The 60,948-nt window shown below is 41.2% G+C and overlaps 1 protein-coding gene across 1 annotated transcript; it reads right to left on the bottom strand.

The window, feature by feature from the left end:
* Positions 1–2,348: 2,348 nt before the first annotated feature.
* NR2E1 (nuclear receptor subfamily 2 group E member 1) lies at positions 2,349–32,198 on the bottom strand. Its single transcript, XM_044291984.1, is given in 9 exon segments — positions 2,349–2,511; positions 7,331–7,436; positions 8,172–8,321; positions 8,682–8,778; positions 9,522–9,668; positions 12,892–13,127; positions 13,561–13,648; positions 26,681–26,826; positions 32,171–32,198. Coding segments are annotated over 9 exon segments (1,161 nt in total).
* Positions 32,199–60,948: the final 28,750 nt, after the last annotated feature.

Genomic DNA, 60,948 nt, shown 5'->3' with positions numbered 1-60,948 from the left:
TAGAAACAGCATCAGTTACTGAAATTCAATATATTTTATTCTCTGTAAAGAAATGAGTACAACTCTCAGCTCACAATTAGAGGACACTGTACAAGAACCATATTACTTGTCTATGATAGTTGAAGTGCTGATTTTTTTTAGTGCTAGACCCTAATCACACACCATAAACTTAACAGAAAGCAACTATTAAACCGCTTCTAAGGCAGCGCTCTCCTACATGTTTGGGAAGTCTATATGTGAATTGTATATTTTTTAATGGCCCAGTAAATGGGGCAATTTTGTTTTAAATAATTATTTCCCAAGTTTGTACATTTTAATAATGAAATATTCAAACGTTTGTGGAAACAAGACCTCACGTGCTAGTAAATAGTAACAGTGCTTTTGGCACTTTGACCTCGCCCATACTTGTTTGCTAGCATGAACATACAGTATATAAAATGTCTAATTAGACTAGACACGGCTATTATGAGCTTGAACCAACACAGTAATGGAAGTGATAAGATGTACTTATAAATCAAATGACCCCCGAGAGATCTGCTGGCAATTCTGTTGACGCACCACTGGAGAACACAGCTCCACTGAAATCAGTGATATTAGTTTTTTACCCACCACACCAAGATCTATCCATAAGGAGTACAGCTTTCCACATTTTACAATGAGTCTACATAAAAAGTTGAGTAACTTTGCAAAGAGGTTGTATTACAGACTGTATCATATTGCAGAGCAGCATTCACTACTGTGTAGACTTCAGAGCTTAAGTCTCCAAGCAATGCCTGCTGGCTCAATATCTGCACGTAGGTGGTTTGTATGTTGAGAAGTGTCTTCTTTACATCAGGCTATGAACAGTAATTTAATATAGCAACACGTTGTCTATAGAAGGTCAGCATAAGGCCGGCTTCACATACTGTATATCTGGCCATTTATTTCAGTTTCTCTTTATTGTGGTACAGAGACACTGAAAGAAAACCGATGCTGGAACCGATCCCATAGTTTTCTATAGGGTCATTTATATCATCTAGCGCATCACTTTTGATGTTGAATGTAAGATAGCACCAGACAGAAATACGTAGCATGCAGGATATTTCTCTTTACGCTTTACGTCTATGAATGCCGGACTGGTACTTAAAGGGGTTATACCATCTTAGAATTTGGGGGCATATAGCTAAGACCTCTCAGACCCACACCGATGTTTATAACAGAGCTGGCAAAAGTCCCGGAGAGTGCACTGCGCATGTGTGGCCGCCCTCCATTCATTCCTATGGGATCACTTAAATGTTCAGAAGTCCAATTGAAATGAATGGGAGGCGCGGACACCACTACATTCACTTCTATTGGGTTGATGGAAATAGCCGAGTGCTCGGCTATTTTTAACACTCCCATAGGAATGAATGGAGGGCAGCCACGCATGTGCAGTGCGCCTTCTGTGACTTTGCCGGCTCAATTGTAAGTATGGGTGCAGGTCAGAGGTGGCACCCATACCAATCACATATTGGGAGCATATTCTATGCGATATTTCCCCAATGTCTGAGATGTTACAACCACTTTAAAGTGGACATACACATATCAGTTGTGTCCAGCTCCCAGTATAAAACAAATGGCTGGACACAACTGATATATGTGATCCCAGCCTATGCTATTAAACCTATTTCTGACAACAAGTTTCCCGACTGTTTCCTCTGACAGCAAAAAGTGGCTCTTGGATGTAATGCAGGCATAAATTGGGACCAGTAAAATATACAGTAAACGATACAGTGCATTTATAAAGTTGCTAAACCTTTGACATACAATGCATTTATGTATATATTGTAAATGGTGCTCACAGATGAACATACACCTAATGGTGACAGGTTTATAGCCTTTTGGTTTTGATAGAATCACCGTCTTGTTCAATGTGCAGGTAAAAAATTGCCGTATATGAGATTTCGAGTCCAAAATAGATGCTTCCAGTGATTGTGATGATTTGGTCCAAGATTGTATGAAATATAGATGTATTATAACATGCCCATCAGTCCTATTAAATATGTCCTTGAAAGGGTGGTTTCTCTCCAGTTCCTGTAGACTCTGGACTTTACCATGGGAAGTCAATTATGTTCATGACAAAACATTGTATTTTATGTACATTTTAAGTTTCCAGGGCCTTTGACGTAATGCATTCCCTGGATTTTTAGGCAAAACAGAAATGACTACATCATGTGGCAGATTATAGTTTGGTAGCATGCACATCAATATGATGGCTATTTTTGAAAAAAAAAATATACACAATAATTGTGTCCTTGAGTTATTACTTAGTAATGTATCTACCTGTAGTCAGTCTTCTGTATAAGTGTAAACCCTTTAAGTCTTCCATGTTAGATATCACTGGATTTATACATATCTGAAAGAAGTCGCGTGATTGGCACATTGCCAATAGTTTTCTTGAAAAAAACTTCTTCTATCGTAGATGGGCCTATAGACCGTAAAGCTGGTAGGAGCAGTAGAAGTTTCCCAAACCGGCAAGGCTGTGTAGGGTATCTGTGAAATACATATAAAAGAAACATAGCTGTGTGAGAAATAACATATACTGTATACATATATATAACTATCTAGCATGAAATTTTCAAGATCTCATCTTGCTCGCTGAAAATCTTAAAAACTGTCTACAACGTGTTAAGTCTCCTTACAGGAATGAGCACTGATATACTTGACAAACCCCTGCAACAGTGTGAGCAGCACACTTTCAGGATGGTAATATTTCTATACTGACTTCAAAAAGGTATCTCCCAAGGAAGAGAACTATTTTGCCAGTGCCATCTCTTGGAAGTGTCTCCCTATGAGTCAAAATCCAACTTTCCAACAATCCTTGAAATTTGAAATTGGAATATATCCAAGCCAGATATCCATTCATAGACAGCTGTTTTGGGCTGCTTGTCCCTCATTAGTACAGAGTAGGATGCTGGCTGGCTGGGTGTGATGCCTTGAATGCAGCTTAGGCAAGGTGCTGATTCTCCCTAAAGAGATCATTCATACATGGAAACTTACTGGAAGTTCTCCATGGTATGGAGACTTATTGGCAATGCTCCATGGGAAAAGAATATGCAAAGGAAGAGAACCATTTCACCAGCGCAACCAGTTGGAAGTGGCTCCCTATGAGTCAAAATCCGACTTTCCAACAAGCCATGGGATTTGAGAAAGACTATAGCCAAGCTTGGCTATATTCCCTTGTGAAATCCCAAGGCTTGTTGTAAAGTCGGATTTTGACCCATAGTGAGTCACTTTCAAGAGGTGCGCTTGCAAAATGGTTCTCTTCCTTGGGAGATACCTCTTTGCATATTTGTTTCCCATGAAGCATTGCCAATAAATGTCCATACCATGGAGTGCTTGTAGTAAGTCTCTATACAGGACTGTTTTAGTTAAGGAGATTCAGCTCCCTGCCTAAGCCTATTTACTGACTGCAAGTACAGATCTTGACTATAGTGAGAAAATAAACAGGAGTCACTGTACTTTTTGGTGTACAATAATCATGCATTATTTATAATCAGAAAACCTCTTTAAGTAGACAACTCATTTGAAGAAGATTTTAATATCTATAATATTCTAAATTATTAAAAGATCACTGGGCAAAAATACACAATGTGATACACCACCACCTAAATACACATTGGGGGTATACTGGTGGTAAAAAATCCCCAATAAGGTGGTGGTTGTCCGCCAACCCTGGAAGTATCTTTAAGTGCTTTACAATTGACCTGCACTGAGGGGGGATTAGGTGGATAGGACATCAGTCACCACACGGGTGGACCCAGTCTACATATACTGTGCTAAGAATTATGTTTTGGTTTTCTTTACTGAATACACACTCAGTGGGACACTAATCTCTACATAAGGGTACCCACAGAATACATCACCTATTTTCTGGTTAATTGTCCTTCCCTAGCAACCCGAAAAATAGTAGAAAATTAACATTTATGCAGGTGGGAATATATAGTTGTTCTGTGGGATATAAAATAAAAGTTGTTTATATGTAATATTTCTGGGAGACTCAATAACTACACAGTGGAATGCAGTTGAGGGACATTTCTGCCCCCTCTATCTATGTAATTAGACATCTGGCACATTATTATCATGGCACTTTGTACTTTATACACACAAGCACCTTTATGAAATTTTACATAAATTGTAGTTTTTCATAAAAATGCATACAATTCATATTTGTGGCTAAAATTATGACCCAAGCAGAAAACGACACAAAATAGTTCCTAAACATAAAAGTTTAAGATGTGCAAAGTTCCTACATTCCATTTATCTCTATGTCTACATGCACATATCTATGCATCTGCAGACTAGCAGGCTCTATGCTTCAGACTGAATCTGTCAGGGATCTATTCTGACAGATAGATCTGTATCCCTTATCTTTGAACTCCTGACAGCTCATAAACACTAATTATAGCTAAATTCTTATCAAACTGATAAGAATATGGCTTGAATGAGTATGTATGAGCTTTTAAGGAAAGTACATATAAGGGCTACAGATCAAGCCAAGGGAGAAGTTCTCTCATGGATTCAGTTTAAAGCAGTGGGCTAGTCTACACATGCACTGAAAGCTGTAGAAGGAAAACTGTTGAAAATTTTTAATAATTAAGTAAGCAAGTCAATAATAAATGATTTTTTAGGTCGAAATTAGTAGAATGGAATGATAAATTATTTTTTAGGTCAAAATGAGTAGAATAGAATTTAAAAAAATGGACAGTGTAAAGGGATTAGTGCAGGGCCTGAGGAGATAATGATTCAGTCTAAATTGATGGGTGCTCTAGGACTAGTTAAAGTGGGGAAAATACGTATTTGATACACTGGCGATTTTTCCCACCAACAAAGAATGGAGAAGTCTGTAATTTTTATCGTAGGTACACTTCAACTGTGAGAGACAGAATCTAAAAAAAAATCCAGAAAATCACACTGCAAGATTTTTTAATAATTATTTAGCATTTTATTGCATGAAAAAATAATTTGATACAATAGAAAAACAGAACTTAATATTTGGTACATAAACCTCTGTTTGCAAGTACAGAGGTCAGAGGTTTCCTGTAGTTCTTGACCAAGTTTGCACACAGTGCAGCAGGGATTTTTGCCCACTTCTCCATACAGATCTTCCCTAGATCTTTCCGGTTTCACAGCTGTCACTGGGCTGCAAAGATTTTCGATTGGGTTCAGGTCTGGAGACTGGCAAAGCATTCCAGGATCTTGAAATGCATCTTAAGGAGCCACTCCTTAGTTGCCCTGGCTGTGTGTTTCTGGTAATTGTCATGCTGGAAGACCAAGCCATGACCCATCTTCAATGCTCTTACTGAGGGAAGGAGGTTGTTGGCCATAATCTTGCGATACATGGGCCATCTATCCTCCCTTCAATATGGTGCAGTCGTCCTGTCCCCTTTGCAGAAAAGCACTCCTAAAATATGATGTTTCTACCACCATGCTTCACGGTTGGGATGGTGTTCTTGGGGTTGTACTCATCCTTCTTCTTCCTCCAAACAGGGCGATTGGAGTTGATACCAAAAAGTTATATTTTGGTCTCATCTGACCACATGACCTTCTCCCATGCCGCCTCTGGATCATCCAGATGGTCATTAGCAAACTTCAAATATGACTGGACATGTACTGGTGTGAGCAAGGGACCTTGCGTGCACTGCCGGATTTTAATTTATGATGGCGTAGTGTGTTACTAATGGTAATCTTTGAGACTGTGGTCCAAGCTCTCTTCAGGTCATTGACCATGTCCTCCTGTGTAGTTCTGGGCTAATTCCTGATCTTTCTCAGAATCATCCTTACCCCACAAGGCGAGATCTTGCATGAAGCACCAGACCGAGGAAGATTGACAGTCATCTTGTGTTTCTTCCACTTTCTTATAATTGCACCAACAGTTGTTGCCTTCTCTCCAAGCTGCTTGCCTATTGTCTCGTAGCCCATCCCAGCCTTGTGCAGGTCTACAATTTCGTTGCTGGTGTCCTTAGACATCTCTTTGGTCTTGGCCATGGTGGAGAGGTTGTCTTTTATACAGGTAATAAGTTCAAACAGGTGCAATTAATACAGGTAATGAGTGCAGAGTAGGAGGGCTTCTTAAAGAAAAACTAACATGTCTGTGAGAGCCAGAATTCTTGCTGTTTGGTAGGTGATTAAATACTTATCCTTAAGATAAGCCATCAATATCAGATCTGCAAGGGTCTGACACCTGGCACCGGTTTGAAAAGACCACACCTATCCTGAGGATACGTCATCAATATCTGAATCTGAAAAAACCCTTTTGAAATGTATTAACGTAAGTGATAGTTTGGTGTGGCTTATTTTACATAGATTTTATTCAAGTTATGAAGTCAATAAATGGTCTAACTAGCCACAGAGCTCCCACTTCACTATGCCCTAGCCCAGGCTCATTCACTTTTCCCTTTAGGCTATGCACTAGTCATAGCACACTGTATAAGTTTTTATCCAGTGTCATTTTGAGAAATGTAATTTTGTCATTTTCAATAGATACAAGATCCTGCTTCTGACTTTCAAGTAAATTTTTATGTGACATGTTACTATAAGGGCTTTTAACAGAAAATGTTCGTTTTATTTAATCGTCATAATCAGTGAAAGTCTTATATTCATAGAATATGAAATAAATATTTCACAGTATACATTGAATTTGGGTCGGTAGTGAGACTACTGAAAGTGAAAGCTGCATTCATTTTCAGCTGCTGTCACTCTTGACACAATTTTTAAAGGCTATCTCTCCCAATGTAGAGGATATAATACTATTCTGGCATTGTTTTAATGCTTAGATTGTCAGCTTTCAAACAAGACCAGGCCATATCTTTATCTTCTACAGAGTCCAAAATATGAAGGCTTAATGCACCCCCCGGCTTCATCTGGCTGGGATCTCAGCCAGCCTGGAGGCCAAGAGAAGAGGCAGTGGAGGAGTTGACAAGTTGAAAGGAGGGAAAAAAATGCATCCTTCCTTAGAAGGATTATCACTAGAAAGAAATCTAATATATTACCCCCACAGATTATGTCATTAGAAAAATAAGAATGTTCTGGGTTTTGGAATAGGCGCATCTTATAAAGAGCCTGAGATATGCTTTAAGCAGCCCGGCCCTTCTCACGCTGCTGCCTGAGCTCAGGCAAAACTGTTAGGGAGTTAAACCATGCTTCTCGCTAGGTCGCACTCCTTCCTTCTGAGCCACGCCCCATTGTTTAATGAGTATCTAAAACACATTTTAAATGTGTTGTCAGGCATGTATGCCACTTGAGACAGTATTGGTGTATTTAGCTTAGTAAATCTACCCAGTCACTTTTAGCTTGAATGTTATTTAGTCACCTGCTATGTATGTAACTGTTGAGAGTGAGTTGAGCTTCATCTTGCAAGGCTGCAATGGCTGCTGCGTTCCTGAAACTTCTCAGTTCTGAGCCGCCATGTGTAGGTACTGAAAGAATAACAATCTATCAATATGCAGTAACATACATGGGATATTGCAAGCTGGTAATTAATATTATCTATATTACAATGTTAATATAACAGGTTTATTTAAATTTATACTCATACAGTTAATATGATCATGTTACATAAAAAGCTTAACCATATGCACTGAGCTACTACACGTCTTTATCTTTATCAAAAGCCCAATTAAAACAAGTTTGTGGGACTGGACTCTCCAAGGGGATCAAATGGGATAAAATAATAAAAGATGTAGGAGCCAAGTGCTGGACAGTTGAGACCTCAGTATTCATGAGCTGCTAGCTCCTCCTGCCACCAATTGACAGCTTTCTCCCTATGCCGCTAATGAATATAAGTATTCTGTACTCGCCTCCTGCTGCAGAGCTGAAATTGGGGGTCTCTGCCACTACTTTATACTGTCCCCAGGCAGACCAGCATAAACCTGGTGACAGATCCCCTTAAAAATTATTATTTTTAAATTACAAACCATATATATGTTTTACTTGCACATAACTAAGTGTTAATTACAATTTTGACAGCCAACATATAACAAATTATATAAAATTAACATGATCCAATAGACATATTTCTTCTGCGTTACTTATAGTAATATGGTTTATTATTTAAAAAAATGTAGGATGCAGTTGCTTATTTTATTTTTATTTTACTTTAAGTGCACTTTTACATGTTCAATCTAGTTATATGCAGACTATTAGCCACGTACCAGCCTTAAAAGTGACAATGCATTTGAGGCAGGCAAACTCTGTCGCGTCTAGTCGAAGCTGTCGAAATCTCGCCACCACTTCCTGCAACGCCTGAATTTCAGCTATGATTTTACTCAACTTCTGTGAATCTGTGTTATCGTTGTTCATTCCTGAAATCAAAACATATCTAAAATGTATATTTTTACATTTCTAATCCCCTCTAAATCTCTTCCACTTAACGTGTATCTGTCAGTCGGGTATAAACTATTTCGGTGTCGATTTTTATGAAAATGATAATAAAGTACTCCTTTGGGCGATAACAAACACAGTGATTAGCATTTCAATGATGATACAAGCAGTTATGAATACAACAAGACAACACTATTTGCATTTAAATATAGATTTATAAATGACAGGTATGGTCTATTGTTCACATGGGATTTGTTATTCTTCACATGTTGTTCATATTCCCGGCAATGTATTTTAATGTTAATTTCTACAACAAAGTCATTAAATTGAGCAGTCCTTACCAGATACAGCCAGTAGCGTGCTAGCATCAACCGGGATGGCCCATTGTGCTATTCCCAGAACAAATAGCTCTCTCCACGCATCTTCCAGGAGCATCAGCTGCCACACAATATATGAATGATAGGTTTAGAAGTACATCAGCCATGCATACCACTCTTATTTTAGGATCCCTTTGCTTGCTCTTTAGAACTCTTTAGAGCTGAATATTTTACCTCAATTATGTTTTGTTAATGATACCGAGAATGCACTGCGCTGTGGAGCTCAGGCAAGAAGCTGTCTTTAATAGTTCCCCTCCCACAATTAAATGTTAAAATTTGGGGAATGAAATAAAGCATTATATTAGGAATCAGTAAAATGAAATCAGCACTATTTAGTTTTTGGTTGGGTCTTCAGATAAATGGTCAAAACACAAGTAAAAAAAAAAAAGGGAAAACCGATTAAATTACCACTGGTTATATAATACTAAATCTTCAGAGATACTAATGGAAGTTCATGTAGTTCCTAAAACTGTTACAAGTTAAGCCAAATTCATGCATCTAATTTGCAATGTAATTTGCATTTTTTTCCCCTCAAATAAATGTTTGCAACAAATTATAGAAAAAATATGTAAATTATATTAGTAGTAGTAGTATGGTCTAATTAATCTGGCTTTAAATATATTGATATATATCTGTGTTTTATAGAATTTCTACCTATAAGCAAACTTTCTATATGGAAGTCTAGCCTTAGAATTTAGTCTAAGTAAATTGCATAGTGATGAAGGGCATATTAATCATAAGCAAAGAAAGTAAGAAAGAAAAATACAGATAATGCAAACAGGTCTGTAAAGATTTAATGCTTACCTGATCTTGTAAAGACAAAGTGGAAAAAGCGGGCACACTCTTTGCCCATTTAATACTCATGAAAAGAAGCCGTGCTGCAGATTCACATACTGATTCTGTGGCCACTTCATAGAGGTACAGGGGAGCTCCATTCACTTCGTGAGGATACTAGAAAGAAGGAAATTGTTTTAAGTCTGATTATATATTGTAATTATACTATTACTATATTTCAACCTATGTGACTGGTATAAATCATAAATCCTAAGTGCTAAATCTGACTGCACTGAAATTTATATTTAATACATAAGTAAGATTAATCATATATGAACAGCTGGAAGTAAAAAAAAAAAAGTTTTTTTTTTTTTTTTTTTTTTTTTTATATCTGCCCAATACCCCTGATGAAGCCAGATACCTGGTGAAACATGTTGGGGGGCAGTATCTAAGTTTTAGAAGACAACTCTTCATAGGAAACTGTACGATCAGTGACAGTAACTGACCAAAATACAGAGCAGGGATAGGCAGGAATTGGGGAAATACCCATCCCTTACAACCTTCTCCTGCAGTACAATATGGAATACTAAAGAAGCTCTTGCTCATAGCACTGTATTATAATTATGCACTTCAGCTATTCTCATTTTATGTAATAAGCAACTAATAAAAGTTAAGTTTTAATCATTAGTATCTGGGGCAAGTAGGGTACATAAATGCCAGCGAGGCAATAATTAATTGAATATACACAAGTATTACCCGCCCCCACATAGGGTCAAATTGATCCTGTTTTTTATTTTTTTATTTAACAGGTTAAAATATTATTTGCTGTCTCGTATTATTATTATTATTATTATTTCTTGCATTAAGATAATGCCTCTGTTGATGCCCCTCGTCCACCATCTCCCACAACCAGTGGCCATGCTGAATCAACAACCAATGCAGATTCAGGGTTCTCCCATTCACTGGATGCCAGGTTGCAATGCAAACTCAACTGATAAATATTTATAAGGATCCATTCATACGTCCGGAAATGGGTCCGCATCCATTCCGCAATATCGGGAACGGGTGCGGACCCATTCCTTCTCAATGAGGCAGAACGGGATGTGGAGAGCACACTATGTGCTCTCCGCATTTCCGGAGCGCGGCCCTGAACTTCCGGGCTTCGGCCCCGAACTTCCGGGACCCGGCTCCGAAAAAAAGAAAAAAAAATGTCCTATTCTTGTCCGCAATAGCAGACAAGAATAGGAAGTCCTATGGGGGGTGCCGGCCGGGTGTATTGCGGATCCGCAATACACCACGGACGTGTGAATGGACCCTTAATGAGTTTGATGGAGTAATTAATGAATTTGTACAATGGGAAATTCCTGTTATCACCAGAGTTTTCCTTTAAACAGGGACTGTCACCTCTCCTGACAGTAATAGTAAATATTTGTATTCCATGTAAAATAAAAATTCTGGAGCATTTATCCTTATAACGCCATCCCTCTATTATTCCTACTAGATGTTTATGAATAAATGCTTAGCTGGGTGTTACCAGTTGAAGGAGTCCAATCAGTGCAGACAATGTCAGACTGTGCAGGGACACACTACTCATTGGTAACACCCAGTTGTACAGTTTATTCATGTACTTTTAGAAGGTATAATAGAGAAATGGTGCGACAGTTATGTAAAAAGAGGCTCCAAATTGTTACTGCACGAAAAATACAATAATTTACTTAAATACTGTAGATATGTCAAGAGAGATGACAGGTCCTCTTTAACTTTTCTATGGCCTGTCAGTACTCTGGTTAGAGGGTTTCCACTGATTCTTGTGAACGTGACTGTGCAGCCACCTGTATAGCAATATCACCAAACTACATCTCAGAATGAGTGTCCAAGCATACAGATAGGACTGGGTATGCGTCTCCCCAGTCCAATTCCTGATGTCTGGGTGGTGGTAGAAGACTGTACTACTGGATACTTCCTGGACACTATAGTAATTTATGACATTTCTCTGTCAAACAATTCATTTCAGCTGCCATAAAGCACGCGCACCCTGCTGTACTGTTTATACAGGTAACACAGGAAGGAAGTGTGCGTCCTAAATATGGCCGCCTGAGGGAAGGTTTTTAAATATAAAACTAAATAGCTATAAAATTGAAACACAAGAACAAATATTATTTATATTCTACAGACTTAAATCTATCGACTGAATCTATATCAATGACCATGAGACATTTATTTTGATAATGAGATCATAAAACAATTATGCATGTAATTATGCATGGAGACACATTGATCTGCATTGGAGCTTTTTTCCTGGTTTAATATTAATTGAAATCGTGAAGCGTTGAAACATCTAAATTTAATAAGCAAACTGCTTCAGGGCCACTAAACCTTTTTTTGTACATTTACCGGTAACTTTCCTTCAGGCCCAGTAGCACATTGTAGCACAGGCCCAGTTTTATTAATATTTTGTTGACAGTAGCAAAAGTGGAATTTAAATGGTGGAAAGTGTCATTTAAAGCTTGATACTTATGTTTTAGCCAAAACCCAAGAAAAAAACCTTGCAACAAGAAAGAAGAATATAAAGTGAACCAAGACAAAACTGATTTATCGCTTTAAAGCCACGCCTGGCATTAAGGTGGCTGATGCCACTGACAAAGCATGGATGCCGGCAGTTGTTCTGAATAAGCAGAGAAGATGACATTTCTAAAATCACAGGTTATGCCTCATTCACACATCAGTGATTTGGTGATTGGTCAGTGTCAATGATTTTAAGCCAAAACCAGGTGCAGATCTTTCCATTATACCTTATCTCTGTGGAGGCTCCAATCCTGGTTCTGGCTCCCAAGCACTGACCAAAACACTGACTTTAGTCCCTAAATTCTACAAAGTGGGAACTGCTGAAAAATGTAAATACATACAAATACAACATAAAGTAACAAAAGAAAGTGTGAACACGTCATGGTCACCACGTAATAGCAGTACTGTGGATGATATTAATGAACAGAAATGTCTCCACAATATTCTACTGTTCATGTGCTGGACAAACAAAAAATGTGTAGCATAAAAACATAGATACTGTATGATAATATGTAAAACGCAAGACCAAAAGCCACAAAAAAGGCATTGTTCAGGATTAGAAAAACATGGCTGCAAAAATATGCTAAACTTGCCAACACGTTATGTGTGGTATTGCAGCTCAGCCCCATTTGTTTAGATGGAGCTTAGCTGCAAGACTACACACAAACGAGGACAGCTATGGTCCTGTTTCTGGACAGAAGCAGCCATGTTTTTTAATCCTGGACAAGCCCTTTAAAAATGCCAAGAAAAACCCAGAAAGGTGGTATACCAGAAACATTCCTAGAAAGTATAAACCATCAATTTACGCTATTGCGAAATAAGGCTACAATCTTACCTTTGGGGTTGGCTGAGCTAGTCCAATTAAGGTCTGTCTCTCAGGGGTGCTTGATACAGCCGCTAACTCTAGATTATGAGGCTCCAGTTGACTAACAGTAGTGAAAAAGGTAGGTGTTGGCAAAGCTGCTGATGGAAAGTGAGGAGTAGATCCATTGACATCCTTATGTCCTCTGAAATACAGAGCCACTTGCTTTCTTATGGTGGATGTTCTTGGTCCTCTTTCATGTTGAACAGCTGAAATCAATCCAGTAATCATCTTAGTACTAATCAAACTCATTTGGTAAATTGATGCAAAGAGCAGGCTCTTAGAAACTTCAGTTCATTAAAAGGTTAAAATCATGAAAATCTTCCCTCATACTGTGTCCTTGAGAGAACATTTCTTCCTTATCATTTCCTTTTTTTTCTCTAAATAACGGCATTAATCTATATTTTACCAGAGCAACGTCAATCATTTTTAATGTAGGCTTCTATTCTTAAGCATAATGCTTTTGATTTTGCTTATGTAAAAAGATACCAGTGACTGTCTCGCTGATTGCTAAGAAAATCTTATAATTGGATTTTTTTTCTTTTTGTTATATGAGCGACAATAGATGATTGTATATTTAGGCCAGAAATGATCACATTTCCTATTAATGGGAACCAGACGTTTAGTGTGTGTTTTAATTACCATCTTTATTCATGTTGACTTCCAAACACTTCTTGAGACGACATGCTCGACATTGATTTCTATGTGTTTTGTCCACTGGACACCCACCCTGTACAGAAATAAAAGAGGTTATGTCTATGTATTGAGGAAAACCACAGCTTTTCATAGTTTAATTTTGATAAATTAACATTTCATTTGATTACCGTACTTCTGTGACCTAAATTGGGATTTTTGTGACTGATACATGTACAAATTAACATTTCACATACTAATATATATATATATATATATATATATATATATTGTGAGAAGGTACCTGGAATCATCGTGGATGGAAGGTATGTGTCACAGAGGTTCCTGGCCTCGGTGAAGTAAGAGACGATATTTTATGTTTCAGCAGCAGCTATTGCTAATTGACACCTAAAGATTTAACATGGCTGTTATAGCTGATCCGGGACGGCTCTTACTGGGAGTAGTCAAAGTGCTGGGTGGGTGACTACTCCCCATGTTCCAGTCTGGGTTTTGCCAGGCATAAAAAACAGCCAGCACTGCCAGATGTGTGGATTTACCTCCCTCTGACAGTGGAGCTCAGTAGTCTGTGTGCTGTGAACTGAGGGCTGTGCTGGTATGTGAGGTTTGAGCCGGGCTGGAAGACTCAGGCCCCTCTAAAGGCGAACAGTCCGCCTATGGACTTGATAAGGCTGAACAGCTAACAGGGTGTGAATTACCACCCATGAGAAAAGGTGACTTTTATTGTTTAAGGACTTTCCTTGTCTGTGAACAAACACCAAGCCACCTGCGTTTTGTGATACACCTTGTCTGCATTTTGTTATACACCAATGCGTGAATAAACACTGTTGTTTGATTCAAGAACTGTGTACTTTGCCTCTCTACTGCATCCACTAATCCTAACTACCAGAGCGAATCCCCACAATTGGTGGAGGATGTGGGCAAACGCAGTGAAGCTGGCGTGAACGCCGATATATATTTTTGGGTTTGCATTTTTGGGCACAGTTGTATGTCGTACAAAAAAACAGCTGTATTTCAACCCGTGCCCCATGACAAAATGGAGGCGGTTGTGAAGGCCCTCATGGAGGCTAATTTTCAGCAACAAGAGACTAACCTGCACCAACGGAAGGCTAATAAGCAGCAGCAAGAGACCAACCAGTTGCTGCTACAACACTTGATGGCTTTGCAGACAGCAGGAGCAACCCCAAGCATCCACAATGCCCGGAAAGCAGTCCGTGCAGCGATCCCTAAGATGACACCCGCAGACGACATCGAAGCCTACCTGGCAATGTACGAGAAAGAGGCCAGCAGGGAAAAACTGCCCTGAGACCAGTGGGCTGAGGTTGTCACTCCTTTCCTGGCATCAGAGTCCCAGCGGATGTATTTCAACTTGCCGGACGATCAAGCGGCCGACTAACCAAAGGTAAAGGGTAAATTTTGGCAAGACTGGGGGTGAATGTGTTGGTACGGGCCTAGTGGGTACATCAGTGGTGGTTTAAGCCGGCTGAGCCCACGAGACCCCAGTATTATGACTTACTCCACCTTTTGCAAAGGTGGCTAGAGCCTGATGTGTTGAGTCCCATGGCTACGCTGGATAGACTATTGGCTGACATATTCTGGAGGAAACTGCCACTCCCTCTCCAGCACTGGATCGGCCAGGTATCTCCTGGAAATGCCCTGGAAATGGTGGACCTGGTGGAACGCTATGAGGCCACTAAGAATCTCAAGGGGGTTCTTTTGGGAGGAGGGCAACAAAACTCCAGAACTCCCCACCTCAGGCCCACCGGTATGAGCCAATGAAACCCCCCGGGAGGTTCACTCTATGGGCCGGACCCAGTTAATCTGCTGGTGGTGTCAGGAACCTGGTCACTCCAGGGCTGAGTGTCCTCCTCGGGTTGAGCCCATGACACTAATTGTGGTTACCGACAATCTAGCGGTAACCACTAATTGTGTTTACCACTATATGCTGGGAAACTGTGTGCCACAGGTACCCCTAAGGCTCTGGACCACTTGTGCCAGGTGGGAGTGGGAGACATTCAAGCTGGACTCAGGGGGCTTGGTGACCCTGGTAAGGGCTACCTTGGTGCGGTCCGCTGAGTATACTGGCCGGAAAGTTGGGGTGATGTGCATTCATGGAGACTTGAAAGACTACTCCACCGCGCTGGTGTCTCTAACCACAGTGACCGGCAGGTGGACCCATGAAGTGGCAGTCGCCACAAATCTCCACTATGAACTCATAATAGATTTCCCTGCCCTATGGCCGGTTGTGATTGTTAACTATACCCCTGAGAAAGGAATAAGCCCAGGAGATTGGCCTTGTTCAGGGGGACGGCCAGAAACCTGAGGCCGAAGGGCCAGCAGTAGGGGTGACTGCCACTTTGGTGGAAGAGGGGGAGAGAAACCCGAGTGGGGTAATGGTGGGAGACATGGAGGAGTTGCCACCGGGTCCTGGGTTGGCAGACCTCAATGTCTCCCTGGAGAATTTCGATACAGCCCAACGCCGAGACCCAACCCTATCCTGGGCCTGGGAGAATGTGGTAATACTTGGTGTACCCCAACAACCTGGGGCCGAGTCGATGTTTCCCTGTTTTGTGGTCCACCAAAATATACTATATCGGGTAAACCAGCTACGGGGTGAACCTTTTGAACAGTTGGTGGTGCCCGGGGCCTATCGAACACTCGTGTTAAAGTTAGCCCACCAACATGTTCTCGGGGGTCATCTGGGACTGCAGGAGACACATGACCGGCTACTACAACAGTATTACTGGCCCAGTGTGTTTAGGGAGGTGGACGAATTCTGTAAGTCTTGCCCGACCTGCCAGGCAACTAGCCCCCAGCACCTTTTCTGCAGTCCCTTTGTACCTCTCCCGATCATCGAGGTACCATTTGAGCAAATTGCTATGGACCTCATAGGCCCAGTACCGAAGTCCGCTTTGAGGACACCAACACATCTTGGTCGTCCTAGACTACGTCACTCGGTACCCGGAGGCAGTGCCACTGCGACATACATCGGCCAAACTCATAGTAAAAGAGTTAATGGAGATGTTTTCCTGAGTGGGGATCCCCAAAGAGGTTCTGACTGACCAGGGGACTCCTTTTATGTCCAAGGTCATGCGGGAGCAACAACCCACACCATATAAAAGTGTTGTTGAATACGTCATCCAGATGCAGGAATGTATGAAAACCGTGTTGACGCTGGTAAAGGAACATATGGAGGCAGCTCAGGGAGCTCAAAGTCGGGTGTATAATCGGCAGGATTAGGTCCGGATCTTTAACCCGGGAGATCGGGTTTTGGTTCTGGTGCCAACAGTGGAAAGCAAGTTACTGGCTAGGTGGCAGGGACCCTACGAGGTACTCGCAAAGGTTGGAGAAGTAAACTACAAGGTACACCAGCCAGGAAGGTGGAAGCCGGAGCAGGTGTACTATGTGAATTTACTCAAACCATGGAAGAATAGGGAGACCAGCACAGATGATAGCCCACAGCCGACTTTTCTAAGGGGAGAGGTTCCGGCCCCTAAGTCTGATGTAAGGGAAGCGGTTGCCACAGTAAAGATTGCTGGAAGCCTCTCCTCTAAACAGACTCAGGAGGCCAGGGAGTTCATCAGCAGGAACACAGATGTGTTCTCAGACCTCCCTGGATGCACTTCCATAATCCAGCATGACATTGTCACTGAGCCTCAGTTCCAAAATCCGGTTCAAACCATACCAGGTACCCGAGGCGAAAGGCCATCACTGAGGAAGTACAACTAATGCTGCAACTAGACGTCATCAAGGAGTCTAGAAGTGAGTGGGCCAGCCCTATAGTACTGATACCCAAACCGGACGGGACGTTGCGGTTTTGTAACGATTTAAAAAAATTAAACGAGGTATCTAAGTTCGATGCGTATCCCATGCCCCGGGTAGACGAGCTGATTGAGAGGATAGGACAAGCCTAGTATTTTTCTGTTTTGGACCTCACCAAAGGGTACTCCCTTAACGGAGGCTGCCAAAGCGAAAACGTCCTTCATCACACCGGAGGGCTGTATCAGTATAAGGTGTTACCATTTGGTCTGCATGACACCCGACTTCAATAGGGAGTTCGTGGTACAGACAGATGCCTCCGAAGTAGGCCTCGGTGCTTAACTCTCTCAGGAAGTGAACGGGGAGGAGCATCCAATTTTCCCTTTAGGCCGCAAGCTCACCCCAGCCGAAACCAGGTATAGCATAGTGGAGAGAGAGTTCCTGGCTATCAAGTGGGCACTCAAATCTCTCCTCTACTATTTGTTGGGGAGAAAGTTTCGCCTGGTAACTGACCACTCCCCTCTCAAGTGGATGAGCCAGGCCAAAGAGAGAAATTTCCCGAGTCACCAGGTGGCTCCTGTCCTTACAGAACTTTATGTTCTCTGTGGAACACAGGGCAGGCCGGTTGCAGGGAAACACGGATGCCCTGTCCCGGATATACTGTATGGCAGGTGTTCACCCCCTCAAGGTTGAACAAAGAAGGGGGGGTATGTAAGAAGGTACCTGGAATCATCATGGATGGAAGGTATGTGTCACCGAGGTTCCTCGCCTCGGTGAAGTAAGAGCCGATATTTTATGTTTCAGCAGCAGCTATTGCTAATTGACGCCTAAAAATTTAGCATGGCTGTTATAGCTGATCCGGGATGGCTGTTATAGCTGATCCGGGATGGCTCTTACTGGGAGTAGTCAAAGTGCTGGGTGGGTGACTACTCCCCATGTTCTAGGCTGGGTTTTGCCAGGCATAAAAACTGTCAGCACTGCCAGGTGTGTGGATTTACCTCCCTCTGACAGTGGAGCTCAGGAGTCTGTGTGCTGTGAACTTAGGGCTGTGCTGAGATTTGAGCTTTGAGCTGGGCTGGAGGACTTAGGCCCCTCTAAAGGCTAACAGGCCGCCTATGGACTTGATGATGCTGATCGGCTAACAGGGTGTGAATTAACACCCATGAGAAAAGGTGACTTTTATTGTTTATGGACTTTCCTTGTGTGTGAACAAACACCAAGCCACCTGCGTTTTGTGATACACTTGTCTGCATTTATATATATATATATATATTTATATACAGTACAGACCAAAGGTTTGGACACATCTTCTCATTCAAAGAGTTTTCTTTATTTTCATGACTATGAAAATTGTAGATTCACACTGAAGGCATCAAAACTATAAATTAACACATGTGGAATGATATACATAACAAAAAAAGTGTGAAACAACTGAAAATATGTCTTATTAAAGGTTCTTCAAAGTAGCCACCTTTTGCTTTGATTACTGCTTTGCACACTCTTGGCATTCTCTTGATGAGCTTCAAGAGGTAGTCACCTGAAATGGTTTTCACTTCACAGGTGTGCCCTGTCAGGTTTAATAAGTGGGATTTCTTGCCTTATAAATGAGGTTGGGACCATCAGTTGCGTTGTGGAGAAGTCAGGTGGAAACACAGCTGATAGTCCTACTGAATAGACTGTTAGAATTTGTATTATGGCAAGAAAAAAGCAGCTAAGTAAAGAAAAACGAGTGGCCATCATTACTTTAAGAAATGAAGGTCAGTCAGTCCGAAAAATTGGGAAAACTTTGAAAGTGTCCCCAAGTGCAGTCACAAAAACCATCAAGCGCTACAAAGAAACTGGCTCACATGCGGACCGCCCCAGGAAAGGAAGACCAAGAGTCACCTCTGCTGCGGAGGATAAGTTCATCCGAGTCACTAGCCTCAGAAATCGCAGGTTAACAGCAGCTTAGATTAGAGACCAGGTCAATGCTACACAGAGTTCTAGCAGCAGACACATCTCTAGAACAACTGTTAAGAGGAGACTGTGTGAATCAGGCCTTCATGGTAGAATATCTGCTAGGAAACCACTGCTAAGGACAGGCAACAAGCAGAAGAGACTTGTTTGGGCTAAAGAACACAAGGAATGGACATTAGACAAGTGGAAATCTGTGCTTTGGTCTGATGAGTCCAAATTTAAGATCTTCGGTTCCAACCACCGCGTCTTTGTGCGATGCAGAAAAGGTGAACGGATGGACTCTACATGCCTGGTTCCCACCGTGAAGCATGGAGGAGGAGGTGTGATGATGTGGGGGTGCTTTGCTGGTGACACTGTTGGGGATGTATTCAAAATTGAAGGCATACTGAACCAGCATGGCTACCACAGCATCTTGCAGCGGCATGCTATTCCATCCGGTTTACGTTTAGTTGGACCATCATTTATTTTTTAACAGGACAATGACCCCAAACACACCTCCAGGCTGTGTAAGGGCTATTTGACAATGAAGGAGAGTTATGGGGTGCTGCGCCAGATGACCTGGCCTCCACAGTCACCGGACTTGAACCCAATCGAGATGGTTTGGGGTGAGCTGGACAGCAGAGTGAAGGCAAAAGGGCCAACAAGTGCTAAGCATCTCTGGGAACTCCTTCAAGACTGTTGGAAGACCATTTCAGGTGACTACCTCTTGAAGCTCATCAAGAGAATGCCAAGAGTGTGCAAAGCAGTAATCAAAGCAAAAGGTGGCTACTTTGAAGAACCTAGAATATGACATATTTTCCGTCGTTTCACACTTTTTTGTTATCTATATAATTCCACATATGTTAATTCATAGTTTTGATGCCTTCAGTGTGAATCTACAATTTTCATAGTCATGAAAATAAAGAAAACTCTTTGAATGAGAAAGTGTGTCTAAACTTTTGGTCTGTACTGTATATATATACATTATATTTTACTGTCAAATGATGCAGTTATTCCTGCTTTAAGGCAAAAGTGGATATTATAGGCAAGGTTGATATTAACAAGGGGAGAAAAGTAACTGGTAGTGCACTCTGAGGTAGTACGGTGACAATTATCAATCTTATACAGCATATAATTGATCAAGTAGTGTACATTTTTATTATACAGGTCTTATTTGTACAGGGGACAGGTTTTTACAAAATAACCCGTTTCTATGTTATGGACAAATAAAGAAGAGCCTCCACAGTTTTTCAATGTATAAAAGGGTTTTGAGGGATTGTCCTACCAATAAATTTTTATTTACTCAGATCAGGCAAGATAACACCATTTCAATTGGAATCATAAAAAAAATGCTTGTGGGTCTACATGCTGTTATTCAACCTTCACTTAAGAGGTTGTGGATGGTAAAACTGAGCTACTGAGCATGTGTGACCAGCAGCATTCTATACATTAGTTGGACATTATAAGTGACATTTTTAAAGCATACAGGGGGTGCCATAACAGCAATACTTTTTTAATTTTTAAAATGCTTGCCTTTGAAAATATATTTTTGCCAGACCAAATAGAGAAATGTAATATTTATTAATGGGACAACCCCTTTAAAAATGCTTACATTTAGAAAGAAAATGGGTAGTCAATGGTCTTTTTTTTTTATCTCTGCACCTGTCACTCTTCTAAATATTCATATTATTGTAGACAATACAACAATTTTAATGTACAGGATCAAACTAAATTTTTAACTAGAGTCATGACTTAATCAGTCTAAGGCCTCCTATACACAAATGTATTCATTTTATGGTCTGCAAAATACAGATGTGGTCCGGTTTTCGCAAGACCCACTGTATAAAAAAAGCCTATTGTTGTCCGCAAAATCGCCAAGAATAGGACAGGTTTTTTCATTTGGGGCCTGTCCGCATGGAGGCGGACAGCACATGGGTGATGTCGGTGTGCTGTCCGTTTTTTTTTTTTTGTGGAACCATAAAAATGAATCGATCTGTGTGCGATCAGTAAAAAATAGATATCCAACATGGACCAAAAATGCGGTCGTGTGAATGAGGCCTAAGTGAGGCCTTCCACGCACAGTTGATCAGCTGAGTACTGATAAGATGGCCCCATTTACCATCATGCTTCACAATGCTGCTCGGCAAGAAAGCCATACTCCAGTGCTGCAAAATTCTTTTTGTTATATATATGGAATTTGTGTATTTTCTCTTTTATGTGCACCTTTTTAATGAATGTATGTGTCTGAAAATGTGTATAAACCTGTAATTATCAAACAAAATGCAGACAATAACTCATTATAGTTCTCGTAGTGTCAATCCGCTAGTCCTATTATATAGCCGCTTGTGAAAATGAATAGTTGACAATTATATCATGGTGGTTTTCTTTCACTATTTATTACATCCAGTGTGGCTGAAACATGAGAGTGAAATATCACATTTACAGCGAGGCAAAAACCATCGCTCTCAGGATATGTATCACATAGCTTATAGCATGCAGCAAAAGAACAGCACAGTGAGGTCATTTCTCAGTGTCTTGAGATATTGAAAAGCAAAGAACACTTCTATTTTTTTTGTATTCATTGTTTATCCTAGCTTTAGCTTTATGTCTTCTATAGTTATCCTTTCTGACTGGTGAAATTACAATCTGATTATATGGCTTCTTTGAATGCAGTGATAAGCCATAATTTTTTTATTTTTTTTTATGCCATAGGAAAGTCTAAACCTGGCTTAGGTAAAACAAGTAGGTGATATTAAAATATTCTACCCCCACCACAAATGGAAAAAAACAGGATTACACAAGAGCAAATGAAAGTTTTCCCATTCTGTAGTTTATGATGAAATGCAGAGGGTTTACTGCTAGATTGGCTTCTAAGCATATTTTATAGAAAGAGCCTTTTATTTTTTTCATAAGATGAGGTCCAAATCACAAGCTGCTATATACAGCATATTATACGGTAAGTATGTGGAAATGGATAAGCATAGGGAACAAGGGCTTTAGAAATAATTAATGACTTAAATAAGGGGGATAACTATAATTTATAGGGCCCTATAGTGAAACAAGATGGGCCCCCCACCTCCTAATGTAAGAAAATTAAAATAGCAGTCTAAGAAGCCATAATTAAAGGTATGTATAATAGAACAATATATCAGAAAACCCACATTATAGCAAAAAGCCACTGTGTTGTTATTCCCCACAAGTACAAAGTTCTTGCACCTGATTGGACCCCCAACCAGGGACCAATTGCAAGTGTTATGGCTATAGTTACATCCATGGCTTAAATGTTAAATACAGGCTCTCTTTTATGCTTGGCTTTGCCCATTACATCTCTAAACTTACAACCTTGTTTCTTTGGTCTTATTTCTTGCTAGATTTTTCTTCATGTACTTTTGCGCCTTTATATTTTCTATCAACTTCCATTGTCTGTGGAGGTTATCATTCATCTATGTCATAGTATATCAGTAGTAATAAATCAGAGCAACTGGACTTGTAGTTTCCCTTCAAGACATCTCGATAGTCATCCGACTGTCTTTTTTAATTAGAAATTTCTCAATTCTTCTTTAGAAAGCCAGTGAGATGACCAGCAAAATGTCTTGATGGGAACCTACAACGGGTCCAGTTGCTCTGACGTATTACTACTTATACAACTTATACAACTTCCATTGCTTCTGTTTCATAACCAATCAACATCAGTATGTAAATTTTTTTTAAATGCAGGCAAGAGTTATACTTAAAATATCTGGGGAACATTAGCCTTAAAAGGCAGTGATATAACTAGAGATGACTGGGCTCAGGGGCGGATTGGCCATAGACCTTACAGGGAAATTTCCTGGTGGGCCGATGCCCAGGGGGCCACCTGGGCCCTCCTCACCGCCAGCCAGTGGAAGTTTTTGGGGATGCATTTTGTGCTGCTGGCATTATGTTTTTATGTACTGTGGTATTTGCCTCTGTTGGGGTGGTATAATGTGCCACAATATGGTATTGCTGGCCCTGCCTTCCATCAATTTAAACACAAATACAAAACAGGGTCACTTTTAGTATTTTTTACCAGGGCTACTTTAAGTTCCCACTCCGCCCCTGACTGGGCCCCACTGCAAATTTTTGAATGGGCCATCTCTTCCCGAGCAACTTCTTTCTCCTGTGAAACCGCACCCCTGTGGCTAGCCAAGATCACCCTCTCAGACCAAGCCCAAGCAGCTGTTCCGTCCATTTCCTATATATATACTGTATGTAATGTCATTGTATAAAATGTTATTGTATAATACTGCTGAGGGGGTCCTGACAATAAAAAAAAGTAGTCCTCCTTCTGGGAGGGTCCCTTCTGAGTTCAGTCCCCGTAGCAGCTGCTTCCCCTGCTTCTACTATGGCTACACCTCTGTTTAAAGAGGTTTTCCCACAACTGACATTCCTCCCCTATCCACAGGATAAGTAGGTGCCCCATTGCTGAGTTTCCCATGATCACTAGATGTCACGATCCCTCCCGTGACAAAGGTTAGAAGATCTAGGAGACTTGCATCACGTGAGGTTATCTGACAGCCTCTCTGTTTTCACTTTGCAGTGTTATTGTTGGTATGACCACACCTCTTGTTTCAGGTGTAGCTTGTGGTGATTACTATTCCTCTATTTAGTCTGGACTCACACTTCTTACCATGTGGTTGATATTATCGGCCTGAAGTTGGAAGAGCTGGTGTGTTGTCCTCTTCTGAGTTCCTGCTCTTCCATTTTCTATTGAAGATAAGTGTACTCCCCTTTGTATTTTGTTTTCCCCTTTTGCTCATTGTTTTCTAGGCCTCAGGGAGACACTGGTTCGTTCATCTGGGAAGATATCAGTGGTCTCAGACCCTGTCACTACGCCTAGGGATTTTCAGGGTTTCTAGGGTCTAGGTATCCGGTGTATGAATATTTCAACCTTTAGGGTCTGTTTATACTGACAGGAGTCAGGGCTAGGTTTAGGGTTTCCTAGGTGGTGACATTTTCCTTTCCCTAGCCGTGAGGCCTAGTTTCAGGTTATTTTCCTTCTGTTGTCATTCTGGTGTTCCTCCCATCCCCCTACATTGTGACACTTGAATGGAGGTCCAGATCCTCCTTCCCCTTTCCTCCTCAGTGAATGACCCTAATGTGGAGGAACTTGAAGTCATTGGTGGTGGGGTATGCAGCATTCCACTCCATTAGTCTGTGGTACTCCATTGGCCCACAGATATTTAGAGGGAGCAGCCCCCTGCATCATGCTGCCTATAGGTGCTTCATGCTGTATATAGCTAATAGAAACCATTTACAGTATGGACACTTGGTATTAACTGCACAGAACTCTTTTAGCATGGCTTAGTGCAGATATGCAGCCAAACTCCACCCATCTAGCAACATAAAAATGTAAACAGTTGTTTAAGGATTATTTTTAATATAGTGTGCGGACCGATATGTTAAACATTTTTGTAATATACTTTATTACAGAAAGATGTTTCTTTGTACTAGAAAACATGGTGTAAAGAGTCTTCTTAGCAAAGCGCTAACTGAGCATTGCCCAGGAGAGTCTGTCTTCAGCCTTCTACTGAGCGCTGAGGATGCCTGTATGCAAGAAGTCTGATAGGCAGGGTGATGAGCAATGATAATTAGGACACATATATGTAGCGGTGAGGGGAGAAAGAGACCGCAGGGCAGGGTTCAAATACGGTACAGCAGACGAGGAAGCTGAAGCAGATACCGGCTTTATTAAATAACAAAATATAACGGCCGTAAAATGAGATTAATAGTATTGTGTCGATACACCAGGGGCGCAATCGACAAATGACAGGAACAGTGTTAACAAGTTTACACAAGTTTACAGGAAGGGTAACTGAAACGTAATATACCAAATGTGCTCCCACCAGCAAGCACATAGAAATACAGGCTACTCTCCTCTACTATATCCCTGTCTGACCCCCGCTAACCGGGGCACGTTTCTACAACGCTCTAACTAAAGAAGCCTGCTCTATGCCCTACCACAGATTAGCACCGGTGCACACTCACAGTTCTGTGTGTAGCTGGGCAGAGATCTGTTGTGTCACATTATCCCACGAGGTGGCTACTTGTCTTGGCCTGGTACGTGGGGGCAGGTGTTGTCTGGCTCCTGATACGGTCGCTTGCTTGTCCCAACGCGTTGCCTTTTCCTCTTTCTCTGTATTGCAGGTGCAGGCATCCACACCAGTTCAGCTCTGCCGGGAGTCCCCGTCCTCTGACATGGTCCTGCTAACCTATAGCACGTTATCCAGGCCCCGTGTCCTGTCACTAGTCTCTGAATTGGACAATATCACTCCTCTCAGATCCACTTTATAGTCTCTGTTGCTCTGTCTAACACTAGTCAGTTTCTCAGCTCACCACCAGCCCAGAAGACACACCCAACCCAGACCCCCCAAAAAACTGGAACTTTTTAGCCCTCCTACATCCTCTGAGACAAACAAACTTCATTTTTTTACTCAAAGACACAGCAGCATCTAGTGGCTGAAAGAAGGTATCACAGTCTGTGTGAAACATTATCACTAGAAATGCGAGCGCAATGTAACTTGTTCATTCTAGAGGCTGGCTCCTACATATACATAGTTAGGAACTGGGGTAGTGACCAGAAGCAGGCTGGGAGCCTCTGTATGGTACACACAGGCATCTTCAGCGCTCAGTAGAATTGAAGACTGACGCTCCTTAGGATCTGTCACTTAAAGCTTTGCTAAGAAGACTCTTTACACCCTTTTTTCCAGGACAAAGAAACATATTTTCCTTATAAAATACATTACAGAAACGTTTTACATCCCTGTCTCTAAGATAAATTGAAACGACAGTTACACTTTAGGTCGTAGCTTTTCTTAACTTCACTTAGAACAAAGGTTCAGTTTACTGCTCTAGCTCTTAAAGAGGACATGTAACTTCCCCTGACATGTCTGTTGTACTTGCATTCCCCATGCAATAACGATTCTGGTGCATCAATTCTTATGACCCTATAACGTGCCATTCCTTTATTATTACTGCTATAAGTTATGAGTGAAATACTAGCAATTTGCAATGAAGGTCCAGATGGGTGTTAGTAGTTGAGCGTATTTTCTTGCACAGTCTGACACTAGCAGCACTGACTGGATAGTGTCAGACTGAGCATTGTTTCCCACTTACATGTATCAAGAATATCTTTCAACATTTCAGTTCTGCGCTATTATGGCTGCAATGAATATCCACACCTGTATTCGTTCTAATGAAAGAACAAGCACTTCCATAAGCATTCATCTCAAAAAGCTGATGAATCAGTGACACTCAAGGACTCGGTTACAATGCATTTCTTGTGCGGTATGTAAAACAATACAATACAGTTTAACATAGGATCATTATTATAGATTACTAAGTAGATGTTATATGTTACTATTATACAAGGGTGGTATGAAAACACCACTGTACTAACCTGATTGCCGGATTTGCACACGTAAGTCCTGTTCCTCCGAATGCTTCTCTTGAAGAATCCTGAGCACCCATCACATGCATAAACTCCATAATGTTTACCCGAACTGCGATCACCACATACTTTACAAGGAATATCCAAGATCCGACCTGTAATGAAAGTAAGCATTAATTGCCATGGTCACCAGCACAGTTTTTCTTCTTTAAAACTATATTTTTTATACATGATCATCTCACTCTTCAGATTATTCTGGCCGACCATGAGCCACCCTCATGTCTACTAGTAGGCTTGTAGAGATGTGCTGGAATAGAGGAATGTCTTATATAGTAGTGGTGCAATGTGCTTCCCTAGTCATGTCCTCATAAATCTGCATTGTCACTGATTGATAATGATGATGTTTAACTTGAATATTGCATTTTCATTAGCTGTTATATGTCATCAGCAAGGTGACAATGCTTTCTTCAGACTTGTCAGTTTTAGTAAATAATTGTTTCCCATAAGATAGCACCTATTCTTTGAACTTTACATTGTACTGTTCCTCTGTTATTCCTCCTAGAGATATATTAATAGGGTGATGACTGGTTGTTACCAGGTGAAGGCATCTCTCTACACAGTCTGACATTGACCAATCAATCCTGAAGTATATTTTAGAAACCACAGCTAAATATATATGGCTGTGAGATGTGGAAAAATAAAGTGAATGACCAGGGAAGATGAGTGGAATAGAATAGAATGTATGCCAAGTCCATAAAAAGGAAGAAAGAGCCATACGTATCGTCTCCTGTGGAGAGGCAGCTTAGTGTAATTACTGTACAAATACTTGAATGGAATGGGTACTCATCAATACACTGTGATGAAGCGCTGTGTAATGAACAGGAAGCAGTACTCGCATGGATCACTGCCACCTCTTCAAACAGCTGATTGGTGGGGTTGCCGGGTGTCACACTACCGCTGATCAGATATTGATGACCTATCCTGATGATAGGTCATCAATATAAATTGCTGCGCAACCCCGTTAGGTGCAATGGTGAAGCATGGAGCTGTTTTCCCATCTGAACCATGTCAACTCATTGCGTCTGATGCAGAGGAGAGCATTTTTGCTCTGTTCTCCTGGGGAACAGGGAGAGGTGAGTATTATTTTTTATTTTATTAGCAATTCAGGGGTGGACACTAGTGGGACATTTTACTTTGTGGGGGGGGCACTTAGGTTAGCATTCTACTGTGTGGGGGCACTAAAGGAATTATTCTATTGTGTGGGGCCATTAAAGGGGACAGTCTACTGTGTGGCGGCACAAAAGGGATTGGGTGCAATTGGGGCATGTATAGATAAACATTAAGAAGAATTAGGCCAGCTCAACATATATTTGGCGATCCGGTTCAGTTCCCCACCAGCCTAAAGTAGGAACCGCCAGAGAGGAACTTAAGCTAGAACTGATCCCATAGTTTTCTATTAGATCTTTCATATTGATCCAGCACATCACTGATGATGTCTGATGTAAACAAACGCCAGAAATGCTATATGCAGGTTTTCCTGTCCAATGCTATCAGTATATAGTTGCCAGATCTACAGTACCTTGAAAAAGTATTCATACTCCTTGAACTTTTCCACATTTTTCCACATTACACCCACAAATGTAAATGTATTCATTGGGATTGTATGTTACAGACCAACACCAAGTAGTCAGTATGTGTGAAGTGAAAAGAAAACTATACATGGTTTTCAAAATTTTTAATAAATAAAAATCTGAAAAGTGTGGTGTGCATTTGTATTCAGCTCCATGTACTCTGTAGCTGTTCTGTGAAGGCCTCAGAGGTATGTTAGAGAACATAAACGATCAAACAGCATCATGAAAACCAAAGAACACATCAGATAGGTCAGGGATAAAGTTGTAGAAAAGTGTAAAGCAGGGTTAGGTTATAAAAAAAAAATCCAAGCTCTGAACATCCCACAGAGCACTGTTCAATCCATCATCCAAAAATGGAAGGAGTATGACACAACTGCAAACCTACCAAGACATGGCCGTCCACCTAAACTGACAGCCCGGGCAAGGAGAGCAGCCAAGAGGCACATGGTCACTCTGGAGGAGCTGCAGAGATCTACAGCTCATGTGGAAGAAGGTGCACTGATCAGATGCAACCAAAGTTGAACTTTTTGGCCTAAAAACCCATATTCATGTGCTAGAATGGCCCAGTCCAGACCTAAATCCCATTGCGAATCTGTGGCAAGACTTGAAAATTGCTGTTCACAGACACTCTCTGTCCAATCTGACTGAGCTTGAGGTATTTTGCAAAGACGAATGGGCGAAAATTTCAGCCTTTAGATGTGCAAAGCTGGTAGACACATACCCCAAAAGATTTGCAGCTGTAATTGCAGTGAAAGGTGCTCATACAAAGTATTGACTCAGGGGGGCTGAATACAAATGCACACCACACTTTCCAGAATTTTATTTATTACAAATTTTGATAACCATGTATAATTTCCTTTCACATCACACATACTTGCTACTTTGTGTTGGTCAATCACATAAAATCCCAATAAAATACATTGAGGTTTGTGGGTGTAATGTGAAAAAATTTGGAAAAGTTCAAAGAGTATGAATACTTTTTCAGGGCACTGTATGCACTGTAGTGCTGATACATCAGTTGTGTCCAGCTACTGCTCCAGAGCGCTACTCGTGCTGCTGATAATGTGCCTCCTTGGGTTTTTTTAAAGTTGGGAGGTATGCCCATCTACTACTTTTTCTGTACTCTGTTATCCCTCTGCCAAAGGGAGTGAGCGCTGTGCGGTAAGGAGAGAATATCTACTGAACCTTCTATCCTCCCAGCTGCTGTGCTCCTCCACCGTTGGCGAAGCGCTACAGATAAGGCAAAGCACATTAGCAAAATCATGCATTCCCCTAGAAATGCATAATTTTGTGAAAACACACTGACAACAATGACTGTTATTTACACTGTAAATAACGCTGGACCACCAATGACAAGTAAGCCACAGCACAGACCCCATTAGATAGGGCTGTCTAGCTCTGTCAATCAAAGAGGAGCAGCGCTCCAAGAGCTACGCCGGCCCTTCAACACTCAAACTGACTAATTTGCATAAATATATGCAAATCCACAGATCTCCACAGTGGTGCAAGCTAAAAAGAAAATAAAGATATTGTTTTAATCAGCATGATCAACCCTACCAGGCAATATGCCTGGTTTAATACGGTTGATCATGCTGACAGAGGCTCTTTAAAAGCCATTGGCAACTTTTACACATATTAAAAATGCATAAAACTCTTCAGAATTCTGGTGAAATCTGCTGAAGATTTCTTCCACTACATGTGGTCTGAAGGGCACAAACGTCAATAAATTGTATATTTCCTCTGATTATTCAGTATAGGACTAAGGTGTCTATGCCAGTAGATCCGATTTATTAGGCTATGTGGTTGTTAGTCTATGGGGGTCATTTACTATCCAGAAATACACCCATATTAGTCGTATTTCTGGCACAGATTGTGGCATAAATGTTATTTACGCCACACTCTGTGACTTTTCCTTGCTCATGCCAGATCTTAAAAAAAGTGGGCATGGTATGGGCGGGGAAGGGTCTGGTTTAGGCACAGAAAATGGTCTAAAGGTAAGTCAGCTAGGAAGATGTCGTTTAGACTGGTGCTGGATACATCAAAATTATGTCCCGCCAGCTATAGGGGTCTAAAATGCCGGTCTTAATAAATGACCCCCTATATCTTAATTAAAATATACAGTAGCTGTAAGAAATATTTCTAAATAGTGAAAAGATTAACAGAATTTAATTTCCGTTATGTATACAAAATGTTAGCGGGAATGTCAGCTAGGGGCACTACTTATGACTGTAGGTCACATCTGGCATGAAGTACTGCAGCCACAAATCATATCTTTATGTGCATTATGTACACAAGTAAGTCATTTATTGTTGTGAGCTGCAAGGGAAGGATACAAATCATTTCTGTGGGATGCAAACGGATACAAAACCACTTTGGTTCAATAAGGATCTGTTGTTTTTTTAAGGATTGAAGAAACTCAGTAAATTACATCTTTGATTTTAAAAAAAGATACAAACTGGTTCTTTTATCAGTTGCATAACCAACTGAAAGAAAATTAGGAAAAATTCTGTTGTATATACATATTAATACAATAGAGAGAGAGACAGTGCCAACGTCAGCGGGGCCAGCAATACTGTAGTCCAGCAGAACCAAATATCACAATGCAGCATACAATACTGCTGCCCTGTCTGGAGGGGACCTGCGGCTAATACTCCTAGCATTAATTAATACTGAAAGCATCCCATCATCATGTACCCAGCCTTTGACCATAAGGAGTGGTCAGGCACAGTGGCATACATAGAGAAGTAAGGGCCCCATAGCAAAGCCCCCACACCGGACAGAAAGGTTTCTGCCTAAACCCTTTTCAATGACCCTTGGGCCTCATTTTGCTAAAAGTTGTTCCTTTAGAGGGTAGAGTCCTGACCATTGGGCATCGATCCACTGGGAAATGTAACTTTAGGTTTTATGGCCAGTCTGCCCTTGCTCAGGGAAATCACAGCCAACCATATATTTCCCCTGCAGTATTTACTTCATTGATATGCCCTAATAGGGTAATAGCAGGGCTGGCCAACCGGCGGCTCTCCAGCTGTTGCAAAACTACAACTCCCAGCATGCCCAGACAGCCTACAACTATCAGCCTATAGCAGGGCATGGTGGGAATTGTAGTTTTACAACAGCTGGAGAGCCGCAGGTTGGCCAGCCCTCGTAATAGGGACAAACCCCTTTGATGCATGACCTGATTTTCACATGAATGTGAAATGGTACGTGCATGTTTCCAGGTATATGAACAGTAGCCCAATAAAAGTATCACCCAGGGTAATAAAAAATATTATTATGTATTAGCATTAATTGTCCATAATCAAGACTAAAATCCACTATTTTGCATAGATGTGTATAATACCAATGTATGTACTCTCAAAGGTCAAGAGTCGCCATTAGTGCTTCATGAGTATGACATTTTGGCTTTGATGGAATCATACGGGTAGTCTGCACAGGTCAAAAAGCCTCCGCAAAATTAGGGCAGCTCCATTAATAGTGTCTAAGGGTCCTATTACACTGCCTGATGATCACAGGACGATCATCAATGGAACTTGTTTGCACCAGACTCATTACACACGGTGATATGGGAAGAATGATGGCTACGGCAGTCGTTCCTTCCTCCTTCTGCTCTATTGATTATCGGCAGCACATCCCTGATTACACAGGGAGATGTGCTGCTGATGATCGGGCATCTTTTCATGCTGTTCAAAAATGCAAATCAACCGACAAACGAGCATTTGCTCATTCTTCGTCTGATCAGCTGCTCGATTATACGGTCCAGTTATCGGGAACGAGTGTTTGCATAAACCCTTTTTCCCAAAAATTGGCCCAAAAATCCCAAACGTGGATATGGCTTGAAGTCGAGTCAGAAATGGCGAACCCGGCAGACAGGTTCAGCTGCTGGTGGGCTTGTTCATCACCTCATTAGGATGTTTAACTCTTTCCTTTACCGAGTGCATAGCAGGAACTCTGCTAGTAAGATGGACCACCCATGCTGAATTAGTCCTGGTGTGGTCTTGTGTCTGCTGAGGTCATGTACTGTACGGTATTAACTGTGATCGTTCTTCAACGTTCAGATACTGTAAGTCAAACTGGTGCAGCTGGGTCATATCAGATAAAATGAACATATAAAATACAGCTCATCAAAAAGACATAATTTAAAAATGTGTGATTCTAGCTGTTGACTGATGTGCAAAGGATCATCTGGTGGGACTTCTAATATGAATCTGGTACTCGGCATAGCAATTCTAAGACTGCATAAGGAATCAAATATATATCGTCTAGTACGATAATAATGATACCAAAGTTCGGGTTACCATTTTTTAAATATGTTAAATGGTAGTATCAACAAGTTTTAGGCTGCTTATGGGTAAACCCTTCAAGGAAAAAGGAATTTGTATAAATCTAGGCTTTTTTCTTTTTTTTTCTATTTTTGTGGTATGGAGCATGTCTTCTATTAAATTTATATAAAGTCAAATAAAATGTATCTTTATTGTCCTGCAGCAGTGATGTGCCCGTCTACCACATATGACAGATGCATCTAGTCACTGGCCTCAGCGGTCTCATACTGTATAAAGCTAAGGCCAGCGATTGGCTGTAGTCGTCACATGCACTATACGGCACATTATCAACATTGCATTATGGCTGTGGTATTGGGGAAGAAAAGTGCAGCAGCACTGGAATGGAGGATGTTTAGGAGGGTAAGCATAATTGTTTTTTTTTTTATTACTCATAGGCTCTCTGCCAGTTTTATACTGTGCAGAAGTTTAAGGCAGGGGAATAAATGCTGCAAAGCAAGAATACTATCAAACATGGAAGTATAAGCGTGGATTCACTTTGAGTATTTGCTATTTGTTTAACGGATATGTTGTGTTAAAAAAAATACAAAAGTGAAGCACACCACGCTTTTGTATCCTGCAGAGTCCAGTAAAAAAAATTATACGTTAACATACAATGGAACTCTATGGTAAATGGATGCCACTGTATGGCATCAGTCTGAGGCATCCATTAACGTATCCGTGTTAAAAGGATGGGAAAAAAGTGATGTGAACCCAGCCTTAATAATTTTAATGTATTTTGTTGTTGCAGGGCAATGACCCCAAATATACAGACCAATGTCTATTTTGTTAAGGTTGCTGAACCATTGTACAAAACAAGCACTTGTTACCTTTTGTGTCACCCTCTATCTCCTCATAGATTGTAAGCTCTTGCAAGCAGGGCCCTCACTCCTCTAGTTTAATTGGTTGACTTGTGTGTTTCTATGTAATGCATGATTTTGTTTGTACATGAACCCTCTGATGATAAAGCTCTTACGGAATATGTTGACGCTATATAAAGATTATTATACATTATTTTTTTTCATCGTGAAGAAGAACAAGGAGTCCTGGATGTGATGATGTGGCCCTCACAGAGCCCTGATCTCAACATCACTGGGTCTGTCTGAGATTACATGAAGCGACAGAAGGATTTGAGCAAGCTTACATTCACGATCTGTTGTTAGTTCTCCAAGATGTTTGGAACACTCTCCCTGCCGAGTTCCTTCAAAAACTGTGCATAAGTATACCTACAAGAATTGGTGATGATTTAAAGGCAAAGGGTGGTCACGCCTAATATTGATTTCAGTTAGATTTCTCTTTTGTTCATTTACTTTGCTTTTTGTTAATGGTTAAAAATAAACTATTAAGACTTCTATTTTTGAAAGCATTCTTACTTTACAATATTTTTACACAAGTGCTTAAAACTATTCTACAGTACTATAGCTCAAACAACCCCTCAGTTGATTGGTACATGATACCTAAATAGAGATCTCATGGTGTTTGAAATATTTCGTTTTTTTTTTATTTCTACAGGTAAATGAGTACCTATATTATATATTTTTTACTTCTGCAGTAATCTAGGACATGGGATAATCATCTGCTACTGAGTCATACCATGCTATGTCAGGTCTTGTAATAGTATTATACTTTATATTACTCTGGTGAAATAAACATATAAACAAAATAATCTGCTGCAATATATTATTAATCTGATAATGTATTCACCAAGGTGAACTAAAAGTAAAACTTTATTACTTGTTTTGTTACCAAAGTTATTTTACTTTACCTGTATTAAAAGTTTGTATATTTTTAATTTCTCTAGTGAGACCCGATTATAGGAATTTTCATATTCAGCATTTATTAAACTGGCAACACAGATTTTCATTGCTGCAATGCTAGGTCTAGGCAGATGATGGTAGACAAACAAAAATGGATTTCCCAAAAAGACAATTTTACTTCACTTCATTATTTTCAGTGCAAACAATTAGGGGTTCTGTAGCCGGCAAATGCCCATGATAGATTAGATAAATAGATTAGTAGAAGGATAAATAACATAGATATGTTTATTTGATGTTTTTTAAAGTTTTATGACAAATATGTGGAAAGAGACAAATAAAAGAAAGCCAAATGGTTTTGCAAGACTTAAAAAGCCAAAACCATAGACATCTAGCCCTCTTTTATACTAGAACTCCCAATATAAGAAAACAGTACGTTTTAAACTATTACTTCTATAATATTGAACATTATTGAGTATAGAGTATTGAGCACTGTTAAGTGAAGGAGAAAATTATTTATATATGGAGAGTAATGCTATGGGAAGCCAGGTTAGCAGGAACCAAATGTTAAATTAAACTTCAAAGATCAGACTAAAAAGTGAAAGTCAACAGAAGGAAATTCAGGAAGATTGAAAACAAAATAAAAAAGATATATTAAAAAGATTAGATAGATATTAGAAGGATATGAGATAGATATGTTTTATTTATTTTACTCATTTATATAGTGTATATATTATATCTATTCTGCAGCACTTTACAGACATTGTCATCAATAGATAGATATGAGATAGATAAATTAGATAGATGATAGATAGATAGATAGATAGATAGATGTGAAATAGATTACATTATTACATATGTATGTAAAGTTAGCCTAAAAAATGATAAGAACTTAATTTTTGTAACCTTCATTTCTGTGCACACTCCTGCCTTTATTAGCCTATTCCTTGCAACTATCACATTTGATGCAGTCTTTAAGACTAATGATTAAAAAAGGAGAAATCAGACACTTGCAGAACAGAATAATTCCATACTCTTTGTAAGTGATTCTAGTGGCAATCCCAGATCTGGTGTAAAAGTTTTGAGTAGAAAATATTTGCTTGTTCAAAGTGAAAGTTACAAACAAACAAACACATTTAGATATGATATTTAGTTATAGTTCGTTCCTACATGCATGTCTACAATTATACAAGTAACTTTCAGCTAGTTCTTGAGACATTTCTAAGATATGAAAAAACAAACACTGCTTCCATGTGAAATATAGTTTATACAATATCTGTAAAATGTGACTATATGTATCACATATCAATCGGTGTAATGAAACTTACTCTGTTCATCAAATCAGAAGATGAAGAAGTCAGTTTAGGTGGACTTTCAATAGAGGGAGCAACTGCATAGAAATAATTGATGGTCATCTGAGTACGATTTATCTACCTAAAGTGATATATTTATATATCTAATATCTATTTGCAATCTATCTTACTTTCTATATATCTAATATCTATCTCATTATCCATCTTCGAGTTATCTAACTACATTTATAATCCATAACTAAAGAACAGCACAACTATTTCATATAACATAATACACATTATGGTCCATGTACTGGTTTCCCGAGTAAACCTTGCAAGTGTAGAGAAAACTTGTGAAGTGCCTGATTCATTGCTAGGTCACCAATTCATCTTTTATATTGCTGGCACAAACTGTATTAAATTGATAAACTGTAATAAAAATAATAATAATAAAAAAGCTACTCTTCTAGTTATTAAGGAGTAAGATACAACTGTGTGACTTCGTGTCATTCTATAATTCTTTTTAGGGAGCCGGTAAAAAAGCATATAAATTAGTAAGGAAAAAAAATATGAATATATATATATATATATATATATATATATAGCCAAACCTCATTGTATTGAATATTGTAGTCGGATATGGGCAGGTTTATGGAATGGGCACAGGAGTATATACACACACAGGATGGGAATATCTAAAAGCGTTTTTAGAGGGAATATTAGGAACTAGGGTGATGAAATGACAAGGGGCTGCACGGAGTGGAGGGGTAAAACAATGCCCAGGGGACAAGAGAGACATTAGATAAAGTGTTAACTTAATGATTTGCCCATTGAATGTGGGTTGACTGACTCCAGCCAGCACAAGCTGCCACATCTCCTCCTAAATGAAACCCGACAGCTGCTATATACAACAGGGCCAGGGAGAAGAGGGATTAAGCCTGGGTGGGAGTGAGGGGGGCTGGAAAGTTACTTTCCTACAATTAATATCAGTCATAATTTTAGTTATCCCAGGGGCAGCTTTGGGGGCAGGTGCCATGTCCAGTCTCCAGGTATGCTGTGCCCTCAGCACTGGCAGCATACTCTGAATTGTCTGTTTATATATCCATGTGTAATTACAAGGTCTTTTTGCTACCTACCTATTGATTCACCAGTGACCCGTCAAAAAGAGTAGCATGGGAATTCTGGTATCACACAATGCCAACAGGGAGAGCCCTCGCCCCCTCCTGCAGGCTTAGCCTCCACTGATCCAGACTCCACCTCTGAACCCCACACTCCATTACATGACTGCTGCTTGGACTGTATGGGCCAGGAACACCCACATGTACAGTGCCTATACAACCAGGAGTCCATGCCATGCAGAGTGCATGGCTTCTGTGGTGCCAGGGGCTGTGCCAGCCCTGTGACTGTGACCCGGGGTCATTCATTAGGCTCCGAGGAGGCTTGTGTTTGGGCAGCATGGTCTTGACAGTACAGCGAGGGAAAACAGATTTTTATTGAATTGGGAAACCGCTCTGAACATCCCGCAGCAGGGGGGCTCCAGGACGTTTTGTGTCTTATAATTGCTTAAAGATATATGGCAGCTTAGATTACTGTAATTACCATCAGAGGCTGTTGAAAGAAGTTAGGCTGGGTCTGAGGGACTGCAGCTTGGCTTCTTCTTACCACCCAGGCAGAGATCAGTTCACATAGCTATACACTCAGCAGGCCGGACTATAGGACGCCCCAATTACAGCCAGCACCTGTGCAGCAGCCTGCCACTAGTCCTGAGGAGAAGGGCTGGTCGCTGAGGGGGGCACCAACAGACAAATCTATCTATCTATCTAATTTATATCTGTCTATCTGAGTAATATTTCATTATTATCTAATCTATTTTATATCTATCTATCTACGATCTATGTATCTCATATTTAATTATTGCCTAATCTATCTTCTATCTATCTATCTATCTATCTATCTATCATCTATTCTATCTATCTATCTATCTATCTATCTATCTATCTATCTATCATCTATCTAGCTATCTTTTATTTATTTGTCTATGTGGTACCCATCTAGCTACTTATTTATCTTTTATTTAATTATCTATTGTCTATCTCATTCTATGTCTCTTTTTATCTATGTCTATCTCACTATCTATCTATCTATCTATCTATCTATCTATCTATCTATCTATCTATCTATCTCACTATCTATCCTCATACATTGTGTAGAATTAGTAATTAATCAGTTATACCTAAATCTGTATTCTTGCATTAGTTCTCTGGCACAATGACTTTTCGCCCACTTGTCCAGAAGAATGCGCCTTTCTCCCCAGTAACCTGTGCTGAGGATTAGCTGCAGCGACTTTCCCTTATACACAATCAAGCGCAGTGTATGGAGCCTGCATTCAGGATTAGAGGCAATGTGACTTTAAAGTTGTTTTCTTCTCTACGATCCCTGGTTTCCAGTATTGTTTAATTAGCAATTCTGGGTGCAATAGACTGAGAACAAATCCGCTTTCCCTTCATTATGTGATCGCCTGTAAAATCTCCCCTTGTTCTGCACAAACTGTAATAACTTATCACGAAGTTCTAAAGTAAACTTGTAGCGAGCACACCATAGGAACTGCAATGTGGAGGAAAAGTGAGTGCTACCACCTATCTATTATCTATCTATCTATCTATCTATCTATCTATCTATCATCTATCTATCTATTATCTATCTAATATCTATCTATCTATCTATCTATCTATCTATTATCTATCAATTCTCTATCTATTTATCTATCTATCAATGATCTTTCTATCTGTCTGTCTACTATCTATCTATCTATCTATCTATCTGTCTATTATCTATATATCTATTTATTTATCTATCAATTCTCAATCTATTTATCTATCTATGAATTTTCTATCTATCGATCTACTATCATCTATCTAATATCTATCTATCTACTATCATCTATCCAATATTTATCTATTTACATCTACTTTCTATATCATTATCTTGACAGGATTTCAGACAATATAAAGCAGTGTTACCCACTTGTTGATCCGGCAGGTTTGCTCATACTTGCAGAAGGTCCAGCAGTCTGGGGTAAGGTCCAGTGACAGGTGACCTCCAGAGCTCACTGCTCTCCTCGCTGGGACAATCCAAGCATCCTCCTGGCACAAGGCTCTGGACTTTAAATTGTAATCAAAAGTCTTAAAGAAGGGAGCAATCAATGTCTTATCTTCTGTCCTGGTCTTGACTCTCTCAGATATTCCCAAAGCCAAAAAAGATGCGTGTGACTACTCAGAGCAAGTGCTATTAGTGCTGCTTGTGCTGCTCAGTGGTCTCAGCCTGTATTCCTCCCCAGGGCAGCAGACTGGGGTGGTGGGCTCACAGCTGGGAGGTGGATGCAGGAGGGACTCTGGTGCTGGTTCTGTGCAGGGACTGAGAAGTTGGAGGCTCTGGGTGACTTAGAATAATATGGGGACAGGAGCAAGTGACAGGACACTGGGGAGGAGGGAAATGCGCCCTGTGCCCACTGCTGCCCTGCTCTTCCCCAGTCCTAGAGGAGCGTGACGTCAGCACAGCCCAGGGGAGGGCGATATTACTGATATGTGCCTCCCAGAGGAAACCCTACAGGCTCCAGTGCAGGTGCAGGGTGCCATCCAAGCTGGGGAGCATTCAGGTACCGTATGTGTCTGCCTGTGCCAGACTGTGCGCTCTGATTACAGGACACATATGTATATATGGGATTGTACATTGCTGTGGTGGATGACTGATGACCTGAGGGCAGGACAGGCTTCTAATGCAGTGACAGCAGTGACAGTAATGTGGCGCCGCCCACCTGTTGTGCCCCAGACCCCTGCCCACTGCCCCAGCCTCTCACCCTTTACTGAAGAGACTGGGTAGAAACTTTCTGTGATGTCTGCTGCCTGATCACTACATATATAATCTGTGTGTGCATCATTATATATATTTATCTGTGTCTATTAATAATATTAATAATCATCCCCCTCCTTATATAAAGGTCTGATGGAACATGATTTTAGGGATTTTGCTTTATTCGTTTTAAATGGATAGATGTGCGAGAAGTAGAGGGCATGGAGCAGATTGTGTCAGCACAATGCCTGGCAGCCGCTGAAGGGGTGACTAGGCCTCCTATAGGTAAAGTACCCTCCTCATCATTACTGCACAGCGCTGAGGACTGCTACAGGATACGCGGCAGACCTTACTGAAGGGCTATGGGCAACAGGCCTGGCGTGGGCAACAAGCCTGGCGTGGGCAACAAGCCTGGCATGGACAACAAGCCTGGCATGGCCGGTGCAGTATGCAGCTAATGCATTCATATTGGACTCTCAAACTTTCCAACTTTTATGCTGTTTTTCCAAGGATAGTAGACTTGTGGAAAATGCTTTATTCTAATTCCTAGACTAACCAGAAGGAAGCCAGCTGCCACCGCTAGTGTCCACAAAATGTCATTCGTTGCCACTAATATCTATCTCATATCGATCTATCTAATATCTACCTATCTATCTATCTATCTATCTATCTATCTATCGATCTATCTATCTCATATCTATCTATCTCATATCGATCTCATATCGATCTATCTAATATCTATCTATCTATCTCATATCTATCTATCTATCTATCTATCTATCTATCTATCGATCTATCTATCTATCTCATATCTATCTATCTATCTATCTATCTATCTCATATCGATCTATCTATTTAATATCTATTTATCTATCTAATATCTATCTATCTAACTATCTATCTATTTCTATCTTGTACACCTATTTTTTCTATCTTGTACACGCGCTCAGTTTAGATACAATAGAGACAGATCACTGTGCTATTTGCTTCTATTACACTTGAGATCATACATATTTAGAACATATTTTAATTGCATTATTTCTATGTTTTGTATGGTTTATGATGTCTATGGTCCTTGTTAGGTCCTGGGAGAGCATTTGCAGTTCTTTTTTTTTTGTATATATTGTTCTTTAAACATTAATTAAATATAAAACAGTGATGTATTTTTATCGGTTATCATCATCAATCTACATGGCAGTCTAATATATATATACACACACTTATGCAATTTGCAATAGTACATCCTCATCATCATTAATCTGTCGGCTGTCTTCCATTCACAAATTCCTGTAGTAAGGTAACAGTCGTGCTGCAGAGTGCGGACCCATTCCTGTAGTACTCTGGAGCTGAGGACTTACATCCAGTGCTGGAGAATACACGTTTACTGGAATTGTACTAGGCATATGCAAATGTCACTTCTCCATCTTACTAGGCCAATTAGGAGCTGTCATTGAGATGCAGACAGGACTATTAGCTCTGGGAATATTTTACCCTCATTAAACTGGAAGTCTGTGAGGCTAGCAGAAGGCGCATGGTCCAGATCTCTGCACCGGACCTCTGTGCTGATACCACCTGATACTGTACCACAGACCCCTCCAAAAACTGCACTCTATTGCCATGGGAAGCCCTGCAGAGCCCCCGAGAAGCAAGCAGAATACCCTAGATTAACTCAAATGTCGCACAATGATCCTGACACTGATATAGACTGTATATACTGCACTGCTATATCATGTATAGCGAATGTACTGTTCTGCTATATACTGTACAACGAATATACTGTCCTGTTATGATCTATCTATCTAATATATATCTCTTCTATCTATCTATCTAATATCTATCTATCTATCTACTCTATCTACTCTATCTATCTATCTATCTAATATATATCTCTTCTATCTATCTATCTATCTATCTATCTATCTATCTATCTATTATATATCTCTTATATCTATCTATCTATCTATCTATCTATCTATCTACATATCCATCTTGTATAATGAAAAACACTTTCTGAAAATTACTATGTGCTAAACAAATGACCCTGTTCTTGTATATATGGTATACACTGGATGAAGTGTAGAGAATTATATTGTATATGGAATAAATGCTGACACTGTTCTCCCATACAGTGTATGGTAAATATATATTAACATTGTTCTGATTTAGAATGTATAATGACTATCCAACTATATAGATATATATATATATATATATATATATATATATATAATATGTTTTGAAATGAATTGGATAATTGGATATACCACACTATTCTTATTCTATGTATGTATAATGTATTACTGAACATGCAATCCTGTTGTGATATATAACATTCAATCTATAATACTGTTCATATATAATTATATTAATATAGAAAATTATTGTAATGTATAATTTACAGTGAATATGTACTACAAAAATATACGCACAGATTTTATATATATATATATATAGATATATACATACATACACACACACACACACACACACACACACACAGACACACCATACATTAGATAAACTTTCCATATTGTAACTAATATTGGGGTGTCCATTGTGATGGCCTCAGGATTCTCTCCATTCTCCTGCTGCTCAATTATCTCCAGCATGAAGTACCACCCTATGCTATCACTGTGCTGACTGGGACAAGTTAATTGCTTGGGTGTTGGATGCTAATAGGATTTATCCACTGTCCTATTATTAGCAGCAGCAATGAAACCTGATCAATAATCATTACTGTTCTATTTGTGCCCCCTCCCCCATGTGATAACACACAACAGGAAATGATCACCTTGTAAAGTCACTGCTGTGACGTCATTCATGGTATAGGAGCAGAGAGGTGATTGCTATAAGGTACCAGAAACCATCCCGCTCAGCCCAGCACATGCAAAAGATAGGTAGTATCCTGGAAGAAATGCTATTACATTACTGGCTTAGTGTGCTAAGTGCACACCTGTAGTAATATAGGAAAAGAAAGATGGGATATAGTAGTGATAAATGTATCTGAGACAGAGGTATATATTACATAGATACACAGACAATGTATAATAGATATATAGACATACATAGATGTACTGTACATTAGATAGATGCACAGGTATAATGTACAGTTACAAGAAAAAGTATGTGAACCCTTTGGAATTATATGGATTTGAAATGTGATCTGATCTTCATCTAAGTCACAACACTAGACAATCACAGTCTGCTTAAACTAATAACACACAAATAATTAAATGTTACCATGTTTTTATTGAACACACCATGTAAACATTCACAGTGCAGGTGGAAAAAGTATGTGAACCCCTAGACTAATGACATCTCCACGAGCTAATTGGAGTGAGGTGTCAGCCAACTGGAGTCCAATCAACGAGATGAGATTGAAGGTGTTGGTTACAGCTGGCCTGCCCTATAAAAAACACACACCAGTTCTGGGTTTGCTTTTCACAAGAAACATTGCCTGATGTGAATGATGCCTCACACAAAAGAGCTCTCAGAAGACCTACGATTAAGAATTGTTGACTTGCATAAAGCTGGAAAGGGTTATAAAAGTATCTCCAAAAGCCTTGCTGTTCATCAGTCCACGGTGAGACAAATTGTTCTATAAATGGAGAAAGTTTAGCATTGCTGCTACTCTCCCTAGGAGTGGCTGTCCTGTAAAGATGACTGCAAGAGCACAGCGCAGACTGCTTAATGAGGTGAAGAAGAATCCTAGAGTGTCAGCTAAAGACTTACAAAAGTCTCTGGCATATGCTAACATCCCTGTTAGTGAATCTACGATACGTAAAACACTAAACAAGAATGGATTTCATGGGAGGATACCACAGAGGAAGCCACTGCTGTCCAAAAAAAACATTGCTGCACGTTTACAGTTTGCACAAGAGCACCTGGATGTTCCACAGCAGTACTGGCAAAATATTCTGTGGACAGATGAAACCAAAGTTGAGTTGTTTAGAAGAAACACACAACACTATGTGTGGAGAAAAAGGCACAGCACACCAACATCAAAACCTCATCCCAACTGTGATGTATGGTGGTGGGGGCATCATGGTTTGGGGCTGCTTAGCTGCGTCAGGGCCGGGACGGATTGCTATCATCAAAGAAAAAATATATTCCCAAATTTATCAAGACATTTTGCAGGAGAACTTAAAACCATCTGTCTACCATAATCTGTCTCAAAACAGTGTCTCCCTCTGGCCTAAATGAACAAATATCCTTTGCCTGATTTCTCTGAAGAACACACCTCTGCGTAACTACTTAGGTACTTAATTTATCTTGCCTCTTATGTATATTTAGCTACGCATATTTATCTGCCTTTTTCATCAGACCAAAATAGGTCTAGTGAGTTTTATTGTCATCTATGGGGATTCGTGGGTCATTGGTTATTACATCCTTGGACCCCGTTTATATTATCCTGTTTCTATATATGCATACCCTCTGTTTTAATTGTCCCACTGGCTCCTATTACAGGTTGTCCATTTGCATCACAATTCTCTAACTAATAATGATATTGACTCCATACTACATGCCTTTCAGCCCCTCGGGTCATGGTATATACTTTGTGCAATGTTGCGCCCTTAATTTGAGTAGTAATTCCTTTGTGCCGATGTGCAGTGCCTTTGGCACGCTATTTGTGTCCCACATACCGGAAGTACGTCAGCGGTGGAACGCATCTTGCGTTCCAAATACCGGAAGTGATGTATAGTCACTTCCAATTTTTTATTTTTGAGCAGCGGCACCTGGAGAGTGGCGTTTGTATAAAGGTATGGTCAGTTTGGACATTCCTTGCACCTGTTATCATCTAGGCGGACAGTATCTGGGACATCACTACCAGTTCATTACTTGTGCCCTGAGGAACCTTCGCTACCTGTTGGGGAAACGCGTCGGGAAGTTATTTAATATCTATGTGGTCTTTTTTTAGGGACATACAGGGCACAATAGGGTGAGCCGTCGATTGAGTGGGGTCGCCCCTTTCGGGCGAGTGCTCCACAATTACGTAGGGAGACCCCTAGGGATACTGAGGGATATACCTTCCCAGACCTTCACTCAGCTGGCTTCAACTATACCACCTCCGCAGCTTTTCAGTTGTTACCGGCATCAAGGTGAAAAGGAATTTCTTATCATCGACTATTGACATCTTTCCACCCATGATTACCACTAATCCATACCTGGGTACCGTGAGTAAACTAGCACATGGCTGCCAAACAGTTATATCTATTCTGTTAAAGGGTTAAAGGGAATCTGTCACCAGTTTTATGGTGTCCTAACTAAGGGCAACATAAATAAGTGACTGATTTGCTTAGCAGACTGCTGGGTCACTTTCTTTAATTGACCCAGTCAATCTGCCAACATCTTGTATTGAAAAGCTCCAGTTCATAATGATGAGTCATGAATATTTATGAGCTCCTGATTCTCCCCGCCCACCTGCTGCTGAATGACAGTTATTTTCCATATGAATCAGCAGCAGGTGGGCAGGGGAGTGGCTATAGCTCTGAATTAAATATACGCTGGACTCAATGACATCACGCTGGACTCCAATCAGCTCATTAGCATGTGGCATGCGGCATCTATGAGGTAACCATCTGTCACACCAGTAAGTGAATACATCTAAGGTACTTTTTAGTAGTTAATGATTGTATATAATTAGTTAGATTATAATCAAATATCCACATGACAGGTTCCCTTTAAGTATTTTCAGCCGTCTGCTACTATAGGTTATCAATTCCTAACATCAGGTATCTGGTTGTTTTGTTACTGGTGCCATGTCCCCCCCCCTCCCATTGTCACGGACTGTGTCCAGGAAACAAGACAATGCAACATGCATATATGACTCACTGGATCCAAAGCTAAGGAACCAAAAGGGAGACCCCTGCACAAAACCTGGCACTTTCCCTGGCTGCTCAGCCTATGCAAAGATCCCAAAGGTGGATGGTTGCATATCCACGTACCTCGACTATATAACCCCTGAACACCCTACAATAGTGAGGGGACACGACCACCGGCTCCCTACACCAGACACGGAGGGAGTCAGGGTCACCTGGGATCCAGCAAACAGAAAATAACAGATAAGTGTACCGCACTTAACTTTGTAGCAGACTGGGAAACAGGATCAGCATGCACACACACTCCAGGAAGAAGTATAAGCCGCCCAGTAATGCATTATAGGGCGGAATTTAAAGGGATGCAATCAGTCCAACTACATGACAGCTGAGAGAGGCTAACGAGATGAGGAACTGAACAGCACAACAAAGAAAACTCAAGGAGGAGGTTCTGAAAGGCTTCTGTCAGAGCTTCTCAGCTGTCTGGTTGTGACAGTACCCCTCCCTCTACGAGTGGACTCCGGACACTCAGAGCCCACCTTCTCAGGATGGGACCTATGGAAAGCCCTGATGAGACGAGAGGCCTTAATGTCCGTCACTGGGACCCACATCCTCTCCTCAGGACCATAACCCTCCCAATGAACAAGGTACTGGGGAGAACCGCGGACAAGACGAGAATCCACAATCCTAGAGACCTGAAATTCAAGATTCCCATCAACCATAATCGAAGGAGGAGGCAAAGGCGAGGGTACAATGGGTTGAACATAAGGTTTCAATAAGGACTTATGAAAAACATTATGGATCTTCCAAGTCTGAGGAAGATCAAGACGGTAGGCAACAGGATTGATGACAGACAGGATTTTGTAAGGCCCAATAAACCTAGGACCCAACTTCCAGGAGGGAACCTTCAATTTGATATTCTTGGTAGACAACCACACCAGATCACCAACATTCAGGTCCGGACCAAGCACACGTCTCTTATCTGCCACACGCTTATATCTCTCACTCATGCTCTTTAGATTATCCTGAATCTTTTGCCAAATAGATGACAAAGACGAGGAGAATCTGTCCTCATCAGGTAAACCAGAAGACCCCTATCCCGAGAAAGTCACAAACTGCGGATGAAACCCATATGCACCAAAAAATGGTGACTTATCAGAGGACTCCTGACGACGGTTATTTAAAGCAAACTCAGCAAGGGACAAAAAAGAACACCAATCCTCCTGATTCTCCGCCACAAAACAGCGCAGATATGTCTCCAGATTCTGATTGACGCGCTCTGTCTGGCCATTCGACTGCGGGTGGAAAGCAGAAGAGAATGACAACCGAACCCCCAAGCGAGAACAGAAAGCCTTCCAGAATTTGGAAACAAACTGCGTGCCCCTATCAGAGACTATGTCTGAAGGAATACCGTGCAATTTGACAATGTGATCAATAAATGCCTGCGCCAGCGTCTTAGCATTGGGCAAACCAGGAAAAGGGATGAAATGCACCATTTTGCTAAAACGGTCCACCACCACCAGAATCACAGTCTTCCCCGAGGAACGAGGCAGGTCCGTTATGAAGTCCATGGACAGATGTGTCCAAGGACGGGAAGGAATGGGTAAGGGAAGGAGAGGACCTGATGGCCGTGAATAAGGGACTTTGGCACGAGCGCAAGTCTCGCAGGCTGCCACAAAACCCTCAACCGACTTACGAAGCGCCGGCCACCAGAATCTCCGAGCGATGAGATCCACTGTGGCTCTTGCCCCCGTGTGCCCAGCAAGGACCGTATCGTGGTTTTCCTTAAAAATCTTGTGTCTTAAAGCGAGAGGCACAAACAACCTCCCAGGAGGACAAAGATCAGGAGCCTCTGACTGGGCTGCCTGCACCTCTGCCTCCAATTCAGAAAAAAGAGCAGAGACCACCACACCTTCGGCCAAAATGGGACGCGGGTCTTCAAAATTCCCGCCTCCCGGAAAACAACATGACAGGGCATCTGCCTTCACATTCTTAACCCCAGGGCGGAACGTGACAACAAAATTAAATCTTGAAAAGAACAAAGACCATCTGGCCTGTCTCGGGTTCAGACGTTTGGCTGACTCCAAGTAGGCCAGATTTTTATGGTCAGTAAACACGGTAATAGGGTGTCTGGCTCCCTCTAGCCAATGGCACCATTCCTCAAAAGCCAACTTGATGGCCAACAATTCCCTATCTCCCACATCGTAATTTCTCTCTGCGGAGGAGAGTTTTTTCGAGAAAAAGGCACACGGTCGCCATTTGGCAGGAGAGGAACCATGAGACAAGACCGCACCCACACCCACCTCAGAAGCATCAACCTCAACTATGAAGGGTAAAGAAATATCAGGTTGCACCAAGATGGGAGCGGAAGCAAAACTCTCCTTGATATTAGAAAAAGCCTTACGCGCCTCTACCGACCAAGAAGAAAAAACTACCCCCTTTCTGGTCATATCAGTGAGTGGTTTAACAATAGAGGAATAATTCAAAATAAACTTCCTGTAATAATTGGCAAAGCCCAAAAAACGCATCAGCGCCTTCTGATTCTCAGGAAGCTCCCACTCAAGCACAGCGTGGACCTTCTCGGGGTCCATGCGAAAACCAGAAGTGGAGAGAAGAAACCCCAGAAATTGAATTTCTGGAACCGCAAACACACATTTTTCCAGTTTCGCATATAATTTATTCTCCCGCAGAATGAGCAAGACCTGACGTAAATGTTCCTTATGAGTTTTGAAATCAGGAGAAAAAATCAAAATGTCATCCAAATACACTAATACAAATTTTACCATCAAATGATAAAAAATGCTGTTCACGAAATGCTGAAAAACGGCTGGGGCATTCATCAAACCAAAAGGCATAACCAAATTTTCAAAATGGCCCTCAGGGGTATTGAAGGCCGTCTTCTATTCGTCTCCTTCTCTGACCCTGACCAGGTTGTATGCCCCTCTTAGATCTAATTTGGAAAAGACTTTAGCCCCAACAATCTGGTTAAACAGGTCCGGGATCAGAGGAAGAGGATAAGGGTTACGAATAGTGATACTGTTCAGCTCCCTGAAATCCAGACAAGGTCTTAAAGAACCATCTTTTTTCTTAACAAAGAAAAAACCAGCGGCAACAGGTGACTTCGAGGGTCGTATGTGTCCTTTTCTCAGACTCTCAGAAATATAAGCACGCATAGCGATCCTTTCAGGTTGGGAAAGATTGTATAAACGAGATTTAGGCAGCTTGGCGCCTGGGATGAGATTAATAGGGCAATCGTACTCCCTGTGCGGGGGCAAATCCTGAACTCCACTCTCAGAGAAGACATCCGAAAATTCAGAGAGAAAAGATGGTACAGTCTTAGTAGCAACCTCAGAAACAGATGTCGTGAGGCAATTCTCTCTGCAAAAGTCACTCCAACCATTTAGTTGCCTCGCTTGCCAATCAATGGTGGGATTATGTTTAGTGAGCCAGGGTAGCCCCAACACTAGAGGAGTAGGCAAACCGCTAAGGACGAAACATGACACATCCTCAACATGAGCATCACTCACAATTAAACATATATTGTGAACTATGCCGTTTAATGATTTCTGAGAAAGTGGAGCGGAATCAATAGCAAAAACAGGAATATCCTTTCCCAAAGAGCACACCTGGAAACCATGAGTTATTGCAAATTGATTATCAATGAGAATGACCGCAGCTCCACTATCCACAAAAATCTCACAAAAAATGCTCTTGCTCTCTAGCGCCACCCTAGCAGGCAGGACAAAACGGGAACTACAAGCAAACGGAAAACCTTCAATTTCCACCTCAACCCTGCCAATAGTAACAGACGGAACATTTTTAAAAGATTTTTTCCTCTTTGTTTCTTTATTACTCCCAGAGAACTGCCTAAATCTCTTAGAGGGACAAACATTTGCCAAATGATTTATACCTCCACAACAAAAACAAACCCTCCCATGCGGGCTGAATCTTCTATTGTCAGAAGCAATCAACCCCAGCTGCATGGGCTCCTGCTCAGAAGGGGCTGACAGCGACCGAGACCCCTGGGCACAGAATGAGACCGCTGCACTGTCTCGGGACTGAGTATGACAGGAAGGAGATATCTCTCCTCTCTCTCTAAGACGCCTGTCAATACGAACGGCCTGAGACATAGCAGAGTCCAAGGAAATAGGCCTCTCATGAAAGGCAAATGCATCTTTCAATCCCTCTGAAAGACCATGGCAAAATTGACTTCGGAGTGCAGCATCATTCCAACCAGTATCAGCTGCCCATCTCCGAAATTCTGAGCAGTATATCTCTGCAGATTGTTTACCCTGGCATAATAGACGTAGTCTAGACTCAGCCAGAGCAATACGATCCGGATCATCATATATCTGACCCAGGGCTAAAAAGAATTCATCCACTGAACGGAGGGGCCGCGCCCCCTCTGGCAGCGAAAAGGCCCAGGACTGAGCGTTACCCCTGAGCAGCGATATAATGATCCCCACCCTCCGTTTCTCATCACCAGAGGAATGGGGAAGAAGGCGAAAATGGAGTTTGCAAGCCTCTCTAAAACGCACAAAATTCTCACTACCCCCGGAAAACGTATCCGGGAGCGAGATCTTAGGCTCAGAACAAACTCCATGAACGCCAGCTGAACCGGTCACTTGAAGCTGAGAAAAAGTCCTGCGGAGATCAGCTACCTCCAATGAAAGACCCTGAAGGCGTTCAGCCAAAAGTGAAACCGGATCCATGCTTGAGACGGTTTTGGCGGCTTATAATGTCACGGACGGTGTACAGGAAACAAGACAATGCAACATGCATATATGACTCACTGGATCCAAAGCTAAGGAACCAAAAGGGAGACCCCTGCACAAAACCTGGCACTTTCCCTGGCTGCTCAGCCTATGCAAAGATCCCAAAGGTGGATGGTTGCATATCCACGTACCTCGACTATATAACCCCTGAACACCCTACAATAGTGAGGGGACACGACCACCGGCTCCCTACACCAGACACGGAGGGAGTCAGGGTCACCTGGGATCCAGCAAACAGAAAATAACAGATAAGTGTACCGCACTTAACTTTGTAGCAGACTGGGAAACAGGATCAGCATGCACACACACTCCAGGAAGAAGTATAAGCCGCCCAGTAATGCATTATGGGGCGGAATTTAAAGGGATGCAATCAGTCCAACTACATGACAGCTGAGAGAGGCTAACGAGATGAGGAACTGAACAGCACAACAAAGAAAACTCAAGGAGGAGGTTCTGAAAGGCTTCTGTCAGAGCTTCTCAGCTGTCTGGTTGTGACACCCATCCATCCAGATGTGTCTCTATGTATCCAGCTATCATACCTTTGGATTGATTACTAAATCATGCCTATCTAGGCAGATTTTCTCTTTATATCTGCACACATATATGAACTATTTGTTTTGAGGGAATATCTATTTTATTATAATATTTAATAAAAGTTATATTTTAAGGGTAATTTACTTCTGTGACCTTCTACTTATTTGCCCTAATTAGTGGAATAGCCATCTGTCCACCAGCTGAAGCTCAACAGAAGATGGATGTTGCAACAGGACAACGACCCAAAGCATAGAAGTAAATCAACAACAGAATAGCTTAAACAGAAGAAAATACGCCTTCTGGAGTGGCCCAGTCAGAGTCCTGACCTCCACCCGATTGAGATGCTGTGGCATGACCTCAAGAAAGCGATTCACACCAGACATCCCAAGAATATTGCTGAACTGAGACAGTTCTGTAAAGAGGAATGGTCAAGAATTACTCCTGACCGTTGTGCACGTCTGATCTGCAACTACAGGAAACGTTTGGTTGAAGTTATTGCTGCCAAAGGAGGTTCAACCAGTTATTAAATCCAAGGGTTCACATACTTTTTCCACCTGCACTGTGAATGTTTACATGGTGTGTTCAATAAAAACATGGTAACATTTAATTCTTTGTGTGTTATTAGTTTAAGCAGACTGTGATTGTCTATTGTTGTGACTTAGATGAAGATCAGATCACATTTTATGACCAATTTGTGCAGAAATCCATATCATTCCAAAGGGTTCACATACTTTTTCTTGCAACTGTATATCCTTAGATTGTGAGCCCCATTGGGGACAGTGTGATGCTAATTGTGAAAATCAGGAGTTTGAGCAGCTCTGCCAAGGATTCCACTGATATAGCGCGGACCGACTCCTTCACCCGAAGTAGGAGAAATATAGATATGAGGAAAAAAAGGAATTGTTGGTCCAGCTTGTATTCGTGGTAATCCAAAGCTTTATTCAATATTCAGTAAAATCCAGGTACAGGGATGCAGGTCTACATGTTTCAGGCACAATACAATCCTAGCCCTTACTCATGACATTTTCCAGTACACTGCGGAAGGTTTTTATAGAGAGGAGGGAGGGACTGACTTTCTCACCTGAGGTAATCAGGCTGAGATTCAACCACTCCCATCCCATCCATAAAACAACACTCAATTAAAAGCAAACCATAAATTTATGTAGTTTATAAAAACATAAAAAGGAGTAACAATGACATATTCAGAAAAAAATATATATAGTAATGATGACGGAACTGGGTGAGAAAAATGAGAAAGGAGGAATACTATATGATCCATGGTTTAAAGATCAATATTGTAGGATGAGGTCAAGTTTTTTATTCAGACCATGGGGTTGGCGACTTTCTAACTGGAAAATCCAGTAGGATTCTCTATTCAGAAGTTTGCGTTTTCTGTCACCACCTCTTAAAGGTTTTTTGACTTTTTCAATACCTTGTGCTGACATATATGAGACATCCCCACCATGCACTGTGGCAAAGTGGAGACTTGCCGCAGATACATTGCGGTTTGCATGGTGCGGTATGTCTGATATATGTTTTCTAATGCGCGTTTTTATGGCATTTGTTGTACATCCTATATATTGCAGCTTGCATTTAGTGCATGTTATGCAATAAATAGCAAAAGTAGTGTTGCAATTGAGAAAGGAGTGAATCTTAAAAGTCTGGCCATTAACAGTAGATTCAAAATTCTGGCTGATTTTCATGTATTTGCAACAAATACAAATGGAATGACCACATTTGTAGTTCCCCTTTGTGGATAACCAAGTGCTCTGAGTAGAGCAAGATTTGTCATTTCTAAAAAGGGAGGGACTTACTGAGCTAGCTATGGTAGGTGCTTTTTTAGCTGCACATTTTACGCCTTTTTGTGCCATTGCTGCCCATGCCTTGTCGCAGGCCAGAACCGGAAAGTGTTTTTTTTACAATATTACAAATTTGGGTGTATTCTTTGCTATATTGTGTTACAAAAATATTTTTTCTTTCATAATTCATCTATTTTATTATAATATTTAATAAAAGTTATATTTTAAGGGTAATTTACTTCTGCGACCTTCTACTTATTTGCCCTAATTAGTGGAATAGCCATCTGTCCACCAGCTGAAGCTCAACAGAAGATGGATGTTGCAACAGGACAACGACCCAAAGCATAGAAGTAAATCAACAACAGAATAGCTTAAACAGAAGAAAATACGCCTTCTGGAGTGGCCCAGTCAGAGTCCTGACCTCCACCCGATTGAGATGCTGTGGCATGACCTCAAGAAAGCGATTCACACCAGACATCCCAAGAATATTGCTGAACTGAGACAGTTCTGTAAAGAGGAATGGTCAAGAATTACTCCTGACCGTTGTGCACGTCTGATCTGCAACTACAGGAAACGTTTGGTTGAAGTTATTGCTGCCAAAGGAGGTTCAACCAGTTATTAAATCCAAGGGTTCACATACTTTTTCCACCTGCACTGTGAATGTTTACATGGTGTGTTCAATAAAAACATGGTAACATTTAATTCTTTGTGTGTTATTAGTTTAAGCAGACTGTGATTGTCTATTGTTGTGACTTAGATGAAGATCAGATCACATTTTATGACCAATTTGTGCAGAAATCCATATCATTCCAAAGGGTTCACCTACTTTTTCTTGCAACTGTATATCCTTAGATTGTGAGCCCCATTGGGGACAGTGTGATGCTAATGTCTGTAAAGCACTGCGGAATATGTCAGCGCTATATAAGTGCATAAAATAAATAAATATATATTAGGGGAAATGTGAAAGATGGAATATGATTGGTTGCTATGGGCAACTAAGCTAGTTTTCCTTTACACCGGTTTTGATAAATCCTCCTCTATATATATATATATATATATATATATATATATATATGTATATATGTTTATATATATACAGTGGATATAAAAAGTCTACACACCCCTGTTAAAATGTCAGGTTTCTGTGATGTAAAAAAAATGAGACAAAGATAAATCATTTCAGAACTTTTTCCACCTTTAATGTGACCTGTACACTACGTGCAGAATTATTAGGCAAATGAGTATTTTGACCACATCATCCTCTTTATGCATGTTGTCTTACTCCAAGCTGTATAGGCTCGAAAGCCTACTACCAATTAAGCATATTAGGTGATGTGCATCTCTGTAATGAGAAGGGGTGTGGTCTAATGACATCAACACCCTATATAAGGTGTGCATAATTATTAGGCAACTTTCCTTTGGCAAAATGGGTCAAAAGAAGGACTTGACAGGCTCAGAAAAGTCAAAAATAGTGAGATATCTTGCAGAGGGATGCAGCACTCTTAAAATTGCAAAGCTTCTGAAGCGTGATCATCGAACAATCAAGCGTTTCATTCAAAATAGTCAACAGGGTCGCAAGAAGCGTGTGGAAAAACCAAGGCGCAAAATAACTGCCCATGAACTGAGAAAAGTCAAGCGTGCAGCTGCCAAGATGCCACTTGCCACCAGTTTGGCCATATTTCAGAGCTGCAACATCACTGGAGTGCCCAAAAGCACAAGGTGTGCAATACTCAGAGACATGGCCAAGGTAAGAAAGGCTGAAAGACAACCACCACTGAACAAGACACACAAGCTGAAACGTCAAGACTGGGCCAAGAAATATCTCAAGACTGATTTTTCTAAGGTTTTATGGACTGATGAAATGAGAGTGAGTCTTGATGGGCCAGATGGCTGGATTGGTAAAGGGCAGAGAGCTCCAGTCCGACTCAGACGCCAGCAAGGTGGAGGTGGAGTACTGGTTTGGGCTGGTATCATCAAAGATGAGCTTGTGGGGCCTTTTTGGGTTGAGGATGGAGTCAAGCTCAACTCCCAGTCCTACTGCCAGTTTCTGGAAGACACCTTCTTCAAGCAGTGGTACAGGAAGAAGTCTGCAAGGTAAGAAAAACATGATTTTCATGCAGGACAATGCTCCATCACACGCGTCCAAGTACTCCACAACGTGGCTGGCAAGAAAGGGTATAAAAGAAGAAAATCTAATGACATGGCCTCCTTGTTCACCTGATCTGAACCCCATTGAGAACCTGTGGTCCATCATCAAATGTGAGATTTACAAGGAGGGAAAACAGTACACCTCTCTGAACAGTGTCTGGGAGGCTGTGGTTGCTGCTGCACGCAATGTTGATGGTGAACAGATCAAAACACTGACAGAATCCATGGATGGCAGGCTTTTGAGTGTCCTTGCAAAGAAAGGTGGCTATATTGGTCACTGATTTGTTTTTGTTTTGTTTTTGAATGTCAGAAATGTATATTTGTGAATGTTGAGATGTTATATTGGTTTCACTGGTAAAAATAAATAATTGAAATGGGTATATATTTGTTTTTTGTTACGTTGCCTAATAATTATGTACACTAATAGTCACCTGCACACACAGATATCCCCCTAAAATAGCTACAACTAAAAACAAACTAAAAACTACTTCCAAAAATATTCAGCTTTGATATTAATGAGTTTTTTGGGTTCATTGAGAACATGGTTGTTGTTCAATAATAAAATTAATCCTCAAAAATACAACTTGCCTAATAATTCTGCACTCCCTGTAAACTGTACAACTCAATTGAAAAACAAACTGAAATCTTTTAAGTAGAGGGAAGAAAAAATTGAAACATAAAATAATATTGTTGCATAAGTGTGCACACCCTTAAACTAATACTTTGTTGAAGCACCTTTTGATTTTATTACAGCACTCAGTCTTTTTGGGTATGAGTCTATCAGCATGGCACATTTTGATTTTCCCACTCTTCTTTGCAAAAACACTCCAAATCTGTCAGATTGCGAGGGCATCTCCTGTGCACAGCCCTCTTCAGATCACCCCACAGATTTTCAATCGGATTCAAGTCTGGGCTCTGGCTGGGCCATTCCAAAACTTTAATCTTCTTCTGGTGAAACCATTCGTTTGTTGATTTGGATGCATGCTTTGGGTCATTGTCATGCTGAAAGATGAAGTTCCTCTTCATGTTCAGCTTTCTAGCAGAAGCCTGAAGGTTTTGTGCCAATATTAACTTGTATTTGGAACTGTTCATAATTCCCTCTAGCTTAACTAAGGCCTCAGTTCCAGCTGAAGAAACAGCCCCTTGGCATGATGCTGCCACCACCATGCTTCACTGTGGGTATAGTGTTCTTTTGATGATGTGCAGTGTTGTTTTTGCGCCAAACATATATTTTGGAATTATCAGACCATAACACCTTTTCCCACATGCTTTTGGGAGACTTCAGATGTGTTTTTGCAAAATGTAGCCTGGCTTGGATGTTTTTCTTCGTAAGAATAGGCTTTCGTCTTGCCACTCTACCCCATAGCCCAGACATATGAAGAATATGGGAGATTGTTGTCACATGTACCACACAGCCAGTACTTGCCAGATATTCCTGCAGCTCCTTTAATGTTGCTGTAGGCCTCTTGGTAGCCTCCCAGACCAGTTTACTTCTCGTCTTTTCATCAATTCTGGAGGGAGGTCCAGTTCTTGGTAATGTCACTCTTGTGCCATATTTTCTCCACTTGATGATGATTGTCTTCACTGTGTTCCATGGTATAGCTAATGCCTTGGAAATTCTTTTGTACCCTTCTCCTGACTGATACCTTTTAACAATGAGATCCCTCTGATGCTTTTGAAGCTCCCTGTGGACCATGGCTTTTGCTGTGGGATGCGACTAAGAAAATTTCAGGAAAGACCAACTAGAGCAGCTGAACTTTATTTGGGGTTAATCAGAGGCACTTTAAATGATGGCTGGTGTATGCTGACTCCTATTTACCATGATTTTGAATGTGATTGCTAAATTCTGAACACAGCTACATCCCCAGTTATAAGAGGGTGTGCACACATATGCAACCACATTATTTGAGGTTTTTTTTTTTTTTTTCTTCCCTCCACCTAAAAGATTTCAGTTTGTTTTTCAATTGGGTTGTACAGTTTATAGGTCACATTAAATGTGGAAAAAGTTCTGGAATGATTTATCTTTGTCTAATTTTTTTTTACAGAACAGAAACCTGACATTTTAACAGGGGTGTGTAGACTTTTTATATCCACTGTAGATACACAGACAGACATAATGTATATTAGATAGATACACCTCCCCTCCTGCCTGCTGCGACCCCTGTATATAATGCCTCCTGTCTGCTGTGCTTCAATGTGTAGTGTTTCCTGCATGCTGTGCCCCCCATATATAATGCCTCCTGCCTATTGTGTCCCTTGTATTTAATGTCTCCTGCCTAATGTGCCCCTCCTATATAATGCCTCCTGCCTGCTGTGCCCACTGTATAGTGTCTTCTGCCTGCTGTGTCCCTGTGTATAGTGTCTCCTGCATGCTGTGCCTGCATATTTAATGCCTCCTGCCTACTGTGTTCCTTGAATATAATGCCTCCTACCTACTGTGCCCCTGGTATATAATGCCTCTTACCTACTGTGCCCCGGTATATAATGCCTTCTGCCCACTGTACCCCTGGTAAATAATGTCTCCTGTGCCTCTCATATATAATGCCTCTTGCACCCCCTGTATATAGTGTCCCCTGCCTGATGTACCCCCTGGATCGCGTCTTCTGCCTACTGTGCCCATAGTATATAATGCCTCCTGCCTGCTGTGCCTCCTGTGTATAATAGCTCTTGCCTACTGTGCCCCCATGTTTATAGTGCCCTCTGGCTGCTGTTCCCCTTATATGTAGTGGCTCCTGGCTGCTGTGCTTAGTGTTTATATATGAGCATACTCATCTTCCATCCCCAGTCCCACAATGTCTCACACTGATGCATGCCCGGCCTCTTCTTGGCAGAACTTCACAGATGGCATGATGATGTCATTGCAACGCCTGAATCATAGTGACAAAGGGACCAGGTGCCTCAGAGGGGTCCAAAAAACTCAGCTACACTCACCTTGTGGCCCTGCTGACTCTTCCTCTTGATCACTACTCCTGGGCCCTGATGCTGGTTAGCCGCAGCCCAGAGGCACAAGTCAGTTTGGGCCACGGGGCTCTAAGCAGCTGCTATGGCAGTAGTTACCCCCCTGGACCGACAGATAGACAAGACAGACAAATGGACAGGTAGACGTAGATATACACAGACACCCACAGACAGATAGATCTGCTTGCTTAGATTATAATACATAGAGTGCTCCCCTGTCTTTATCATAGAGACCTGGTGGGGGATTTTCCCTCTGCCTCTTCTCTTTATAACTACAGGCAGTCTGGGAGTGGTAAAGAGCTTATAATCAATAGAACCATAATATCACATTTCCATCCAATATTTTTTATCTACTGCAGTGACTGCTTAAGGTACTGTAAGTATTGTTCTCGGTTTGTTAATACTATGTCTATGTCAAAGGGCAATTGCAGAGAGAGCAGAGCCCCTAGGAGTAACAGCAACACCCCTGTTGCTCCTAGAGGCTAACTTCATTTTCCTCAGCAATGCGGGCACATATGAAAATGGGACCAACACAGATGCCTTCAGCTGCCAAGCACACATGTAACAGGTCAGACAGTTTCATAGGTACAAATCTGCTGACGGATGCCTTTTAAGTAACACTCTAATGGAAATTATTATTACTCTCCTTGTTTAAGGTTAGCCAATATATTAATAATTTATCATTATTATTTTAACTACACTATCATGGGCACAGATAAGAAGATGTCACGGATGGTGTAGCAGAAAACTAGAAGACAACAAATGAAGATCCGACTGACTTGATCCCAAACTAAGGAACATAAGGCAGAAAATGAAAAACAAAAAAATTTTTGTGGCAATTCTGGAGGAGCTGCTCAGCCCATGACACTGTAGCGTGTCTTTAGTTAGGGGAGCAGCCCGACCGCATGTGGACCGCAGTAATCGACTAACCCCAGCAAAATATGCATACAATGGAGGATATCGACGCGGTCCACATGCACCACAAGAGCAAACTACACAGAATGTAGCAATCATAGAGAACACACAGAGAGAATGCACCAAACAGATAAAACACTGACTATGCTGGCAAGACATAAATAAAGGTATTAAAAGCTGAGACTTTTGCCAATATGTTCCAGTCATGGAGATATCGGAGCCCACATGCACCACGTCACGGTTTCTCAGCATAGCAAGGGGTCCTAACCACTGCTCTGACTATGGTGTGAACACGGTCTGGGGATGATATAATTCAGCTCACAGCCAAGCTCCCCACAATTGCCCAGCATAAATGCTGTGGTTGTACAATGTGGATGAAGCCAGGCCGTGAGCCACACCCACACCAGACCATGTGAGGGAGGTTACCAGGTGCAAAAAAGTGCTAGAGTGCCAAATAAAGGCAAACACACTTAAATCTAACAAGACAGAAAATGAAAAACAAAAAATTTTTAGTGGCAATTCTGGAGGAGCTGCTCAGCCCATGACACTGTAGCGTGTCTTTAGTTAGGGGAGCAGCCCGACCGCATGTGGACCGCAGTAATCGACTAACCCCAGCAAAATATGCATACAATGGAGGATATCGGCGCGGTCCACATGCACCACAAGAGCAAACTACACAGAATGTAGCAATCATAGAGAACACACAGAGAGAATGCACCAAACAGATAAAACACTGACTATGCTGGCAAGACATAAATAAAGGTATTAAAAGCTGAGACTTTTGCCAATATGTTCCAGTCATGGAGATATCGGAGCCCACATGCACCACGTCACGGTTTCTCAGCATAGCAAGGGGTCCTAACCACTGCTCTGACTATGGTGTGAACACGGTCTGGGGATGATATAATTCAGCTCACAGCCAAGCTCCCCACAATTGCCCAGCATAAATGCTGTGGTTGTACAATGTGGATGAAGCCAGGCCGTGAGCCACACCCACACCAGACCATGTGAGGGAGGTTACCAGGTGCAAAAAAGTGCTAGAGTGCCAAATAAAGGCAAACACACTCAAATCTAACAAGACAGAAAATGAAAAACAAAAAATTTTTAGTGGCAATTCTGGAGGAGCTGCTCAGCCCATGACACTGTAGCGTGTCTTTAGTTAGTGGAGCAGCCCGACCGCATGTGGACCGCAGTAATCGACTAACCCAACATGGTCTGGTGTGGGTGTGGCTCACGGCCTGGCTTCATCCACATTGTACAACCACAGCATTTATGCTGGGCAATTGTGGGGAGCTTGGCTGTGAGCTGAATTATATCATCCCCAGACCGTGTTCACACCATAGTCAGAGCAGTGGTTAGGACCCCTTGCTATGCTGAGAAACCGTGACGTGGTGCATGTGGGCTCCGATATCTCCATGACTGGAACATATTGGCAAAAGTCTCAGCTTTTAATACCTTTATTTATGTCTTGCCAGCATAGTCAGTGTTTTATCTGTTTGGTGCATTCTCTCTGTGTGTTCTCTATGATTGCTACATTCTGTGTAGTTTGCTCTTGTGGTGCATGTGGACCGCGTCGATATCCTCCATTGTATGCATATTTTGCTGGGGTTAGTCGATTACTGCGGTCCACATGCGGTCGGGCTGCTCCCCTAACTAAAGACACGCTACAGTGTCATGGGCTGAGCAGCTCCTCCAGAATTGCCACTAAAATTTTTTTGTTTTTCATTTTCTGTCTTGTTAGATTTGAGTGTGTTTGCCTTTATTTGGCACTCTAGCACTTTTTTGCACCTGGTAACCTCCCTCACATGGTCTGGTGTGGGTGTGGCTCACGGCCTGGCTTCATCCACATTGTACAACCGCAGTATTCATGCTGGGCAATTGTGGGGAGCTTGGCTGTGAGCTCAATTATATCATCCCCAGACCGTGTTCACACCATAGTCAGAGCAGTGGTTAGGACCCCTTGCTATGCTGAGAAACCGTGACGTGGTGCATGTGGGCTCCGATATCTCCATGACTGGAACATATTGGCAAAAGTCTCAGCTTTTAATACCTTTATTTATGTCTTGCCAGCATAGTCAGTGTTTTATCTGTTTGGTGCATTCTCTCTGTGTGTTCTCTATGATTGCTACATTCTGTGTAGTTTGCTCTTGTGGTGCATGTGGACCGCGTCGATATCCTCCATTGTATGCATATTTTGCTGGGGTTAGTCGATTACTGCGGTCCACATGCGGTCGGGCTGCTCCCCTAACTAAAGACACGCTACAGTGTCATGGGCTGAGCAGCTCCTCCAGAATTGCCACTAAAATTTTTTTGTTTTTCATTTTCTGTCTTGTTAGATTTGAGTGTGTTTGCCTTTACTTGGCACTCTAGCACTTTTTTGCACCTGGTAACCTCCCTCACATGGTCTGGTGTGGGTGTGGCTCACGGCCTGGCTTCATCCACATTGTACAACCACAGCATTTATGCTGGGCAATTGTGGGGAGCTTGGCT

This window comes from Bufo gargarizans, chromosome 4, assembly GCF_014858855.1.
Source record: "Bufo gargarizans isolate SCDJY-AF-19 chromosome 4, ASM1485885v1, whole genome shotgun sequence".
NCBI classification, from domain to species: domain Eukaryota; kingdom Metazoa; phylum Chordata; class Amphibia; order Anura; family Bufonidae; genus Bufo; species Bufo gargarizans.
The sequence above is the reverse complement of the archived record's forward strand: the minus strand, read 5'-3'. Positions and strand labels throughout refer to the sequence as shown.